Source organism: Oncorhynchus keta, chromosome 8, assembly GCF_023373465.1.
Source record: "Oncorhynchus keta strain PuntledgeMale-10-30-2019 chromosome 8, Oket_V2, whole genome shotgun sequence".
Classification (NCBI taxonomy): Eukaryota; Metazoa; Chordata; class Actinopteri; order Salmoniformes; family Salmonidae; genus Oncorhynchus; species Oncorhynchus keta.
In genome coordinates, this window is record NC_068428.1 from 40654926 (window position 1) to 40726565 (window position 71640).

Sequence of the window (71640 nt, forward strand, 5' to 3'; positions counted from 1 at the left end):
CTTTACTTTACTTCTAACAGCTTTACTTTACTTCTAACAGCTTTACTTTACTTCTAACAGCTTTACTTTACTTCTAACAGCTTTACTTTACTTCTAACAGCTTTACTTTACTTTTCTAACAGCTTTACTTCTAACAGCTTTACTTCTAACAGCTTTACTTTACTTCTAACAGCTTTACTTCTAACAGCTTTACTTCTTACAGCTTTACTTCTAACAGCTTTACTTCTAACAGCTTTACTTTACTTCTAACAGCTTTACTTCTAACAGCTTTACTTTACTTCTAACAGCTTTACTTCTAACAGCTTTACTTTACTTCTTACAGCTTTACTTCTTACAGCTTTACTTCTAACAGCTTTACTTCTTACAGCTTTACTTCTAACAGCTTTACTTCTAACAGCTTTACTTTACTTCTAACAGCTTTACTTTACTTCTAACAGCTTTACTTCTAACAGCTTTACTTTACTTCTAACAGCTTTACTTAACTTGTAACAGCTTTACTTCTAACAGCTTTACTTTACTTCTAACAGCTTTACTTTACTTCTAACAGTGCTGGTTCCACAATTATACCATCATACCTTTATTTTTTATTTCTCCTGTTATTTTAGCAACAGCTTTACTTTAGTTTGGGCATGAATTTCTTCTAAACAGCTTTACTTCTAACAGCTTTAGTTACCTAACAGCTTCACTTTACTTCTAACAGTCTATTACTTCTAACAGCTTTATTTTACAGCTTTACTTTACTTTTCTAACAGCTTTACTTTACTTCTAACAGCTTTACTTTCTTACAGCTTTACTTCTAACAGCTTTACTTCTAACAGTTTCTAACAGCTTTACTTTACAACTAACAGCTTTATTTTCAATTTAAAACTGTTTCTAACCCGGCAATATAATTCAAACAAATCAAAGCTCAAATCAAAGCTTTATTTAACAGCCTTTTCGTACATCAGCTTTACTTTATCTCAAAGTGCTTTACTTCTAACAGCTTTACCCAGCTTTAAAACCCTTTAAACAGCAAACAATGCAACAGTTTAAAAGCTAACAGGTGGCTAGGAAAACACTCCCTAGAAAGGCCAAAACAGCTAGGAAGAAACAGCTTTACTTCTAACAGCTTTAACCGGGCTTTGGGGTAACAGGCCAGTCCTCTTCTTTACTTCTAACAGGTTTAAATTAACAACACTTCTAACAGCTTTACTTCTAACAGCTTTATTTACTTCTTACAACTTGTTCTTACAGCTTTACTTCTAAATGACCAGCATGCTTTAATCTAACAGCTTTACTTTAAGGCAGAACAGTTGAAACTGGAACAGCAGCACAGTCAGGTGGACTGGGGACAGCTAACAGCCTTCATGTCAGTGTAGTCCTGGGGCATCATCCTTTATTTTTAGGGCTCTGTCATTTTAGCATGAGCTGGAGCAGGGCATGGCCAGGTGGACTGGGGACAGCAAGGAGTCCTCATGTCAGGTCTCTCCTGGGACATGTCTAGGGCTCAGGTCCTCCATGGCTGGTGGGTTTGTAAAAAAGAACAACATTATTTTCAATTTAGGAAACCAATAGGCAATATAATTATTCTGAACCAGATATAACAAACGTGTTGAGGTAATGTTTTCATGCAGGTGGGCATGTGTCTGAAGTCCCCCAGTCAGCTCTGTTATCATGTAAAAGGGGGACATTCCTAGCATGTTTGGGGCTCTGGGGATGCTAGAGATTACACCCATCCAGCTCAGAGCTAACGCCCAGGGCTTCAAACAGGGTGATATAACTCCTCACCCACTTTGCCACCCCCACCCCCCCACCCATCTAAATAAAGGGATCATCCATTTCAGCACCACCAAATTACCATCCTCCAGACTGCGGACTGAACGATCCTAGCTGACAAATGAAAATATCTTTGCTGTACAAGTCAACCAGAGGGGAAGCAGAACCACGTGTTGAGGTAATGTTTTCATGCAGGTGGGCATGTGTCTGAGTCCCCCAGTCTCCACTGCCAGATAGTCTATAGCTCTGTTATCATGTAACTATACTGCCTGATCCCCATTCCTCCACTGCCATGTTTGCCTGGGCTTCTCTCCACTGCCAGATAGTCTATACTGCCTGATCCCCTCTTCTCTCCACTGCCAGAGAGTCTATATGCCTGAACCCCTCTTCTCTCCAGCTGCCAGAGTCTAACGCCCCTCGGGTGATGCCCTTCCTCCTGCCTAGTCTCTCCTCCACCCCCCACCCCCCACCCATCTAAATAAATCCTATCATCCATTTCAGCACACGCTTCAAATGGGAACCAGATTCCTCCACCCTGCGGACTGAACGATCCTGGACTGACAAATGAAAATATGCTTTGCTGTACAAGTCAACAAGCAGAGGGGAAGCAGAAGCAGAGATAGAGGGAGAGAGAGAGAGAGTCTCTCCACTGACAGAAAGTCTATACTGTCTGATCCCCTCTTCTCTCCACTGCCAGATAGTCTATACTGCCTGATCCCCTCTTCTCTCCACTGCCAGATAGTCTATACTGCCTGATCCCCTCTTCTCTCCACTGCCATATAGTCTATACTGCCTGATCCCCTCTTCTCTCCACTGCCAGATAGTCTATACTGCCTGATCCCCTCTTCTCTCCACTGCCAGAGAGTCTATACTGCCTGAACCCCTCTTCTCTCCACTGCCAGAGAGTCTATACTGCCTGATCCCCCTCTTCTCTCCACTGCCAGAGAGTCTATACTGCCTGAACCCCTCTTCTCTCCACTGCCAGAGAGTCTATTCTGCCCAGGCAGACCACCATTGTGAGCACCGTTGTCACTTAAGAACGAGTGGATGTTCGTAAACGACCGTTCCAGCCAATCAACAGGACCTAAAACAGGATATGGCTTTTCAAAACAAACATATTTTCTGAGCTTGATCACGATTACAGGAAGTAGTTTTCAGCACTGGGACCCATATCTTAGTCTGGGGTTGAATCACAGAACCACAGAATCACAGAATCACAGAACCACAGAACCACAGAACCACAGAACCCGCCATAAATCACAGTACATGTTCAATATCCACCCAGACGTTTTTGTTCCTGTGTTTCAGCAGCGTTCACCCGTGCAGAGTTGTACTTGGTTTGAGGAGTCATAGAGTTGAGGGCCTCTTTTATTTTTTTGTAGTGTCTGCGTGTGTGTGTGTATGTGTATGTGTGTGTGCGCGTGTATATATGTGTGTGTGTGTGTGTGTGTGTGTGAGTGCGTGTGTATATATGTGTGTGTGTGTGTGTGTGTGTGTCAGGATGCTAGACACCCATTAGTGTAGTGGTAAGGACCCTTCTGCTTTTCATCATTGTGACAAAAATCTGCTTTCTTTCCTCTACATTCTGCGGCAGCAGGCTTTGACAGACATGTTGGTACAACTGGCCCTGTCTGCACAGTTAGCACAGGGAGCACTGGAGAACCCTCTACTCTCCGCAAGAGGCAGAGGAGAGAGGGAGGAGAGAGAGAGGGAGGAGAGAGAGAGGGGGAGAGAGAGAGAGGGGAGGAGAGAGGGAGGAGAGAGAGAGGGAGGAGTGAGAGAGGTAGAGAGATGGGGAGAGAGAGGGAGTGAGAGAGGGAGTGAGAGAGGGGAGGAGAGAGAGGGAAGGAGAGAGAGATGGGAGGAGAGAGGGGGAGAGAGAGAGGGGGAGAGAGAGAGAGGGAGGGGGGAGAGAGAGGAGAGAGAGGAGAGAGAGGGAGAGAGAGGAGGAGGGAGAGAGAGAGAGGGGGAGAGAGAGGGGAGGAGAGAGGGAGAGAGAGAGGGAGAGGACGGGAGAGAGAGGGAGAGAGAGAGAGGGGAGGAGAGAGAGGGGAGGAGAGAGAGGGGAGGGAGAGAGGGAGAGAGAGAGGTGGGGAGAGAGAAAGAGCAATAGAGAAAAGAGACAGCAAGAGAGAGTATGAGAGATGGAGAGAGAGAGGGGAGGAGAGAGAGGGTATGAGAGATGGAGAGACAGAATTAAAGTCTAGCTAGACTTGGATATGGAGAGATAGAATTAAAGTCTAGCTAGACTTGGATATGGAGAGATAGAATTAAAGTCTAGCTAGACTTGGATATGGAGAGATAGAATTAAAGTCTAGCTAGACTTGGTTATGGAGAGTCATGTCCGTACCGCCTTTAGCGGCTTGGTACCTATCACAAAGATACCTTTATGCAGACAGACCAAGAGAGAGAGAGAGGCTCAGGGGAGAGAAATAGGACGAGGCCAGCCAGCCAGCCAGTACTTTACTAGACACGCCATGCACCCAGTGGACCAGACTGACAGGAAGAGTCCTGCCACAGCAGAGCAGCCATCCAAGGGTCCAACAGAAATATCCGGGAAGAAAGCTGGGTTGAATATGAATGTGCTCTTTTATCAAGGCTTCTACACAAGCAGGCTCAGACCCCAGACATGTTTGACCGTAGGAGCTTTCAACAAATATTTTAAGTTTGGCAGTTGGCCAGTTTCTCTGTCGACTGCTTGCTTCCTGGTGGTTGTAAAGTACTCCTCAGGAACATCTAGAGTGCAGTCTACATTAGCCAGCTTGTCATCATATCCTCTTTTCAATGTTTCAAAACCCGTTTGATGACACTTGAACAGAGACATTAACTAGTTGTGTAAAATGTAAATGTGTTGGTAAACATCTACCAGAGAAGAACAATTCCACTCACAGGGAAACAGTGAATTTCACGGCAACTATGGGAACAACCTTCATCTAGAATTCCGGCAACCGATTTGACTGTGTACACACATAGAGTGGACCTCAAGAATAAAATAGACCATTTCCATTTCCCATTCCACGAAAGATCTCTTGTAAAGTGTGATAATGTTGATGTATTAATGTTTGAACAATCGAAAGCCCCTCTCTGAGTTCACTCTCCTGTTTGACTGGAATTAGGAGATTGACAGGCTCCAATGCTGCCAAGGTGGTCTCTGTTCATTGGATAAGAACAAATGTTATATAAACCTGCTGTCCTTTATTCAGACCTGATTGAGCCTGGCTTTATGAACCATTAAATCCCTGTAAAACTTGCCCATCTGGGACTCCAGGTAGGCTTAAAAAACAAATAAACACTTGATTTCAAATATAACGTTATTTCAAATAGTATTTAAACCCATGTCTGGAAACTGCTGGGCTGCAGCTCTGGAGGGGACCAGGGGTGCCTTGTCATGAAATCAGATTTGTCCGTCAGACTGCCAGATGGTGAAGAATGATTCATCACTCCAGAAAACGTGTTTCCACTGCTCCAGAGTCCAATGGCGGCGAGCTTTACACCACTCCAGCCAACACTTGGCATTGCGCATGGTGATCCTAGGCTTGTGTGCGTCTGCTCGTCCATGGAAACCCATTTCATGAAGCTCCCAACGAATAGTTATTGTGCTGACGTTGCTTCCAGAAGCAGTTTGTAACTTTGTAGTGAGTGTTGCAACCGAGGACAGACTCGGCGGTCCCTTTCTGTGAGCTTGTGTGGCCTACCACTTCGTGGCTGAGGCGTTGTTGCTCCTCGACGTTTCGACCTCACAACAACAGCAGTTACATTTGACCAGGGCAGCTCTAGCAGGGCAAAACATTTAACTAACTGTCTTGTTGGAAAGGTGGCATCCTTTTGACGGTGCCATGTTGAAAGTCACTGAAAACTTCAGTAAGGCCATTCTACTGCAAATGTTTGTCTATGGAGATTGCATGACTGTGTGCTCGATTTTATACACCTGTCAGCAATGGGTGTGGCTGTAATAGACAAATTAATGAATTTGTAGGGGTGTTCACGTACTTTTGTGCTTTTGTATACAGTGCATTATATTCATATTTACATACACCTTAGCCAAATTGTCACGAGTCCGACCGAGGGTGTTTCCCCTTCCCGGGCGGGTGGAGCTCGGCGGTCATCATCACCGGCCTATTAGCTGCCACTGATTGTTTTTCCTCCCCCTCCTTGTATGTTTAGTGATAGCACCTGTTCATGTTAATTAGTTTGTCTTTATTAGACAGCCGGCCCGCCTGGTTGTTGTGCGGGATTATTTCATTGTAACCTTCGGCTCTGTTGTAAATGTACGTGTTAGTGCCTGGTCGTGATTTTTTCCATTGTATTTTTTGATTCCCTGTGTTTTGGGAACGTAACTTTTGTGAGCACCCTGTGGTGCGTTGGTGCTATTAAAAGACGCACAGCATTGAACTCTGTCTCCTGCATTTGACTCCACACCCACGACACCCGGAGCATTACACAAATACATTTACATTTACATTTACATTTAAGTCATTTAGCAGACGCTCAAATACATTTTATACTCAGTTTTTCACAATTCCTGACATTTAATCCAAGTAAAAATTCCCTGTCTTAGGTCAGGTAGTATCACCACTTTATTTTAGGAATGTGAAATGTCAGAATAATAGTAGAAAAAAGTATTTATTTCAGTTTTTATTTCTTTCATCAAAATCCCTTTGGGTCAGAAGTTCACATACACTCAATTAGTATTTGGGGCGGCTGGGTATCCTAGTGGTTAGAGCGTTAACTGAAAGGTTGCAAGTTCAAACCCCCGAGCTGACAAGGTACAAGTCTGTAGTTCTGCCCCTGAACAGGAAGTTATCCCACTGTTCATAGGCCATCAATGAAAGTAAGAATCTGTTCATAACTGACTTGCCTACTAAAATACATTTTGATAGGATTGCCTTTAAATAGCTTAACTTGGGTCAAACTTTTCGGGTCTTCCACAACCAAGCCTTCCACAACCTTCCCACAATAAGTTGGGTGAATTTTGTCCCATTTCTCCTGACAGAGCTGGTGTAACTGAGCCAGGTTTGTAGGCCTCCTTGCTCTCACACGTTTTTTCAGTTCTGCTCACAAATTTTCTTTAGGATTGAGGTCAGGGCTTTGTGATTGCCACTCAAATACCTTGACTTTGTTGTCCTAAAGCCATTTTTCCACAACTTTGGAACTATGCTTGGGGTCATTGTCCATTTGGAAGACCCATTTGCAACCAAGCATTAACTTCCTGACTGATGTCTTGAGATGTTGCTTCAATATATCCATGTAATTTTCCAACCTCATGATGCCATCTATTTTGTGAAATGCACCAGTCCCTCTTGCAGCAATGCACCCCGAAAACATGATGCTTCCAACCCTGTGCTTCAAGGTTGGGATGGTGTTCTTCGACTTGCAAGCCTCCCCTTTTTCCTCCAAACATATCAATAGTCATTATTAACGAACAGTTCTATTTTTGTGTCATCAGACCAGAGGACATTTCTCCAAAAGTAGGATCTTTGTCCCCATGTGCAATTGCAAACCGTAGTCTGGCTTTTTTATGGCGTTTTGGAGCAGTGGCTTCTTCCTTGCTGAGTGGCCTTTCAGGTTATGTCAATATAGGACTCGTTTTACTGTGGATATAGCTTCTTTTGTACCTGTTTCCTCCAGCATCTTCACAAATTCCTTTGCTGTTGTTCTGGGATTGATTTGCACTTTTCGCACCAAAGTACGTTCATCTCTTGGAGACAGAAGGCGTCTCCTTCCTGAGCGGTATGACAGCTGCATGGTCCCATGGTGTTTATACTTGTGTACTATTGCTTGTACAGATGAATATTGGTACCTTCAGACGTTTGGAAATTGCTCCAAAGGATGAACCAGACTTGTGGAGATCAACTATTTTCTTTCTGATGTCTTGGCTGATTTCTTTAGATGTTCCCATTATGTCAAGCAAAGAGGCGCTGAGTTTGAAGGTAGGTCTTGAAATACATCCACAGGTACACCTCCAGTCGACTCAAATTATGTCAATTAGCCTATCAGAAGCTTCTAAAGCCATGACATCATTTTCTGGAATTTTCCAAGCTGTTGAAAGCCACAGTCAACTTAGTGTATGTAAACTTCTGACCCACTGGAATGTGAAATAATCTGTAAACAATTGTTGGAACAATTCCTTGTGTCGTGCACAAAGTAAATATCCTAACCAACTTGCTAAAACTATAGTTTTTTTACAAGAACTTTGTGGAGTGGTTAAAAAATTAGTTTTAATGACCTAAGTGTATGTAAACTTCTTACTTGAACTGTATACATATACTCTATATATATACATATACTCTATATATATACATATACTCTATATATATATACTCTATATATATACATATACTCTATATATATACATATACTCTATATATATACATATACTCTATATATATACAGTAGCATATGTAGATTCCTTTTGAACTACAGGAAAAGTGCTATATAAAATACAATCATTATGATTAATATCAAAACAACCTCCACATCAACAACACATATTAACTTCTCTCAATCAGAGGCAGCAGATGAAGAGCTATGTAGCTACATCTGGTTGGTCCCTGGACCCTGACAATTAGACCAATAAAAGACCAGAAAGTCACCGTGACATCGGTTATGACAACATTCATCAGGAAATACACGTGATTCTGAAAATGGCTCTTTGATTGTTGGACGTACTGTAAATTATCATTGGCATGAAAGGAAAAATGTTCCAGTTTTCTTTTCGTGAAAAAAAAGACCAATATATTCTGAATGGGACACTGTTGGCCTGAGGCACTCAGCACAGGACTTGTATAGACACACTTATAGGGGAAGTTTTCCAAACTGTTAACCCAATATTAGTAGGTTTCTTTCCTCAAGAAGGGTTACGTGTCTTAGAATTTTAATAACATTTAATAATAATAATTTTTAACAAAGTCCTACGATGTAAATAGTGCATAAGAGAGACACATCGTGGGTAAGAACAACTGTTACAATGTTGTAAAACAATTGGTAAACGCTGCTCCATTTAAAGCTGTTGGTTCTGCTTGCGGACAGAAAACATGGTGGCTATCTCTTCCCTCTCTGGGCGGCTGAAAACAGACTTTATGATGAATCTTTTTACTTAGAGGCCAAGATGGAACGCTACCTGCTAGGACTTTATTCTATAAATAATCATTAGTGAACTCTGCATGAACTAAATATACAGAGATAAATAGTTTCCCTTCCAATTGAGTACAAAAGAAGAAGAAGGTGGAGTGGAAGTGGAAACATAAAGCTGTAGTAGAGAGAATGGAAAAAGATGCGAAGTGAGAACATTATCCACGTGAAACCGCTAAAGAGCTACCCCCTGTGCCAAAGTCTTGTGAAAAAACAATATGTCAAACCCCAAAATTGTCTTTCAAGTCAATGGATGAAGCCCTGAAGTCGTTTTGGCAAATATCTTTTCCATTTCTGCAAACGACTTCACTTCTTAATCTGTCATTTCATTACATAACACATGAATCTCTGGGCTGAACCCGAAACGGCACCCTATTCCCTAAAGGCCCTAGTCAAAAGTAGTGCACTACATAGGTAATAAGGGGTGGTATTTGGGGCACAACCCTGGTCTCTAAAGAAAAGGCGTGTTCCCTACACGGTTGTGCCAAAACAAACCCTTCTGGTTGACTGAGCAGGTAAATACTAAGGATCTACACTTTCTCCTCGTTAGCTGTTAGAAAACACATCAACAGAGAGGGTGTTTACGTTCTGAATGGCTTCAGTCAAATCCAGGGCTGATACAGATCATCATCATCATCAGTGACGGACCTACGGTTCAAATCCCCCTTCAGCCTAAAATATTCACCGGGAAGACTACTAGCTCAGGGCCAGGGAGTGTGTGTGTGTATATGTGTGTGTGTTTGTGTGTATGTGCGCATGTGTGTGTGTGTATGTGCGCATGTGTGTGTGTATGTGTGCATGTGTGTGTGTGTATGTGCGCATGTGTGTGTGTATGTGCGCATGTGTGTGTGCATGTGTGTGTATGTGTGCATGTGTGTGTGTGTATGTGTGCATGTGTGTGTGTATATGTGTGCATGTGTGTGTGTATGTGTGCATTTGTGTGTATGTGCGCATGTGTGTGTATGTCTGTATGTGCGCATGTGTGTGTATGTATGCATGTGTGTGTGTGCGCATGTGTGTGTATGTGTGCATGTGTGTGTGTGCGCATGTGTGTGTGTGCGCATGTGTGTGTATGTGCATGCTGATCCCTCCACCCTTGAGAAAGGCACCATTCTACGGGTGCAGAGAGAGGAACAGCAACACCCAGGGAAAGTATGAGACACTGGACATGCAAACATTTCCACAGCACTTCTGTTAATTATCCGTTAAGGGTGCACTCGCTCCCTGCTCGCTCCCTGCTCGCTCCCTACTCGCTCCCTACTCGCTCCCTGCTCGCTCCCTGCTCGCTCCCTGTTCGCTCCCTGTTCGCTCCCTACTCGCTCCCTGTTCGCTCCCTGTTCGCTCCCTGTTCGCTCCCTGCTCGCTCCCTGCTCGCTCCCTACTCGCTCCCTGCTCGCTCCCTGCTCGCTCCCTGCTCGCTCCCTGCTCGCTCCCTGTTCGCTCCCTGCTCGCTCCCTGTTCACTCCCTGCTCGCTCCCTGCTCGCTCCCTGTTCGCTCCCTGCTCGCTCCCTGCTCGCTCCCTGCTCGCTCCCTGTTCGCTCACTGCTCGCTCCCTGCTCGCTCCCTGCTCGCTCCCTGCTCGCTCCCTGCTCGCTCCCTGCTCGCTCCCTGCTCGCTCCCTGCTCGCTCCCTGCTCGCTCCCTGCTCGCTCCCTGTTCGCTCCCTGCTCGCTCCCTGTTCGCTCCCTGCTCGCTCCCTGCTCGCTCCCTGTTCGCTCCCTGCTCGCTCCCTGCTCGCTCCCTGCTCGCTCCCTGCTCGCTCCCTGCTCGCTCCCTGCTCGCTCCCTGTTCGCTCCCTGCTCGCTCCCTGTTCGCTCCCTGCTCGCTCCCTGTTCGCTCCAATTCCCACCTCACTCTCTCCACCCCATGCATACAAAAGTAGGAGATGTTAGGAGGAGAAATGACTTGCCAGGGATGGGGGTAGATGGCAGTATATTTTATCTCTCCACCAAACCCAGTGGATAATACATTTCAGCAAAAGGCGAAGGTGAACGGAGGAGCGAAAGTGAGTGAAGAGCCCCTGGAATCTGAGAGAGAGAGAGATGAAGATGGGATGGAGGAGGTGTGAGGGGGGGTACAGACCAGGGGTGGGGGGGTGCAGTGCACAGGGGCAGCTAGGGCAGAGGGCCAGGGTGGAGAAACCACGAGCTGCTCCTCTTCATCCTCAACAGAACAGACATCCATGTGTTGGAGAGGAGAAAGGAGAGAGAGGAGAGGGAGGCCTGTGAGGCTCATGAAAGGTTCTTAATAAATTTGTAAGCCTAGAAACCCCAGCAACTTTCCCGCAGAGCTTATTTTTTTGTCCCGGAGTCTTAATGATGAAACGGATTGGAGTGCTGGAAGGCAAACAGTCTGTCCACAGAGTCTTCTTTATGAGGCCGATGCACCTGCAGGGTACCCACACCGTCCGACATGGGTTCAAACCGCTTTCAAAAGCTTTCAAATACTTTAAGCTTTTTTTTCTTCTCTGGTGTGCCATGAGTGCTAAATGGATGGGTGGGTGGGTGAGTGTATGGGTCGGTGTATGGGTCGGTGGGTGGGTGAGTGTATGGGTCGGTGTATGGGTCGGTGGGTGGGTTGATGTGTCGGTGCCATTGTGCAAGACAAACTCAATCAAGCTCCGATAAAGTATTTGAAAATATTTCTAATACTATTTGAACCCAGGTCTGCAGTCAAACCCGTCAGGGGAAGTAGTCTGAGATGCCGAAGGTCAACATGCCAGCTACAGTAGCCCCTGTATTCCACAGGTTAACGGTCATAGACACTCTGTAGGGGCATTGGGGCCTGTTGCCACTCAGAATCAGGAAAACACAAGCCCGGTTCATTGGAGGAATTAGCCAAATAAGTCAATGCCTCTGTCTCCTACAGGGTTTAGATAGCAACACAAAGTCCCTCACAGCACATACAAACAGCCTACAGAACACTGACACAAATTCCATCCTTACTGCCTCTGACCTGGCAGACTCACTAAACAGCCTCTGACCTGGCAGACTCACTAAACAGCCTCTGACCTGGCAGACTCACTAAACAGCCTCTGACCTGGCAGACTCACTAAACAGCCTCTGACCTGGCAGACTCACTAAACAGCCTCTGACCTGGCAGACTCACTAAACAGAGAACATCCCTGGTAATCCCAAACTTCCTCTGACCTGGCAGACTCACTAAACAGAGAACATCCCTGGTAATCCCAAACTGCATCTGACCTGGCAGACTCACTAAACAGAGAACATCCCTGGTAATCCCAAACAGCCTCTGACCTGGCAGACTCACTAAACAGAGAACATCCCTGGTAATCCCAAACTGCATCTGACCTGGCAGACTCACTAAACAGAGAACATCCCTGGTAATCCCAAACAGCCTCTGACCTGGCAGACTCACTAAACAGAGAACATCCCTGGTAATCCCAAACAGCCTCTGACCTGGCAGACTCACTAAACAGAGAACAGCACTGATCAGTCTACACTCCCCAGACCCCCCACACACACACAGCACTGATCAACGCTCCCCCCCTCACACACACACACAGCAGTTCTCACTGCTCCCCTTGTGGGGCTCCTGTATGGGGGTGAAGGAGAGAGGAGGATGAGGGGTACTGAGAGACGGGTCTATGAGTGAGACCATCCCTGTTTGACGGGTGGGTGTCCCAAATGGCTCTCTATTCCCTATTAAAGTGCACTACCCGGGTCAAATGTAGTGCACTATGAAGTGATAAGTGATGGAGCAGGAGGTCTGGAAGTAAATAACATACCTGGCTGGGGAGATCTTTGAGGTCAGAACCAGAGATCCGGACCTGAATACTGATGGGGACTGAATAACTATCAGGTCCTGGCAGTGTCAACAGAACACATGGGTTCTAGTGGTATCGTAAACCTTTGAAATACTTTAGCTGTGCTCGATTAAGTTTGCCTGGGACAATGGAACTAACGTGATAGGTCCCAAAAAGTCCAAAACACTCACGTTGTGTATCTCCAGGCAGGCTCAACTATATGTTTGAAGTATTTGACAGATTTTGAATACTACTTGAAACCGGATCTTGACTTGGCTCCTGGAAACATGTTCTGGTGATCTGGCACTGGGCTCGGGCACTGTGTCAGCGATGCTGGGGAGCTGAGGAGGGCTGAACAGGGGAGGTTGTGTTAAGTCTGGTTTTTGGAACGGGAACAACACAACATTTAACTGGTACCTAGCGATGAGCTGCTGAGTGATGTTGAGAACCATGACATTTAACTGGTACCTACCGATGAGATGCTGAGTGATGTTAATGTTAACAAACCTCCAATACTTTGAGCAATCAGTGGAGGAGTTCATTGCTGTCTGGTTTTCCAAATACTGTATGTGCAGTTTGGATAAATAACAGTCTTTCCGGCACCGAGGACTGACTATGCTTTCCAAATACACTTTATTAATCTCTTCTGCAAATGTATGATTTATTGTTTTCCCATGTAGAGAATATGGCAAAAAAACACTTTGTCTCCCAACACATCCTCAATCTCTTTGAGGGTATCGTACTGTATTGATTTCTGACAAGGCCCTTCTGTGTCTCAATGGACTGTAGTAGGAGCCACCTGAGCTACAGAAACTCTAAATCCGGTGGCTAATATTACTGGAGCTCTCTCTCTCTCTCTCTCTCTCACTCTCTCTCTCTCTCTGTCTCTCTCTCTGTCTCTCTCTCTCTCTCTCTCTCTCTCTCTCTCTCTCTCTCTCTCTCTCTCTCTCTCTCTCTCTCTCTCTCTCTCTCTCTCTCTCTCTCTCTCTCTCTCTCTCTCTCTCTCTCTCTCTCTCTCTCATGACTCTGAATGGATGCAGTGACAGAGGACCTGCACGGAAGGGAAAATCTACCCATTGCCCGACACGTGTGGAGAGACGCTGTTCTCACATGAGTACAGAAGGAAGAGGAGAGCCCAGATCTACAGAAGTAAACAGGAGAATTCTTCCACCCACCTCCCTCCAGACCTGTGTTCAAATCGTATTTGAAATGTCTCAAATGCGTGGAACGTTTGAGTGAGCCTGCCTGAAGTGCCTGATAGGCAGGGTTTATTCCATTGGCTCAGTTGTCCCAGGCAAGCTCAATGAAGTACATTTTTTTAGGGAATCTTCCAGGGTTCCCAACATGTCAGAGAGAGATTTAGGGAATATTTCAGGGTTCCCAACATGTCATAGAGACCTTTAGGGAATCTTCCAGGGTTCCCAATATGTCAGAGAGAGATTTAGGGAATCTTCCAGGGTTCCCAATATGTCAGAGAGAGATTTAGGGAATCTTCCAGGGTTCCCAACACATCAGAGAGAGATTTAGGGAATCTTCCAGGGTTCCCAACATGTCAGAGAGAGATTTAGGGAATCTTCCAGGGTTCCCAACACATCAGAGAGAGATTTAGGGAATCTTCCAGGGTTCCCAACATGTCATAGAGAGATTTAGGGAATCTTCCAGGGTTCCCAACATGTCAGAGAGAGATTTGGGGAATCTTCCAGGGTTCCCAACATGTCAGAGAGAGATTTAGGGAATCTTCAAGGGTTCCCAACATGTCAGAGAGAGAGATTTAGGGAATCTTCCAGGGTTCCCAACATGTCATAGAGACCTTTAGGGAATCTTCCAGGGTTCCCAACACATCCGAGAGAGATTTAGGGAATCTTCCAGGGTTCCCAACATGTCAGAGAGAGATTTAGGGAATCTTCCAGGGTTCCCAACATGTCAGAGAGAGAGATTTAGGGAATCTTCCAGGGTTCCCAACATGTCAGAGAGAGATTTCGGGAATATTCCAGGGTTCCCAACACATCAGAGCGAGAAATTTAGGGAAAAATACTTTGAGCCAATTAGAGAGAGGCTATTATTGTACGTGGAAAGGCTTGCAGAAATGGCAACTTATTCCCTACAAAGTGCACTCTATAGACCCTGGTCAAAAGTAGTGCACTATAAAGGGAATAGGGTGCCCTTTTCGGACACACCCAAAGTGTGACACATAACAGACTAACAGTGTGACACCTAACAGACTAACAGTGTGACACCTAACAGACTAACAGTGTGATGCCTAACAGATGGTTTCTCTAGGAGAGGTTTGGGAGCGTAGGATCTTTGGAATGAACTCAGAGAGATACCACAGAAAGGGGTCATTGTTAACCCTAAGTGGGGGGAAAAAAGTAGGATTTAATTAAAGGAAATATAATTGAAGGTTAGCAGCACACCTGCAAAGATGGACACACTTATTATGTGGCTGGTGGGGAACTTAATCCATCTCGATGACCATGACAAGGAGGGAATGGTGTTTATAGTTGAATTCAATCTTGTCCCGACACACACGCACGCACGCACGCACGCACGCACACACGCACGCACACACACACACACACACACACACACACACACACACACACACACACACACACACACACACACACACACACACACACACACACACACAGTCCTAGCATGTTACAGAGGATCAATTAGCTGGATAAATTCCATCCTTCTCGTCCTTTCCGTACTCAGACCTTTCATCATGTGTTTGTGTTTGACTTTTTTGTGTGTGTGTGTGTGTGTGTGTGTGTGTGTGTGTGTGTGTGTGTGTGTGTGTGTGTGTGTGTGTGTGTGTGTGTGTGTGTGTGTGTGTGTAGCGGTAACGACTAGCAACTGAACAGCTTGTTTGCTCAAACTCACGCGCATGTAATTGATTCTGCATCATCTATTCTGAATTTAAATACAGGATGTTCGAGGCTAGACTTCCTTAATATCAGCTGCTTTGGTACAAACAGCCCGCCGTGCATGTTGACCCTGACCGGGGAAATTAAAGTTGTAATACATTGAATTTGAACTCAACCTCTCTAACATTCTTTGACGTCTGAATCTGAAGAAATGTTTTTCAGCAGAACGACCTTCCTCTAGACAATCAGCCCTGTCTTGTTTGGGACCCTTAATGCTACGTGGTTAAATTCACTCTCACGGACTCGGCAGTTAGTTTCATGCAGGAGCACAGGCCTCTTCTCACAGCCAAGGTATTTTGCTAACCTTCTGCAACTGCTTTAAGTAAACATTTATTTCCAGCTCCGTCCGTATTGCAAAGAAGATTTTTTTTCTCTCCTTTTCACTCCCACAAAGACCTTCTCTGTGCTTATCAACTGGACACTAAATTAAACAACCAAGAATGTTCCAGACTTAGTAAGAAAATCACGCAGGTGAGTTTGGAGGCAATTCAAGTATACACATTCTGTCTGGAAAGGAGGTATAGTGGGAATAATGTAAGCAAAGTGGCTCCCTCCCAAACAGCTCCCTTATGGGCCCTGGTCTAAAGTAGTGCACTATATAGGACATTTCAGTGCCATTTGGGGTGCTGACAGTGAGCCCTCAGGTAAAAGTATGTTGTATATTTTAGATAGAGGGAGAGGAGAAGAGGGGGAGGAGAAGAGAGAAGAGAGAGGAGGAGAAGAGAGAGGAGGAGCGGAGAGGAGAGAGGAGAGATGAGGAGAGTGAGAGAGGAGGAGGAGTGGAGAGGACAGGAGTGGAGAGGAGAAAGGAGAGGAGGAGAGTAGAGGGGAGGAGAGAGGAGGAGAGTAGAGTGGAGGAGAGAGGAGGAGAGGAAGAGAGGGAGATAGGAAGAGAGGGAGAGAGGGAGAGAGCAGGAGAGCAGGAGAGTAGGAGAGTAGGAGAGGAGAGGGGGAGAGGAGAAGGAGAGAGGAGGGGAGTAGAGTGGAGGAGAGAGGAGGAGAGGAGAGGGAGAGAGCAGGAGAGTAGGAGAGGAAGAGAGTAGGAGAAGAGAGGGGGAGAGAGGAAAGGAGGAGAGGTGGATAAAGGAGAGAGGAGGGGAGTAGAGTGGAGGAGAGAGGAGGAGAGGAGAGGGAGAGAGCAGGAGAGGAGGAGAGGAGAGGGAGACAGCAGGAGAGTAGGAAAGGAAGAGAGGAGAGGGAGAGAGCAGGAGAGTAGGAGAGGAAGAGAGGAGAGGGGGAGAGGAGGGGAGGAGAAGGGAGAGAGGAGGAGAAAGGAGAGAGGAGGAGGAGGAGAGTAGGAGAAGAGAGGAGAGGAAGAGAGAGTAGGAGAGGAGAGAGGAGTAGAGTAGATTGGAGGTGAGTAGGAGAGTAGGAGAGGAGAGGAGGTGAGGTGGAGAGGAGGAGAGGAGAGGGAGAGATGAGGAGAGGAGGAGAGTGGAAAGGAGAGAGGAGGAGAGGAGAGAGGAGGTGAGTAGGAGAGTAGGAGAGGAGAGGAGGTGAGGTGGAGAGGAGGAAAGGAGAGGGAGAGATGAGGAGAGGAGGAGAGTGGAAAGGAGAGAGGAGGAGAGTAAAGTGGAGGAGAGAGGAGGAGAGGAGAGGGAGAGAGCAGGAGAGGAGGAGAGGAGGAGAGTAGAGGGGAGGAGAGAGGAGGAGAGTAGAGTGGAGGAGAGAGGAGGAGAGGAAGAGAGGGAGAGAGGAAGAGAGGGAGAGAGGGAGAGAGCAGGAGAGCAGGAGAGTAGGAGAATAGGAAAGGAGAGGGGGAGAGAGGAAAGGAGGAGAGGAGGAGAAAGGAGAGAGGAGGGGAGTAGAGTGGAGGAGAGAGGAGGAGAGGAGAGGGAGAGAGCAGAAGAGTAGGAAAGGAAGAGAGGAGAGGGAGAGAGCAGGAGAGTAGGAGAGGAAGAGAGGAGAGGTGGAGAAGAGGGGAGGAGAAGGGAGAGAGGAGGAGAAAGGAGAGAGGAGGAGAGGAGGAGAGTAGGAGAAGAGAGGAGAGAAAGAGAGAGTAGGAGAAGAGAGGGGGAGAGAGGAAAGGAGGAGAGGAGGAGAAAGGAGAGAGGAGGGGAGTAGAGTGTAGGAGAGAGGAGGAGAGGAGAGGGAGAGAGCAGGAGAGTAGGAGAGGAAGAGAGTAGGAGAAGAGAGGGGGAGAGAGGAAAGGAGGAGAGGAGGATAAAGGAGAGAGGAGGGGAGTACAGTGGAGGAGAGAGGAGGAGAGGAGAGGGAGAGAGCAGGAGAGTAGGAATGGAAGAGAGGAGAGGGAGAGAGCAGGAGAGTAGGAGAGGAAGAGAGGAGAGGGGGAGAGGAGGGGAGGAGAAGGGAGAGAGGAGGAGAAAGGAGAGAGGAGGAGAGGAGGAGAGGAGGAGAGTAGGAGAAGAGAGGAGAGGAAGAGAGAGTAGGAGAGGAGAGAGGAGTAGAGTAGATTGGAGGAGAGGAGAGAGGAGGTGAGTAGGAGAGTAGGAGAGGAAAGGAGGTGAGGTGGAGAGGAGGAGAGGAGAGGGAGATATGAGGAGAGGAGGAGAGTGGAAAGGAGAGAGGAGGAGAGTAGGGTGGAGGAGAGAGGAGGAGAGGAGAGGGAGAGAGCAGGAGAGGAGGAGAGGATAGGGGAGAGGAGGAGAAGAGATGAGGAGAGAGGGAAGGAGGAGAGGAAGAGAGAGGAGGAGAGGAGAGAGGAGTAGAGTAGAGTAGATTGGAGGAGAGAGTAGGAGACGAGAGAGGAGGTGAGTAGGAGAGGGGATGAGGAGAGGTGGAGTGGGAGAGGAGAGGAGAGGAGAGGAGGAGAGGACAGCTTTGGAGAATAGGAGAGGAGGAGAGGAGAGGAGGAGAGGAGGAAAGTAGAGTATGTGAACTTAAGTGATTTAAAACTTCATGGTAGCCAGCTCTGAAATCACACTGCCAGTGGGCCGACACACGCTTTGAGCCAAACGGTACGGCCGAGGACCTGAGGAGAGAATACACACTGCTGTTGTGCCGACACACGCTTTGAGCCAAACGGTACAGCCGAGGACCTGAGTAGAGACACTGCCAGTGGGCCGACACACGCTTTGAGCCAAACGGTACGGCCGAGGACCTGAGTAGAGACACTGCCAGTGGGCCGACACACGCTTTGAGCCAAACGGTACGGCCGAGGACCTGAGTAGAGAATACACACTGCTGTTGGGCCGCCACATATTTTGAGCCAAACGGTACAGCCGAGGACCTGAGTAGAGACACTGCCAGTGGGCCGACACACGCTTTGAGCCAAACGGTACGGCCGAGGACCTGAGAAGAGACACTGCTGTTGGGCCGACACACGCTTTGAGCCAAACGGTACAGCCAAGGACCTGAGTAGAGACACTGCCAGTGGGCCGACACGCTTTGAGCCAAACGGTACGGCCGAGGACCTGAGTAGAGAATACACACTGATGTTGGGCCGACACACGCTTTGAGCCAAACGGTACGGCCGAGGACCTGAGTAGAGACACTGCCAGTGGGCCGACACACGCTTTGAGCCAAACGGTACAGCCGAGGACCTGAGTAGAGAATACACACTGCTGTTGTGCCGACACACGCTTTGAGCCAAACGGTACAGCCGAGGACCTGAGTAGAGACACTGCCAGTGGGCCGACACACGCTTTGAGCCAAACGGTACGGCCGAGGACCTGAGTAGAGAATACACACTGCTGTTGTGCCGACACACGCTTTGAGCCAAACGGTACAGCCGAGGACCTGAGTAGAGACACTGTCAGTGGGCCGACACACGCTTTGAGCCAAACGGTACGGCTGAGGACCTGAGTAGAGACACTGCCAGTGGGCCGACACACGCTTTGAGCCAAACGGTACAGCCGAGGACCTGAGTAGAGAATACACACTGCTGTTGTGCCGACACACGCTTTGAGCCAAACGGTACAGCCGAGGACCTGAGTAGAGACACTGCCAGTGGGCCGACACACGCTTTGAGCCAAACGGTACGGCCGAGGACCTGAGTAGAGACACTGCCAGTGGGCCGACACACGCTTTGAGCCAAACGGTACGGCCGAGGACCTGAGAAGAGACACTGCTGTTGGGCCGACACACGCTTTTAGCCAAACGGTACAGCCGAGGACCTGAGTAGAGACACTGCCAGTGGGCCGACACACGCTTTGAGCCAAACGGTACGGCCGAGGACCTGAGTAGAGACACTGCCAGTGGGCCGACACACGCTTTGAGCCAAATGGTACAGCCGAGGACCTGAGTAGAGACACTGCCAGTGGGCCGACACACGCTTTGAGCCAAACGGTACAGCCGAGGACCTGAGTAGAGACACTGCCAGTGGGCCGACACACGCTTTGAGCCAAACGGTACGGCCGAGGACCTGAGTAGAGAATACACACTGCTGTTGTGCCGACACACGCTTTGAGCCAAACGGTACAGCCGAGGACCTGAGTAGAGACACTGTCAGTGGGCCGACACACGCTTTGAGCCAAACGGTACGGCTGAGGACCTGAGTAGAGACACTGCCAGTGGGCCGACACACGCTTTGAGCCAAACGGTACAGCCGAGGACCTGAGTAGAGAATACACACTGCTGTTGTGCCGACACACGCTTTGAGCCAAACGGTACAGCCGAGGACCTGAGTAGAGACACTGCCAGTGGGCCGACACACGCTTTGAGCCAAACGGTACGGCCGAGGACCTGAGTAGAGACACTGCCAGTGGGCCGACACACGCTTTGAGCCAAACGGTACGGCCGAGGACCTGAGAAGAGACACTGCCAGTGGGCCGACACACGCTTTGAGCCAAACGGTACAGCCGAGGACCTGAGTAGAGACACTGCCAGTGGGCCGACACACGCTTTGAGCCAAACGGTACGGCCGAGGACCTGAGTAGAGACACTGCCAGTGGGCCGACACACGCTTTGAGCCAAACGGTACAGCCGAGGACCTGAGTAGAGACACTGCCAGTGGGCCGACACACGCTTTGAGCCAAACGGTACGGCCGAGGACCTGAGTAGAGACACTGCCAGTGGGCCGACACACGCTTTGAGCCAAACGGTACAGCCGAGGACCTGAGTAGAGACACTGCCAGTGGGCCGACACACGCTTTGAGCCAAACACAGCCGAGGACCTGAGTAGAGACACTGCCAGTTTGAGCCAAACGGTACAGCCGAGGACCTGAGTAGAGACACTGCCAGTGGGCCGACACACGCTTTGAGCCAAACGGTACAGCCGAGGACCTGAGTAGAGACACTGCCAGTGGGCCGACACACGCTTTGAGCCAAACGGTACAGCCGAGGACCTGAGTAGAGACACTGCCAGTGGGCCGACACACGCTTTGAGCCAAACGGTACAGCCGAGGACCTGAGTAGAGACACTGCCAGTGGGCCGACACACGCTTTGAGCCAAACGGTACAGCCGAGGACCTGAGTAGAGACACTGCCAGTGGGCCGACACACGCTTTGAGCCAAACGGTACAGCCGAGGACCTGAGTAGAGACACTGCCAGTGGGCCGACACACGCTTTGAGCCAAACGGTACAGCCGAGGACCTGAGTAGAGACACTGCCAGTGGGCCGACACACGCTTTGAGCCAAACGGTACAGCCGAGGACCTGAGTAGAGACACTGCCAGTGGGCCGACACACGCTTTGAGCCAAACGGTACAGCCGAGGACCTGAGTAGAGACACTGCCAGTGGGCCGACACACGCTTTGAGCCAAACGGTACAGCCGAGGACCTGAGTAGAGACACTGCCAGTGGGCCGACACACGCCGAGGACCTGAGAAGAGCCAAACGGTGAGGACCTGAGTAGAGACACTGCCAGTGGGCCGACACACGCTTTGAGCCAAACGGTACGGCCGAGGACCTGAGTAGAGACACTGCCAGTGGGCCGACACACGCTTTGAGCCAAACGGTACAGCCGAGGACCTGAGTAGAGACACTGCCAGTGGGCCGACACACGCTTTGAGCCAAACGGTACGGCCGAGGACCTGAGTAGAGACACTGCCAGTGGGCCGACACACGCTTTGAGCCAAACGGTACAGCCGAGGACCTGAGTAGAGACACTGCCAGTGGGCCGACACACGCTTTGAGCCAAACGGTACGGCCGAGGACCTGAGTAGAGAATACACACTGCTGTTGTGCCGACACACGCTTTGAGCCAAACGGTACAGCCGAGGACCTGAGTAGAGACACTGCCAGTGGGCCGACACACGCTTTGAGCCAAACGGTACGGCCGAGGACCTGAGTAGAGACACTGCCAGTGGGCCGACACACGCTTTGAGCCAAACGGTACAGCCGAGGACCTGAGTAGAGACACACTGCTGTTGGGCCGACACACGCTTTGAGCCAAACGGTACAGCCGAGGACCTGAGTAGAGACACTGCCAGTGGGCCGACACACGCTTTGAGCCAAACGGTACAGCCGAGGACCTGAGTAGAGACACTGCCAGTGGGCCGACACACGCTTTGAGCCAAACGGTACAGCCGAGGACCTGAGTAGAGACACTGCCAGTGGGCCGACACACGCTTTGAGCCAAACGGTACGGCCGAGGACCTGAGTAGAGACACTGCCAGTGGGCCGACACACGCTTTGAGCCAAACGGTACAGCCGAGGACCTGAGTAGAGACACTGCCAGTGGGCCGACACACGCTTTGAGCCAAACGGTACAGCCGAGGACCTGAGTAGAGACACTGCTGTTGGGCCGACACACGCTTTGAGCCAAACGGTACAGCCGAGGACCTGAGTAGAGACACTGCCGGTGGGCCGACACACGCTTTGATCCAAACGGTACGGCCGAGGACCTGAGTAGAGACACTGCCGGTGGGCCGACACACGCTTTGATCCAAACGGTACGGCCGAGGACCTGAGTAGAGACACTGCTGTTGGGCCGACACACGCTTTGAGCCAAACGGTACAGCCGAGGACCTGAGTAGAGACAGACACTGCCAAACGGTACAGCCGAGGACCTGAGTAGAGACACTGCTGTTGGGCCGAAACGCTTTGGCCAAACAGCCGAGGACCTGAGTAGAGACACTGCTGTGGGCCGACACACGCTTTGAGCCAAACGGTACGGCCGAGGACCTGAGTAGAGACACTGCTGTTGGGCCGACACACGCTTTGAGCCAAACGGTACGGCCGAGGACCTGAGTAGAGACACTGCTGTTGGCCGACACACGCTTTGAGCCAAACGGTACAGCCGAGGACCTGAGTAGAGACACTGCCAGTGGGCCGACACACGCTTTGAGCCAAACGGTACAGCCGAGGACCTGAGTAGAGACACTGCCAGTGGGCCGACACACGCTTTGAGCCAAACGGTACAGCCGAGGACCTGAGTAGAGACACTGCTGTTGGGCCGACACACGCTTTGAGCCAAACGGTACGGCCGAGGACCTGAGAAGAGACACTGCCAGTGGGCCGACACACACTTTGAGCCAAACGGTACAGCCGAGGACCTGAGTAGAGACACTGCTGTTGGGCCGACACACGCTTTGAGCCAAACGGTACAGCCGAGGACCTGAGTAGAGACACTGCTGTTGGGCCGACACACGCTTTGAGCCAAACGGTACAGCCGAGGACCTGAGTAGAGACACTGCTGTTGGGCCGACACACGCTTTGAGCCAAACGGTACGGCCGAGGACCTGAGTAGAGACACTGCTGTTGGGCCGACACACGCTTTGAGCCAAACGGTACGGCCGAGGACCTGAGTAGAGACACTGCTGTTGGTCCGACACACGCTTTGAGCCAAACGGTACGGCCGAGGACCTGAGTAGAGACACTGCTGTTGGGCCGACACACGCTTTGAGCCAAACGGTACAGCCGAGGACCTGAGTAGAGACACTGCCAGTGGGCCGACACACGCTTTGAGCCAAACGGTACAGCCGAGGACCTGAGTAGAGACACTGCCAGTGGGCCGACACACGCTTTGAGCCAAACGGTACAGCCGAGGACCTGAGTAGAGACACTGCTGTTGGGCCGACACACGCTTTGAGCCAAACGGTACAGCCGAGGACCTGAGTAGAGACACTGCCAGTGGGCCGACACACGCTTTGAGCCAAACGGTACAGCCGAGGACCTGAGTAGAGACACTGCTGTTGGGCCGACACACGCTTTGAGCCAAACGGTACAGCCGAGGACCTGAGTAGAGACACTGCTGGTTGGCCGCCGTGAGGTATGATTATGCCACACTTTTTTATTCGGGAACCAAATATTTTAATGACACTTCCATTGATCCAGCCAATTGTTTTAGGGCATCTCAAGAGCTAATGTTTCATTCCAACCCTTGTTGCAAAACAAATCCCAACAACCTCAAGTCCGAGAAGAAACAGCTGCTTTTGACATAAATGGCATTACGATACATATCTAGCCCCTAATGTGCCACGTTTGTGTTCGAAACCACAAATATGATCACTGACAGCGCATTAGTGGTGTTTACTGGGAAAACACTGTGATGCCAGACAGACACTGAAGACAGAAGACAGCATGTTCCGAATATGATCCTCACATAAAAGAAGACACGTGATTTTTTTTAAATCCAGAAATGTGATAGGTGTCCCTGAAATGTGATAGGTGTCCCAGAAATGTGTTGGGGATAATCCAAGTTGAAAGCTAACGGGCACATTTTTACATCTCTGCCTTCTTCTGCATCTGATAGAAGCAATGCTTTGATTTAATTTTATCCAAGCCTTTAATCTCATCTCAGACATACAGATTTTATCTGAAACATCTAATTCATCTGTTCTAGATATAGGATAATGTGTGAATTTTCTAACGCCAAGCGTCACATTTTCTAACAATATCATCGCAGACTATTTCTTTGTCATCTGGAGATCTGACCGGTTTAATGATCTCTTTAAGTAATCTGGTTTTATGAAGCGACGCCAGAACGCCGCAGAAGAAGAGTGCAATCCCATAGGGCCCTGGTCAAAAGTAGTCCCCTCTACAGTATAGTGAATAGGGTGTCATTTGAGAAGTACACTTAGAATGAAGAACAACATAGAATACTTCTTGGAAGGGAGGTATTGGTGTATAGAATAGAATAGGGGTGAGAACAACAAATCAAAATCAAATCAACAAGAGGTTGTGAAAAACAGCAAATCCAGCATGTGATTCCAAAGCATAGGGAGAGAGGGATGAGAGGAGAGAGGGACGAGAGAGGGATGAGAGGAGAGAGGGACGAGAGGAGAGAGGGACGAGAGGAGAGAGGGATGAGAGGAGAGAGGGACGAGAGAGGGATGAGAGGAGAGAGGGACGAGAGGAGAGAGGGACGAGAGGAGAGAGGGATGAGAGGAGAGAGGGACGAGAGGAGAGAGGGATGAGAGGAGAGAGGGATGAGAGAGGGATGAGAGGAGAGAGGGACGAGAGAGGGATGAGGGAGAAAAGAGGGACGAGAGAGGATGAGAGGAGAAGGGACGAGAGAGGGATGAGAAGGAGAGAGGGACGAGAGAGAGGATGAGAGGAGAGGGATGAAGGGACGAGAGAGGGATGAGAGAGGAGAGAGGACGAGAGAGGATGAGAGGAGAGAGGGACGAGAGAGGATGAGGAGGAAGAGAGGGACAGAGGGAGAGAGAGATGAGAGGAGAGAGGGACGAGAGAGGGATGAGAGGAGAAAGGGACGAGGGAGAGAGAGGGATGAGAGGAGAGAGGGACGAGAGAGAGATGAGAGAGGGAGAGAGAGGATGAGAGAGGAGAGAGGGACGAGAGAGGGATGAGAGAGAAAGGACGAGAGGAGAGAGGGACTAGAGGAAAGAGGGATGGAGAGAGAGGAGGAGAGAGAGGGACGAGAGGAGAGAGAGGGATGAGAGGAGAGAGGGACGAGAGATGAGAGAGGGACGAGAGGAGAGAGGGAGGATGAGAGGAGAGAGGATGAGAGGAGAGAGGGACGAGAGAGAGAGATGATGAGAGGAGGGACGAGAGAGGAGAGAGAGAGGACGAGAGGAGAGAGGGACGAGAGAGGGAAGGACTATGGGAGAGAGGGAGGAGAGGATGAGAGAGGGAGGAGGGATGAGAGAGAGGATATGAGAGGAGAGAGGGACGAGAGGAGAGAGGGATGAGAGGAGAGAGATGAGAGGAGAGGGAGGGATGAGAGGAGAGGGATGAGAGGAGAGAGGGACGAGAGAGGGTTGAGAGAGAGAGGGGAGAGGATATGAGAGGAGAGAGGAGAGAGGGGATGAGAGGAGAGAGGACGAGAGGAGAGAGGGATGAGAGGGATGAGAGGGACGAGAGAGAGGGAGAGAGAGGAGAGAGGGACGAGAGAGGGATGAGAGGAGAGAGGGACGAGAGGAGAGGATGAGAGGAGAGAGAGGATGAGAGGAGAGAGGGACGAGAGGAGAGAGGGACGAGAGGAGAGAGGGAGAGGAGAGAGGGATGAGAGGAGGAGAAGAGAGGGATGAGAGGAGAGAGGAGAGAGGAGAGAGGATGAGAGGAGAGAGGGACGAGGGAGAGAGGGATGAGAGGAGAGAGGGATGAGAGGAGAGAGGGATGAGAGGAGAGAGGGATGAGAGGAGGGAGGACGAGAGAGGGAGAGGAGAGGGACGAGAGGAGAGAGGGGAGAGGAGAGGGATGAGAGGAGAGAGGGAGATGAGGAGAGAGGGACGAGAGGAGAGAGGGACGAGAGGAGAGAGGGACGAGAGAAGAGAGGGATGAGAGGAGAGAGGGATGAGAGGAGAGAGGGATGAGAGGAGAGAGGGATGAGAGGAGAGAGGGACGAGAGGAGAGAGGGATGAGAGGAGAGAGGGATGAGAGGAGAGAGGGATGAGAGGAGAGAGGGACGAGAGGAGAGAGGGACGAGAGGAGAGAGGGATGAGAGGAGAGAGGGATGAGAGGAGAGAGGGATGAGAGGAGAGAGGGACGAGAGGAGAGAGGGACGAGAGGAGAGAGGGATGAGAGGAGAGAGGGATGAGAGGGAGAGAGAGAGAGGAGAGAGGGATGAGAGGAGAGAGGGATGAGAGGAGAGAGGGATGAGAGGAGAGAGGGACGAGAGGAGAGAGGGATGAGAGGAGAGAGGGATGAGAGGAGAGAGGGACGAGAGGAGAGAGGGACGAGAGGAGAGAGGGACGAGAGGAGAGAGGGATGAGAGGAGAGAGGGATGAGAGGAGAGAGGGATGAGAGGAGAGAGGGACGAGAGGAGAGAGGGATGAGAGGAGAGAGGGATGAGAGGAGAGAGGGACGAGAGGAGAGAGGGACGAGAGGAGAGAGGGACGAGAGGAGAGGGAGAGGAGAGAGGGATGAGAGGAGAGATGGATGAGAGAGGAGGGAGAGGGAGAGAGGAGAGAGGGATGAGAGGAGAGAGGGACGAGAGGGAGATGAGGGAGAGAGGGACGAGAGGAGAGATAGGGATGAGAGGAGAGAGGGGGAGGAGAGAGGGACGAGAGGAGAGAGGGACGAGAGGAGAGAGGGAGAGAGGGACGAGAGGAGAGAGGGATGAGAGGAGAGAGGGACGAGAGGAGAGAGGGATGAGAGGAGAGAGGGATGGAGGAGAGAGGGAGAGAGGGACGAGAGGAGAGAGGGATGAGAGGAGAGAGGGATGAGAGGAGAGAGGGATGAGAGGAGAGAGGGATGAGAGGAGAGAGGGACGAGAGAGGGACGCAGAGGAGAGAGGGACGAGAGGAGAGAGGGAGAGGGATGAGAGAGGAGAGAGGGACGAGAGGAGAGAGGGATGAGAGGAGAGAGGGACGAGAGAAGAGAGGGACGAGAGAGAGAGGGAGAGAGGAGAGAGGGACGAGAGGAGAGAGGGGGACGAGGGAGGAGGAGAGAGGATGAGAGGAGAGAGGGACAGAGGAGAGAGGGAGAGGGGAGAGAGGGATGAGAGGAGAGAGGGATGAGAGGGGAGAGAGGGATGAGAGGAGAGAGGGATGAGAGGGATGAGAGAGAGGGACGAGAGGAGAGAGGGATGAGAGGAGAGAGGGATGAGAGGAGAGAGAGGGATGAGAGGAGAGAGGGACGAGAGAGAGACGAGAGAGGGACGAGAGGAGAGAGGGATGAGAGGAGAGAGGGACGAGAGAGGAGAGAGGGAGAAAGGGGATGAGAGAGGGATGAGAGGAGAGAGGGACGAGAGAGAGGGATGAGAGGAGAGAGGGATGAGAGAGGGAGAGAGGAGGGATGAGAGGAGAGAGGGATGAGAGGAGAGAGGATGAGGAGAGAGGAGAGAGGGATGAGAGGAGAGAGGGACGAGAGAGGAGAGAGGGACGAAAGGGACGAGAGAGGGATGAGAGGAGAGAGGATGAGAGGAGAGAGGGAGAGGAGAGAGGGACGAGAGGAGAGAGGGACGAGAGGAGAGAGGAGGGATGAGAGAGGGATGAGAGGGAGAGGGATGAGAGAGGGATGAGAGGAGAGAGGGACGAGAGAGAGGAGGATGAGAGAGGAGAGAGGGACGAGAGGGATGAGAGGAGAGAGGGAGAGAGGGAGAGAGAGAGAGAGGAGAGAGGGACGAGAGGAGAGAGGGATGAGAGGAGAGGGAGAGAGAGGATGAGAGGAGAGAGGGACGAGAGGAGAGAGGAGGAGAGGAGAGAGGGATTAGAGGAGAGAGGGATTTTTGAGAGGAGAGAGGGAGAGGGACGAGAGGAGAGAGGGAGAGAGATAGGACGAGAGAGGGCAGAGAGGGACTGAGAGGAGAGAGGACAGAGGAGGAGAGAGGGACGAGAGGAGAGAGGGATATTGGAGAGGGATGAGAGGAGAGAGAGGGAGACTGAGAGGAGAGAGGGATAGAGGAGAGAGGGATATTATTGAGGAGAGAGGGAGGAGAGGAGAGAGGGACGAGAGGAGGGAGGAGAGGAGAGAGGGACGAGAGGAGAGAGGAAGACGAGAGGAGAGAGGGACGAGAGGAGAGAGGGAGGGACGAGAGAGGGACGAGAGGAGAGAGGGACGAGAGGAGAGAGGGCTTTAGGGATGACGAGAGGAGAGGGATGAGAGGAGAGAGGGATGAGAGGAGAGAGGGACGAGACGAGAGAGGGACGAGAGGAGAGAGAGGACAGAGGAGAGAGGGACGAGACGAGAGAGGGACGAGAGGAGAGGGATGAGAGGAGAGAGGGATGAGAGGAGAGAGGGATGAGAGAGGGAGAGGGACGAGAGAGAGATGAGGAGAGAGGGACGAGAGAGGATATTGAGAGAGGATGAGAGGAGAGAGGGACGAGAGAGAGAGAGGGATGAGAGGAGAGAGGGACGACGAGAGGAGAGAGATATGGAGAGGAGAGAGGGAGAAGATGAGAGGAGAGAGGGAGGGATGAGAGGAGAGGGATGAGAGGAGAGAGGGATGAGAGGAGAGAGATAGGATGAGAGAGGGACGAGAGAGGGATGAGAGGAGAGAGGGACGAGAGGGATGATAGGACGAGAGAAGAGAGGGATGAGGAGGAGAGAGGGATGAGAGGAGAGAGGGATGAGATGAGAGGAGAGAGGGATGAGAGGAGAGAGGGACGAGACGAGAGGAGAGAGGGATGAGAGGGAGAGAGGGATGAGAGGAGAGAGGGACGAGACGAGAGAGGGACGAGAGGAGAGAGGGACGAGAGAGAGATGAGGGAGAGAGGGAGAGAGGGAGAGATGAGAGGGGAGAGAGGGACGAGAGGAGAGAGGGATGAGAGGACGAGAGAGGGATGAGAGGAGAGAGGGACGAGAGGAGAGAGGGATGAGAGGAGAGAGGGACGAGAGAGAGAGAGGGATGAGAGGAGAGAGGGATGAGAGGAGAGAGGAGAGAGGGACGAGAGGAGAGAGGGATGAGAGGAGAGAGGGGGATGAGAGGAGAGAGGGACGAGAGAGGGATGAGAGAGAGAGAGGGACGAGAGGAGAGAGGGATGAGAGGAGAGAGACTAGAGGAGAGAGAGAGGGAGAGAGGGAGAGAGGAGAGAGGGATGAGAGGAGAGAGGGAGGAGAGAGGGACGAGAGGAGAGAGGGACGAGAGGGAGGGATGAGAGGAGAGAGGGATGAGAGGAGAGAGGGATAGGACGAGAGGAGAGAGAGAGAGAGAGGGATGAGAGGAGAGAGGGACGAGAGGAGAGAGGGATGAGAGGAGAGAGAGGGATGAGAGGAGAGAGGACGAGGGAGAGAGAGAGGGACGAGAGGAGAGAGGGACGAGAGGAGAGAGGGATGAGAGGAGAGAGGGATGAGAGAGAGAGAGGGATGAGAGGAGAGAGGGATGAGAGGAGAGAGGGACGAGAGGAGAGAGGGATGAGAGGAGATAGAGGGATGAGAGGGCAGAGAGAGGGATGAGAGGAGAAAGGGATTTAGAGGGACGAGAGGGATTGAGAGAGGGACGAGAGAGGGATGAGAGGAGAGAGGGACGAGAGGAGAGAGGACGAGAGGAGAGAGGACGAGAGGAGAGAGGGAGCAGAGGAGAGAGGACGAGAGGAGAGAGAGGGAGATTGAGAGAGGAGAGAGGGACGAGAGGAGAGAGGGATGAGAGGAGAGGGACGAGAGGAGAGAGATATTGAGGAGGAGAGAGGGACGAGAGGAGAGGGAGGGAGAGGGACGAGGGACGAGGAGAGAGATATGAGAGGAGAGATTTTTGAGAGGAGAGGGAGGGATGAGAGGAGAGAGGGATGAGAGGAGAGAGGGATGAGAGGAGAGAGGGAGGGATGAGAGGAGAGAGGGACGAGAGGAGAGAGATAGATTTGGGGAGAGGACGACAGAGGGATGAGAGGAGAACGAGAGAGAGAGAGAGATGAGGGACGAGAGAGGGATGAGAGGGGAGAGAGGGATGAGAGAGAGGGAGAGGGACAGAAGAGAGGGACAAGAGAGGAGAGAGGGAGAGGAGAGAGGGACGAGAGGAGAGAGGGATGAGGAGGAGAGAGGGATGAGAGGAGAGAGGGCGAGAGGAGAGAGGGATGAGGAGAGAGGGACGAGAGGAGAGAGGGACGAGAGGAGAGAGGGATGAGAGAGGGAGAGAGGGATGAGAGGAGAGAGGGACGAGAGAGATGAGGAGAGAGGGACGAGAGGAGAGATCCAGAGGGATGAGAGGGAGAGATGAGAGGAGAGAGGGACGAGGGATGAGAGGAGAAAGGATTGAGAGGAGAGAGGGACGAGAGAGAGAGACGAGAGAGGGATGAGAGGAGAGAGGGACGAGAGAGATGAGGAGAGAGGGATGAGAGGAGAGAGGGACGAGAGGAGAGAGGGATGAGAGGAGAGAGGGATGAGAGGAGAGAGGGATGAGAGGAGAGAGGGATGAGACGAGAGGGACGAGAGGAGAGAGGGACGAGAGGAGAGAGGGACGAGAGGAGAGAGGGACGAGAGGAGAGAGGGACGAGAGGAGAGAGGGATGAGAGGAGAGAGGGATGAGAGGAGAGAGGGATGAGAGGAGAGAGGGACGAGAGGAGAGAGGGACGAGAGGAGAGAGGGATGAGAGGAGAGAGGGATGAGAGGAGAGAGGGATGAGAGGAGAGAGGGATGAGAGGAGAGGGATGAGAGGAGAGAGGGACGAGATGAGGGAGAGAGGACGAGAGATGAGAGAGGGACGAGAGGAGAGAGGGACGAGAGGAGAGAGGGATGACGAGGAGAGAGGGATGAGAGGAGAGAGGGATGAGGAGAGAGGGATGAGAGGAGAGAGGGACGAGAGGGAGAGAGGGAGAGAGACGAGAGAGGGATGAGAGGAGAGAGGGACGAGAGGAGAGAGGGACGAGAGGAGAGAGGGACGAGAGGAGAGAGGATGACAGGGGGAGGGAGGGGACAAGAGGAGAGGGACTAGAGAGAGAGGAGAGAGGATGAGAGGAGAGAGGGACGAGAGAGAGATTGAGAGGAGAGAGGAGAGAGGAGATGAGAGGAGAGAGGGACGAGAGAGAGAGAGGGATGAGAGACAGAGGAGAGAGAGAGAGGGATGAGGGAGGAGAGAGAGGGATGAGAGAGAGAGGGACGAGAGGAGAGAGGGACGAGAGGAGAGAGGGACGAGGGAGGAGAGAGAGGGATGAGAGGAGAGAGAGGGATGAGAGGAGAGAGGGATGAGGAGGAGAGGAGATATGAGGAGAGAGGGATTTTTAGAGGAGAGAGGACGAGAGGAGAGAGGGACGAGACGAGAGGACGAGAGGAGAGAGGGATGGAGAGGAGAGAGGGATGATAGATTTTTTGAGAGGAGAGAGGGAGAGGGATGAGAGGAGAAAGGGACGAGGGATGAGAGAGAGGGACGAGATAGAGATGAGGAGAGAGGACGAGAGAGAGATGAGAGGAGAGAGGAGAGAGGGACGAGAGAGAGGAGAGAGGGACGAGAGGAGAGGGATGACCTAGAGAGAGATAGGAGAGAGGGAGGGATGAGAGGAGAGAGGGATGAGAGGAGAGAGGGACGAGAGAGGCAGAGAGGAGAGAGGGAGGAGAGAGGGACGAGAGAGGGATGAGAGGAGAGGGAGAGGAGAGAGGGACGAGAGAGAGATGAGAGGGGAGAGAGGGAGAGAGAGAGAGGGATGAGGAGAGAGAGAGGGATGAGAGGAGAGAGGGACGAGAGGAGAGAGGGATGAGAGGAGAGAGGGACGAGAGGAGAGAGGGATGAGATTGAGAGAGGGACGAGAGAGAGAGAGGAGGAGAGGAGGAGAGAGGATGAGAGGAGAGAGGGATGACAGGGGGAGAAGGGAGGGAGACAAGAGAGGGACGAGAGGAGAGAGGGATGAGAGGAGAGAGGGACGAGAGGAGAGAGGAGAGAGGGACTAGAGAGAGAGATGAGGAGAGAGGGACGAGAGAGAGATGAGAGGAGAGAGGGACGAGAGAGGATGATAGAAGAGAGGGATGAGAGGAGAGAGGGACGAGAGAGGGAGGGATGAGAGGAGAGAGGGACGAGAGGAGAGAGGGATGAGAGGAGAGAGGGACGAGACGAGAGAGGGACGAGAGGAGAGAGGGATGAGAGGAGAGAGGGATGAGAGAGGGATGAGAGGAGAGAGGGGGACAGGGGGAGGGACGAGACAAGGAGGGGAGAGAGGAGAGGAGAGGGAGAGAGGAGAGAGGGATGAGAGGAGAGAGGGACGAGAGAGAGAGAGGATGAGAGGAGAGAGAGGATGAGAGGAGAGAGGGACGAGACGAGAGAGGGACGAGAGGAGAGAGGGAGGGAGAGAGGGACGAGAGGAGAGGACCAGAGGAGAGAGGGATGAGAGGAGAGAGGGATGAGACGAGAGAGGGACGAGAGGAGAGAGGGACGAGAGGAGAGAGGGACGAGAGAGAGATGAGAGGGACGGAGAGGAGAGAGAGGACGCAGAGGAGAGAGAGAGGGATGAGGAGAGAGAGAGAGGGACAGAGGAGAGAGGGATGAGAGGGAGAGGGACGAGAGGAGAGAGGGACGAGAGGAGAGAGGGATGAGAGAGGGAGAGAGGGAGAGAGAGATGAGAGGAGAGAGGGATGAGAGAGAGGAGGGATGAGGAGAGAGGGACGAGAGGAGAGAGAGAGAGAGAGAGGATGAGAGGAGAGGAGATGAGAGGAGAGAGGGGATGAGAGGAGAGAGGGATGAGAGGGAGAGAGGACGAGAGGAGAGAGGGAGGGCACAGAGGCAGGAGATTAGGAGAGAGGGGAGAGAGGGAGAGGAGAGATTTACATATTTTATTTTTTAGGGACCCATTATTATTATTATTAAGAGGATATGACAGGGGGAGGGACATATTTTAATTTATGAGGAGAGAGACAGAGAGAGGGACTAGGAGAAGAGAGAGAGGGAGAGAGGGAGAGAGGATTGAGGGATCCTTAGGGAGAGAGGGACGAGAGAGAGAGAGGATGAGAGAGGGAGAGAGGGATGAGAGGGAGAGAGGGACGAGAGAGGAGGGATGAGAGGAGAGAGGGACGAGAGGAGAGAGGGATAGGGAAGAGAGGATGAGAGGAGAGAGGGACGAGATTTTCTAGAGAGAGGGATGAGAGGAGGAGAGGGATGAAGAGGAGAGAGGGATGAGAGGAGAGAGGACGAGAGGAGAGATGAGGGGAGGGAGAGGAGAGAGAGGGATGAGATGAGAGAGAGAGGGGACGAGAGAGGGACGAGAGGGAGAGAGGGACGAGAGGAGAGAGGGACGAGAGGAGAGAGGGATGACAGGGGGAGGGACGAGAGAGGAGAGAGGGATGAGAGGAGAGAGGGATGAGAGGGGAGGAGAGGGATGAGAGGAGGAGGGATGAGAGAGGGACGAGGAGAGACGAGATTTAGAGGAGAGGAGAGAGGGACGAGAGAGGGATGATATTTTTAGAGGGATGAGAGGATGAGAGGGACAGAGAGGAGGGAGAGAGGGATGAGAGAGGAGAGAGGGAGGAGAGAGGAGAGAGGGGGATGAGAGGAGAGAGGGATGAGAGGAGAGAGGACGAGAGGAGAGGAGAGGGATGAGGAGAGAGAGAGGAGAGAGGGACGAGAGAGAGAGAGGAGAGGAGAGAGGGACGAGAGGAGAGAGGGACGAGAGGGAGAGAGGGATGAGAGGAGAGAGGGATGAGAGAGAGAGAGGGACGAGAGGAGAGAGGGACGAGAGAGGGAGAGAGGAGAGAGGAGAGAGGGAGAGAGGAGAGAGAGGAGAGAGGAGAGAGAGGGACGAGAGGAGAGAGGGACAGAGAGGAGAGGAGAGAGGGATGAGAGGGGGAGGGATGAGACAAGAGAGGGACTAGAGGAGAGAGGGATGAGAGGAGAGAGGACGAGAGAGGATTGAGAGAGGATGAGGGAGAGAGAGAGATGAGGAGAGAGGGACGAGAGAGAGATGAGAGGAGAGAGGGACGAGAGAGGGATAGAAGAGAGGGATGAGAGGAGAGAGGGACGAGAGGAGAGAGGGATGAGAGGGGAGAGAGGGATGAGGAGGAGAGAGGGAGGGACGAGGGAGGAGAGAGAGGGATGAGAGAGGAGGGGAGAGGAGAGAGGGATGAGAGGAGAGAGGGACAGAGGAGAGAGGGATGAGAGAGGAGGAGAGGAGAGAGGGACGGAGAGAGGGAGGGATGATAGAAGAGAGGGACGAGAGGGAGAGGGACGAGAGGAGAGAGGGATGAGAGGAGAGAGGGACGAGAGAGAGATTTTGAGGGATGAGGAGAGAGGGATGAGAGGAGAGGAGGGACGAGAGGAGAGAGGGATGAGAGGAGAGAGGAGAGAGGAGGGAGAGGGGATGAGACGAGAGAGGGACGAGGGAGAGAGGAGAGGGACGAGAGGAGAGAGGGATGAGAGGAGAGAGGGGAGAGAGAGAGAGGGACGAGAGGAGAGAGGGACGAGAGAGAGAGGGATAAGAGGAGAGAGGGAGGGAGAGAGGGACGAGAGAGAGAGGGACGAGAGGAGAGAGGACGAGAGAGGGATGAGAGGAGAGAGAGGGACGAGAGGAGAGAGGGGATGAGAGGAGAGAGATGAGAGAGAGGGACGAGAGGAGAGAGGGATGAGAGGAGAGAGGATGAGAGGAGAGAGGGATGAGAGGAGAGGAGAGGAGAGAGGGACGAGAGAGAGGGATGAGAGGAGGAGAGAGGGACGAGACGAGAGAGAGAGGGACTAGAGGAGAGACGAGAGAGATGAGGATGGGGACGAGAGGAGAGAGGGATGAGAGGAGAGAGGGGAGGAGGAGAAGAGAGAGGACGAGAGAGGGAGAGATGAGAGAGAGAGGGACGAGAGGAGAGAGGGAGAGGAGAGATTGAGAGGAGAGAGGGACGACAAGAGGAGAGAGGGGGATGATAGAGAGAGAGGGGGAGAGAGGGAGAGAGGGAGAGAGGAGAGAGGGATGAGAGAGAGAGAGGGACGAGAGAGGGATGAGAGAGGGATGAGAGAGGAGAGATTTAGGGACAGAGAGAGATTGAGGGAGAGAGGGACGAGAGAGGAGATGAGAGAGAGAGGGAGAGGAGATGATAGAGAAGAGAGGGGAGAGAGGGACGAGAGAGGGATGATAGAAGAGAGAGGGGGAGGAGAGAGGGACGAGAGGGGAGAGAGGATGAGCAGAGAGAGAGAGAGGGACGAGAGGAGAGAGGGATGAGGGAGGAGAGAGAGGGACGAGAGAGAGAGGAGAGGGACGAGAGAGGATGAGAGGAGAGAGGGACGAGAGAGGGATGAGGGAAGAGAGAGGAGAGAGAGGGAGGGACGAGAGGAGAGAGGGATGAGAGGAGAGAGGGACGAGGGAGGAGAGAGGGATGAGAGGAGAGGGGGACGAGAGGAGAGAGGGACGAGAGGAGAGAGGGATGAGAGGAGAGAGAGAGGGAGACCAAGAGAGGGGATGAGAGGAGAGAGGGATGAGAGGAGAGAGGGATTTAGGAGAGAGGAGGGATGAGAGGAGAGAGGGATGAGAGGAGAGAGGATGAGGAGGAGAGAGGAATGGAGAGAGAGGGACGAGACGAGAGGAGAGGGATGGAGAGGAGAGATTAGAGGGACGAGAGAGGATGAGAGGAGAGGAGAGAGGAGAGAGGGATGAGAGGAGAGGGATGAGAGGAGAGAGGGAGAGGGAGGGACGAGAGGAGAGAGGGACGAGAGGAGAGAGGGACGAGAGAGGGAGGAGAGAGGGATGAGAGAGGAGAGGGATGAGACGAGAGAGGGATGAGAGGAGAGAGGGATGGAGAGGAGAGAGGGATGAGACGAGAGAGGGACGAGAGGAGAGAGGGACGAGAGGAGAGAGGGATGAGAGGGAGAGAGGGACGAGAGGAGAGAGGGATGACAGGGGGAGAACGAGACAAGAGAGGACTAGAGGGATGGAGAGAGGGGATTTGAGAGGAGAAAGAGGGACGAGAGAGAGGGATTAAGGAGGAGATTGCTATTTAACAGAGAGAGAGGGATGAGGGAGAGAGGGACGAGAGAGAGAGAGAGAGGAGAGAGGGACGAGAGAGGGATGAGAGGAGAGAGAGGGATGAGAGGAGAGAGGGACGAGAGGAGAGAGGGATGAGAGGAGAGAGGGATGACAAGAGAGGGGAGAGAGGGATGAGAGGAGAGAGGGACGAGAGGAGGATTGGGAGAGAGAGGAGGGAGAGAGGGATGATGAGGCAGAGGAACCCAGACGAGGAGAGGAGGAGAGGACGAGAGAGGGACAGATTTTTTGAGGGACGAGACGAGAGAGGGACGAGGGAGGAGGAGGGAGAGAGGGGGAGAGAGGGGATGAGAGGAGAGAGGGATGACAGGAGGGGAGGGACGAGAGGAGAGAGGGAGAGGAGAGAGGGATGAGAGGGAGAGGGACGAGGATGGAGAGAGGGACTAGAGGAGAGAGGATGAGGAGGAGAGACTAGATGAGAGAGGGAGGAGAGAGGGGAGAGAGGGACGAGAGGAGAGAGGGATGATAGAAGAGAGGGATGAGAGGAGAGAGGGACGAGAGGAGAGAGGGATGAGAGGAGAGAGGGACGAGAGGAGAGAGGGATGAGAGGAGAGAGGGATGAGAGGAGAGAGGGACGAGAGGAGAGAGGGATGAGAGGAGAGAGGGATGAGAGGAGAGAGGGACGAGACGAGAGAGGGACGAGAGGAGAGAGGGACGAGAGGAGAGAGGGACGAGAGGAGAGAGAGAGAGGGAGGAGAGGAGAGAGGGACGAGAGAGGGATGATAGAAGAGAGGGATGAGGAGGAGAGAGGGACGAGACGAGAGAGGGATGAGAGGAGGGATGAGAGCAGGAGGGATGAGAGAGGGACGAGAGGAGAGAGGGACAGAGGAGAGAGGGACGAGGAGAGAGGGACGAGAGGAGAGAGGGATGATGAGGGGGAGGGACGAGACAAGAGAGGGAGATGGAGAGAGAGGGATGAGAGGAGAGAGGGACGAGAGGAGGATTGAGAGGAGAGAGGGACGAGAGAGAGGGATGAGAGGAGAGAGGGACGAGAGAGAGATGAGAGGGATGAGAGGAGAGAGGGACGAGAGAGGGATGAGAGGAGAGAGGGATGAGAGGAGAGGGAGAGAGGAGAGAGGGATGAGAGGAGAGAGGGACGAGAGGAGAGAGATGGGAGAGAGGGATGAGGGAGGAGAGAGGGACGAGAGGAGAGAGAGAGAGAGAGAGGGAGAGAGAGGGGAGAGAGGGACGAGAGGAGAGAGGGACGAGAGAGAGATGAGATGAGAGAGGGACGAGAGAGGGATGAGAGGAGAGAGGGAGAGAGAGAGAGGGATGAGAGGAGAGAGGGACGAAGATGGAGAGAGGGACGAGAGGAGAGAGGGATGAGAGGAGAGAGGGACGAGGACAGAGGAGGAGGGATGAGAGGAGAGAGGGACGAGAGGAGAGAGGGATGAGAGAGGAGAGAGGGAGAGGAGAGAGGGACGAGAGGAGAGAGGGATGAGAGGAGAGAGGGATGAGGAGAGGAGAGAGGGATGAGAGGAGAGAGGGATGAGAGGGATGAGAGAGGGATGAGAGGAGAGAGGGACGAGAGCAGAGAGGGACGAGAGAGGGACGAGAGGAGAGAGGGATGAGAGGAGAGAGGGACGAGAGGAGAGAGGGACGAGAGGAGAGAGGGACGAGAGGAGAGAGGGATGAGAGGAGAGAGGGACGAGAGGAGAGAGGGATGAGAGGAGAGAGGGACGAGAGGAGAGAGGGACGAGAGGAGAGAGGGACGAGAGGAGAGAGGGATGAGAGGAGAGAGGGACGAGAGGAGAGAGGGACGAGAGGAGAGAGGGATGAGAGGAGAGAGGGACGAGAGGAGAGAGGGATGAGAGGAGAGAGGGATGAGAGGAGAGGGAGGGATAGACGAGAGGGACGAGGAGGGGAGAGAGGGATGAGAGGGGAGAGGGACTAGAGAGAGAGGGATGAGAGGAGAGAGGGATGAGAGGAGAGAGGGACGAGAGGAGAGAGGGATGGAGAGGAGAGAGGGACGAGAGGAGAGAGGGAGAGAGGGATGACAGGGGGAGGGACGAGACAAGAGAGGGACTAGAGGAGAGAGGGATGAGAGGAGAGAGGGACGAGAGAGGATTGAGAGGAGAGAGGGACGAGAGAGAGATGAGGAGAGAGGGACGAGAGAGAGATGAGAGGAGAGAGGGACGAGAGAGGGATGATAGAAGAGAGGGATGAGAGGAGAGAGGGACGAGAGGAGAGAGGGATGAGAGGAGAGAGGGACGAGAGGAGAGAGGGATGAGAGGAGAGAGGGACGAGAGGAGAGACGAGAGAGGGAGGAGAGGAGAGAGGGACGAGAGAGGGATGATAGAAGAGAGGGATGAGAGGAGAGAGGGACGAGAGGAGAGAGGGATGAGAGGAGAGAGGGACGAGAGGAGAGAGGGATGAGAGGAGAGAGGGACGAGAGGAGAGAAGGACGAGAGGAGAGAGGGACGAGAGGAGAGAGGGATGAGAGGAGAGAGGGATGAGAGGAGAGAGGACGAGACGAGAGGGATGAGAGGAGAGAGGGACGAGAGGAGAGAGGGACGAGAGAGGGATGAGAGGAGAGAGGGATGAGAGGAGAGAGGGATGAGAGGAGAGAGGGATGAGAGGAGAGAGGGACGAGAGGAGAGAGGGATGAGAGGAGAGAGGGATGAGAGGAGAGAGGGACGAGAGGAGAGAGGGACGAGAGGAGAGAGGGACGAGAGGAGAGAGGGACGAGACGAGAGAGGGACGAGAGGAGAGAGGGACGAGAGGAGAGAGGGACGAGAGGAGAGAGGGACGAGAGGAGAGAGGGATGACAGGGGGGAGGGACGAGACAAGAGAGGGACTAGAGGAGAGAGGGATGAGAGGAGAGAGGGACGAGAGAGGATTGAGAGGAGAGAGGGACGAGAGAGAGATGAGGAGAGAGGGACGAGAGAGAGATGAGAGGAGAGAGGGACGAGAGAGGGATGATAGAAGAGAGGGATGAGAGGAGAGAGGGACGAGAGGAGAGAGGGATGAGAGGAGAGAGGGACGAGAGGAGAGAGGGATGAGAGGAGAGAGGGACGAGAGGAGAGACGAGAGAGGGAGGAGAGGAGAGAGGGATGAGAGGAGAGAGGGACGAGAGAGGGATGATAGAAGAGAGGGATGAGAGGAGAGAGGGACGAGAGGAGAGAGGATGAGAGGAGAGAGGGATGAGAGAGGAGAGAGGGATAGAAGAGAGGGATGAGAGGAGAGAGGGATGAGAGGAGAGAGGGACGAGAGGAGAGAGGGACGAGAGGAGAGAGGGATGAGAGGAGAGAGGGATGAGAGGAGAGAGGGACGAGACGAGAGAGGGACGAGAGGAGAGAGGGACGAGAGGAGAGAGGGACGAGAGGAGAGAGGGATGAGAGGAGAGAGGGATGAGAGGAGAGAGGGATGAGAGGAGAGAGGGACGAGAGGAGAGAGGGACGAGAGGAGAGAGGGACGAGACGAGAGAGGGACGAGAGGAGAGAGGGACGAGAGGAGAGAGGGACGAGAGGAGAGAGGGACGAGAGGAGAGAGGGATGACAGGGGGGAGGGACGAGACAAGAGAGGGACTAGAGGAGAGAGGGATGAGAGGAGAGAGGGACGAGAGAGGATTGAGAGGAGAGAGGGACGAGAGAGAGATGAGGAGAGAGGGACGAGAGAGAGATGAGAGGAGAGAGGGACTTAGGAGAGGGATGATAGAAGAGAGGGATGAGAGGAGAGAGGGACGAGAGGAGAGAGGGATGAGAGGAGAGAGGGAGGGAGAGGAGAGAGGGATGAGAGGAGAGAGGGACTGAGAGGAGAGAGGGATGAGAGGGAAAGATAAAGAGAGGGTCTAGGGACGAGAGGAGAGAGGGATGAGAGGAGAGAGGGACGAGACGAGAGACATTAGAGGGACTATGAGAGAGGACAGAGGACCAGAGGAGGATAGATTTTAGAGGGACGAGAGGAGAGAGGGACGAGAGGAGAGAGGGATGAGAGGAGAGAGGGACGAGACGAGAGAGGGACGAGAGGAGAGAGGGACTAGAGGAGAGAGGGATGAGAGGAGAGAGAGATGAGAGAGGGATGGGACCGTTTAATCCGCCATGTGGAACCTATTCATCAATTTCTTATTGATAGTGATTATGGCTGCAGGGAGAGAGTGAGACAGAGAGACAGAACAATGGGATAACATCTATCACATGCAGCCATTAGTTCAGCCCTGCAGAAACCATACGCTCTGCCAACAGTTGTTTCTCTACTTAAAAAAAAAGACTTCAAAAGTGTCTTTCCAATAAGATGTTGATATTATTTTTGATAGCCATAGCAAAGTTATGGACATTGTGTGAGTTAGGACATTGACCAGTTAACTACCCCGTAAGTACCCCCCCCCCCCTTACAGAGAAGGAACACGGATGTCTCATTAACGTGCTATTAGCACACTGACGGAGATTCAATAATATATGAGATTCAATAATATACTTATTAGCACAGATAGCACAGACAGGAAACAAACTACGTTTAGTATCGCACAGTGTATAAATTGAAAAAAATCACAACCTTTGGGGGCATGGAAGGAGTTCATGGCGATTCGTAGCAGGTAGACGTTAAACGGTAACTCTCAAACTGCTAGGTACAGAACAGTACATCGCCCCACAGAGACCAAATACAGGCCTCTCTCTTTATCTCTCTTTTGGATAGAGGCTAGAGGATATCAGCATCTATTACAGTACTTATTGGGTGTTTAAGGTGAAAGGTCAATGAGAAAGCACAGCATGGGAGCATGGAACCATAGAGGGTATTTGTCCAATCTTAGTCACGCAGACAGTTTATGATAACTCTCAAATTGCTAGGTACAACTCCCCACAGAGACTGAACACGGAACCGCTCGCTTCATCTCCTGGTCAGAGGTCAGAGGTTAGAGGTGACCAAGATGGATGTTTACAGGGGATCTGAGATTGGAGAGTGTACGCTCAGTATAACAAACATTAGGAACACATTCTTAATATTTTTTATTTATTTAACTAGGCGAGTCAGTTATTAAGAACAAATTATTTTTTTCAATGACGGCCTAGGAACAGTGGGTTAACTGCCTGTTCAGGGGCAGAACGACAGATCTGTACCTTGTCAGCTCAGGGATTTGAAAAAGCAACTTTTCAGTTACTAGTCCAACACTCTAATCACTAGGCTACCAGGCCGCCTCCCCTTCTTTCCCTCAGAACAGCCTCATTTTGTCGGGGGCATGGACTCTACAAGGTGTCGAAAGCGTTCCACAGGGATGCTGGCCCATGTCGACTCCGATTCTTGCCAAAGTTCTGTCAAGTTGGTTGGATGTCCTTTGGGTGTTGGACCATTCTTGATACACACAGGAAACTGTTGAGTGTGAAAAACCCAGCATTCTTACAGTGCTTGAAACAAACCGTTGCGCCTGACACCTAACCTTGTTCAAAGGCACTTAAACATTTTGTCTTGTCCATTCACCCTCTAAATGGCACACACACACAATCCATGTCTACATTGTCTCAGGGCTTAAAAATCCTTCTAAAACCCGTCTCTTCCCCTTCATCTACACTGATTAAAGTGGATTTAGCAGGTGACATATGTAAGGGATCATATCTTTCACCTGTATTCACCTGGGCAGTCTATGTCATTGACAGAGCAGGTGTACTTCATACTCAGTGTATGTTAGCACGGACAGGAAAGGTAAGTTATCCACACTGTTGGTGAAAGGTCAAGGATGAAAAACAGCAGGAGGGAGAAGTTACTGGGTTAACAGCAGGAAGCATTTACGGGGTTGACAGCAGGAGGAGTTACTGGGTTAACAGCAGGAGGAGTTACTGGGTTAACAGCAGGAGGGATTTACGGGGTTAACAGCAGGGGGGAGTTACTGGGTTAACAGCAGGAGGAATTACTGGGTTAACAGCAGGAGGAGTTACTGGGTTAATATCAGGTAGGAGTTACTGGGTTAACTGCAGGGGGAGTTACTGGGTTAACAGCAGGAGGGGTTTACTGGGTTAACAGCAGGGGGGAGTTACTGGGTTAACAGCAGGGGGGAGTTACTGGGTTAACAGCAGGAGGGTGTTACTGGGTTAACAGCAGGAGGAATTACTGGGTTAACAGCAGGAGGAGTTACTGGGTTAATAGCAGGTAGGAGTTACTGGGTTAACTGCAGGGGGGAGTTACTGGGTTAACAGCAGGGGGAGTTACTGGGTTAACAGCAGGAGGAATTACTGGGTTAACAGCAGGAGGAGTTACTGGGTTAACAGCTGGGGGGAGTTACTGGGTTAACAGCAGGGAGGAGTTACTGGGTTAACTGCAGGGGGGAGTTACTGGGTTAACAGCAGGAGGGATTTACTGGGTTAACAGCAGGGGGAGTTACTGGGTTAACAGCAGGGGGAGTTACGGGGTTAACAGCAGGATGAGTTACTGGGTTAACAGCAGGGGGAGTTCCTGGGTTAACAGCAGGAGGGAGTTACTGGGTTAACAGCAGGTAGGAGTTACTGGGTTAACAGCAGGAGGAGTTACTGGGTTAACAGCAGGAGGGAGTTACTGGGTTAACAGCAGGAGGAGTTACTGGGTTAACAGCAGGAGGGAGTTACTGGGTTAACAGCAGGAGGAGTTACTGGGTTAACAGCAGGAGGGCGTTACTGGGTTAACAGCAGGAGGGAGGAGTTACTGGGTTAACAGCAGGAGGGTGTTACAGGGTTAACAGCAGGAGGGAGGAGTTACTGGGTTAACAGCAGGAGGGTGTTACGGGGTTAACAGCAGGAGGGAGGAGTTACTGGGTTAACAGCAGAGGGGAGTTACTGGGTTAACAGCAGGGGTTAACAGCAGGAGGGAGTTACAGGGTTAACAGCAGAGGGGAGTTACTGGGTTAACAGCAGAGGGGAGTTACTGGGTTAACAGCAGAGGGGGGTTACTGGGTTAACAGCAGGTTGGAGTTACTGGGTTAACAACAGGGGGGAGTTACTGGGTTAACAGCAGTAGGGAGTTACTGGGTTAACAGCAGGAGGAGTTACTGGGTTAACAACAGGAGGACTTTACTGGGTTAACAGCAGGAGGAGTTACTGGGTTAAGAGCAGAGAGGAGTTACTGGGTTAAGACCAGGAGGGAGTTACGGGGTTAACAGCAAGGGGGAGTTATGGACTTAACAGCAGGAGGGAGGAGTTACTGGGTTAACAGCAGAGGGGAGTTACTGGGTTAACAGCAGAGGGGAGTTACTAGTTTAACAGCAGAGGGGAGTTACTAGTTTAACAGCAGAGGGGAGTTACTGGGTTAACAGCAGAGGGGAGTTACTGGGTTAACAGCAGGGGGGAGTTACTGGGTTAACAGCAGGGGGAGTTACTGGGTTAACAGCAGGAGGGAGTTACTGGGTTAACAGCAGGAGGAGATACTGGGTTAACAGCAGGAGGGCGTTACTGGGTTAACAGCAGGAGGGAGGAGTTACTGGGTTAACAGCAGGAGGGTGTTACGGGGTTAACAGCAGGAGGGAGGAGTTACTGGGTTAACAGCAGGAGGGTGTTACGGGGTTAACAGCAGGAGGGAGGAGTTACTGGGTTAACAGCAGAGGGGAGTTACTGGGTTAACAGCAGGGGTTAACAGCAGGAGGGAGTTACAGGGTTAACAGCAGAGGGGAGTTACTGGGTTAACAGCAGAGGGGAGTTACTGGGTTAACAGCAGAGGGGGGTTACTGGGTTAACAGCAGGGGAGTTACTGGGTTAACAGCAGGGGGGAGTTACTGGGTTAACAGCAGTAGGGAGTTACTGGGTTAACAGCAGGAGGAGTTACTGGGTTAACAACAGGAGGACTTTACTGGGTTAACAGCAGGAGGAGTTACTGGGTTAACAGCAGGGGCAGTTTCTGGGTTAACAGCAGGAGGAGTTACTGGGTTAAGAGCAGAGAGGAGTTACTGGGTTAACAGCAGGGGGAGTTACTGGGTTCACAGCAGGGGGAGTTACTGGGTTAACAGCAGGAGGGAGTTATGGGACAGGAGGAAACTGGGTTAACAGCAGGTAGGAGGTTAACAGCAGGGGAGTTACTGGGTTAACAGCAGGAGGGAGTTACAGCAGAGGAGGAATTACTGGGTTAACAGCAGTAGGGAGTTACTAGTTTAACAGCAGAGGGGAGTTACTGGGTTAACAGCAGAGGGGAGTTACTGGGTTAACAGCAGGGGGGAGTTACTGGGTTAACAGCAGGGGGAGTTACTGGGTTAACAGCAGGAGGGAGTTACTGGGTTAACAGCAGGAGGAATTACTGGGTTAACAGCAGGTAGGAGTTACTGGGTTGACAGCAGGAGGAGATACTGAGTTAACAGCAGGAGGGTGTTACTGGGTTAACAGCAGGAGGGAGTTACGGGGTTAACAGCAGGGTGAGTTACTGGGTTAACAATAGGGGGTAGTTACTGGGTTAACAGCAGGAGGAGGTACTGGGTTAACAGCAGGAGAGGAGTTACTGGGTTAACAGCAGGAGGAGTTACTGGGTTAACAGCAAGGGGGAGTTACTGGGTTAACAGCAGAAGGGAGTTACTGGGTTAACAGCAGGAGGGAGGAGTTACTGGGTTAACAGCAGAGGGAGTTACTGGGTTAACAGCAGGAGGGAGTTACTGGGTTAACAGCAGGGGGAGTTACTGGGTTAACAGCAGAAGGGAGTTACTGGGTTAACAGCAGGAGGAGTTACTGGGTTAACAGCAGGAGGGAGTTACATGGTTAACAGCAGGGGGAGTTACTGGGTTAACAGCAGAAGGGAGTTACTGGGTTAACAGCAGGAGGAATTACTGGGTTAACAGCAGGAGGGCGTTACTGGGTTAACAGCAGGAGGGAGGAGTTACTGGGTTAACAGCAGGAGGGTGTTACGGGGTTAACAGTAGGAGGGAGGAGTTACTGGGTTAACAGCAGAGGGGAGTTACTGGGTTAACAGCAGGGGTTAACAGGAGGAGGGAGTTACAGGGTTAACAGCAGAGGGGAGTTACTGGGTTAACAGCAGAGGGGAGTTACTGGGTTAACAGCAGAGGGGGTTACTGGGTTAACAGCAGGGGGGAGTTACTGGGTTAACAGCAGGGGGGAGTTACTGGGTTAACAGCAGTAGGGAGTTACTGGGTTAACAGCAGGAGGAGTTACTGGGTTAACAACAGGAGGACTTTACTGGGTTAACAGCAGGAGGAGTTACTGGGTTAACAGCAGGGGCAGTTTCTGGGTTAACAGCAGGAGGAGTTACTGGGTTAAGAGCAGAGAGGAGTTACTGGGTTAACAGCAGGGGGGAGTTACTGGGTTAACAGCAGGGGGAGTTACTGGGTTAACAGCAGGAGGGAGTTACTGGGTTAACAGCAGGAGGAATTACTGGGTTAACAGCAGGTAGGAGTTACTGGGTTAACAGCAGGGGGAGTTACTGGGTTAACAGCAGGAGGGAGTTACTGGGTTAACAGCAGGAGGAATTACTGGGTTAACAGCAGAGGGGAGTTACTAGTTTAACAGCAGAGGGGAGTTACTGGGTTAACAGCAGAGGGGAGTTACTGGGTTAACAGCAGGAGGAGATACTGGGTTAACAGCAGGAGAGAGTTACTGGGTTAACAGCAGGAGGGAGTTACGGGGTTAACAGCAGGAGAGGAGTTACTGGGTTAACAGCAGGAGGAGTTACTGGGTTAACAGCAGAAGGGAGTTACTGGGTTAACAGCAGGAGGGAGGAGTTACTGGGTTAACAGCAGAGGGGAGTTACTGGGTTAACAGCAGGAGGGAGTTACTGGGTTAACAGCAGGGGGAGTTACTGGGTTAACAGCAGAAGGGAGTTACTGGGTTAACAGCAGGAGGAATTACTGGGTTAACAACAGGAGGACTTTACTGGGTTAACAGCAGGAGGAGTTACTGGGTTAACAGCAGGGGCAGTTTCTGGGTTAACAGCAGGAGGAGTTACTGGGTTAAGAGCAGAGAGGAGTTACTGGGTTAACAGCAGGGGGGAGTTACTGGGTTAACAGCAGGGGGAGTTACTGGGTTAACAGCAGGAGGGAGTTACTGGGTTAACAGCAGGAGGAATTACTGGGTTAACAGCAGGAGGAGTTACTGGGTTAACAGCAGGGGGAGTTACTGGGTTAACAGCAGGAGGGAGTTACTGGGTTAACAGCAGGAGGAATTACTGGGTTAACAGCAGAGGGGAGTTACTAGTTTAACAGCAGAGGGGAGTTACTGGGTTAACAGCAGAGGGAGTTACAGAACATTAGGAGGAGTCTACTGGGTTAACAGCAGGAGGGAGTTACTGGGTTAACAGCAGGAGGGAGTTACTTTAACAGCAGGAGGAGGATTTACTGGGTTAACAGCAGGAGGAGTTACTCAGGTTAACAGCAGAAGGGAGTTACTGGGTTAACAGCAGGAGGGAGTGTTACTGGGTTAACAGCAGAGGAGTTACTGGGTTGACCAGTGAGGGAGTTACTGGGTTCCATTGCAGTTACTGTTAACAGCAGAAATACTGGGTTAACAGCAGGAGAATTACTGGATTAACAGCAGGAGATAGTTACAGGGTTAACAGCAGGAGGGAGTTACGGGGTTAACAGCAGGGGGAGTTACTGGGTTAACAATAGGGGGGAGTTACTGGGTTAACAGCAGGAGGAGGTACTGGGTTAACAGCAGGAGAGGAGTTACTGGGTTAACAGCAGGAGGAGTTACTGGGTTAACAGCAGCTGGTTACAGTAACTCTCAAAGAAACCATGACTCACTGAATCACTGAGAATCGACAGAATATTAATGTGTGTCTAGCTGTGTGAACCTCCCCTTTCCTTTTCCTCTTCCTCCAAATAATATATATTCTTCTCATCCTCTCACATTTCATAGTTCAAATATCATCAATCCTCAGGATCTTCGTGGCATGTATACCTGGGCTCTAACAGTATTCAGTGTTCTTGCCTGTCTGGAGTCACAGAAGGAATGGGTTTGACCTTTTGTGACTATTCTATTGGTTCCATTGCACCTGTCAAGCTCAATCAAGCCCATCTAAAGCAATTTAAATGATTTCAAGTAGTACTTGAACCCAGGTCTGATGGCATCTGGTCTTTCTCTGCTATGTCATAAATGACGGCGCCAGAACTTATTTTGTGTTCATCCTAAAATAATAGCAGGGGGATATAGGACCTCATAACGTATGGCCTGATCCCCAGTCATCCACCAGTCATCTTAATAATGGGAACCTGATGCACATTCAGACACAAGCCTGCAGGGTCAGCCTGATGAATCCCTTATAGGATGAGATAGAACTTTAGGAAGAGAGGAGAGGAGAGAGAGTGGTGAGAGAAGCGAAGAGGAGAGGAAGGGGAGAGAGGAGGGAGAGGAGAGGAGAGGAGAGGAGAGGAGAGGGAGAGAGGGAAAGGAGAGGACGGGAGAGAGAGGGGAGGAGGAGAGAGGAGAAGAGAGGAGGGGAGAGAAGAGGGAGAAAGAGGGGAGAGCAGGGGAGAGCAGGGGAGAAGAGGGGAGAGCAGGGAGGAAGAGGGGAGAGCACGGGAGAAGAGGGGAGAGCAGGGGAGAAGAGGAGAGGGGTGAGAGGAGAGGTGAGGAGAGTGGGGGGGGGAGAGGAGAGGGAGAGAAAGGGGAGAGAGGAAGATAAAGGTGTGTGAGGAGAGGAGGAGAGGAGGAAAGGAGGGGAGAGAAGAGGAGAGAGTAGGGCAAGAAGAGAGGTGAGGAGAGGAGGGGGAGAGGAGGAGATAGGAGAGGTGAGGAGAGGAGGGGATAGGCGAGGTGAGGAGAGAGGGGGGAGAGGAGGGGATAGGAGAGGTGAGGAGAGAGAGGGGAGAGGAGGCGATAGGAGAGGTGAGGAGAGAGAGGGGAGAGGAGGGGATAGGAGAGGTGAGGAGAGAGAGGGGAGAGGAGGGGATAGGAGAGGTGAGGAGAGAGAGGGGAGAGGAGGGGATAGGCGAGGTGAGGAGAGAGAGGGGAGAGGAGGGGATAGGAGAGGTGAGGAGAGAGAGGGGAGAGGAGGGGATAGGCGAGGTGAGGAGAGAGAGGGGAGAGGAGGGGATAGGAGAGGTGAGGAGAGAGAGGGGAGAGGAGGGGATAGGCGAGGTGAAGAGAGAGAGGGGAGAGGAGGGGATAGGCGAGGTGAGGAGAGAGAGGGGAGAGGAGGGGATAGGCGAAAGGAAGCGAGACAAAGGCCTCCTTGGCCTCACCCTCATTTCACCCCCCCTGTCTAACTAACTAACCCACAGAACAACCTCCCCGTCTAACTAACTAACCCACAGAACAACCCTCCCTCCCTCCCTGTCTAACTAACTAACCCACAGAACACCCTCCCTGCCTAACTAACTAACTAACTAACTAACCCACAGAATATCCTCCCTGTCTAACTAACTATCTAACTTACAGAACAACCTCCCCGTCTAACTAACTAACCCACAGAACAACCCTCCCTCCCTGTCTAACTAACAAACCCACAGAACACCCTCCCTGTCTAACTAACTAACCCACAGAACACCCTCCCTGCCTAACTAACTAACCCACAGAACAACCCTCCCTCCCTGTCTAACTAACAAACCCACAGAACACCCTCCCTGTCTAACTAACTAAACATGAATCCTCCTCTGAGACCCCTCTTGAAGACTCCCCCTTCAAAGGGTGGCAAACTCCAACTGGCCTGTAGGTGACCTCTCCATCTGAGGGTGGAATAAGGTGTAGGGAAATGGGAGATGGGCCGAGAATGCCAAGGTCTCTTTATGACCTTCAGGCTCTACAGGCTCTGTCATAAAGATGTCCTCCAAAGAAGGTGGCTGAGGTTTGGCAACAACCAAAAAAGCTACAGGCTGTGATTTAAAAATACGCTGGGAGAAGTGAGGAGGTGAGACAGTGTTCTCTATGGGGTCAGTGTTCTCTATGGAGTCAGTGTTCTCTATGGAGTCAGTGTTCTCTATGGAGTCAGTGTTCTCTATGGGGTCAGTGTTCTCTATGGGGTCAGTGTTCTCTATGGAGTCAGTGTTCTCTATGGAGTCAGTGTTCTCTATGGGGTCAGTGTTCTCTATGGGGTCAGTGTTCTCTATGGGGTCAGTGTTCTCTATGGGGTCAGTGTTCTCTATGGAGTCAGTGTTCTCTATGGAGTCAGTGTTCTCTATGGGGTCAGTGTTCTCTATGGGGTCAGTGTTCTCTATGGGGTCAGTGTTCTCTATGGGGTCAGTGTTCTCTATGGGGTCAGTGTTCTCTATGGGGTCAGTGTTCTCTATGGGGTCAGTGTTCTCTATGGGGTCAGTGTTCTCTATGGGGTCAGTGTTCTCTATGGGGTCAGTGTTCTCTATGGGGTCAGTGTTCTCTATGGGGTCAGTGTTCTCTATGGAGTCAGTGTTCTCTATGGGGTCAGTGTTCTCTATGGGGTCAGTGTTCTCTATGGGGTCAGTGTTCTCTATGGGGTCAGTGTTCTCTATGGGGTCAGTGTTCTCTATGGGGTCAGTGTTCTCTATGGGGTCAGTGTTCTCTATGGGGTCAGTGTTCTCTATGGGGTCAGTGTTCTCTATGGGGTCAGTGTTCTCTATGGAGTCAGTGTTCTCTATGAGGTCAGTGTTCTCTATGGGGTCAGTGTTCTCTATGGAGTCAGTGTTCTCTATGGGGTCAGTGTTCTCTATGGGGTCAGTGTTCTCTATGGGGTCAGTGTTCTCTATGGGGTCAGTGTTCTCTATGGGGTCAGTGTTCTCTATGGGGTCAGTGTTCTCTATGGGGTCAGTGTTCTCTATGGGGTCAGTGTTCTCTATGGGGTCAGTGTTCTCTATGGGGTCAGTGTTCTCTATGGAGTCAGTGTTCTCTATGGGGTCAGTGTTCTCTATGGGGTCAGTGTTCTCTATGGGGTCAGTGTTCTCTATGGAGTCAGTGTTCTCTATGGGGTCAGTGTTCTCTATGGGGTCAGTGTTCTCTATGGGGTCAGTGTTCTCTATGGGGTCAGTGTTCTCTATGGGGTCAGTGTTCTCTATGGAGTCAGTGTTCTCTATGGGGTCAGTGTTCTCTATGAGGTCAGTGTTCTCTATGGGGTCAGTGTTCTCTATGGAGTCAGTGTTCTCTATGGGGTCAGTGTTCTCTATGGTCAGTGTTCTCTATGGGGTCAGTGTTCTCTATGGTCAGTGTTCTCTATGAGGTCAGTGTTCTCTATGGAGTCAGTGAGGTCAGTGTTCTCTATGAGGTCAGTGATCTCTATGGGGTCAGTGTTCTCTATGGTCAGTGTTCTCTATGAGGTCAGTGATCTCTATGGAGTCAGTGTTCTCTATGAGGTCAGTGTTCTCTATGGAGTCAGTGTTCTCTATGGGGTCAGTGTTCTCTATGGGGTCAGTGTTCTCTATGGGGTCAGTGTTCTCTATGGGGTCAGTGTTCTCTATGGGGTCAGTGTTCTCTATGGAGTCAGTGTTCTCTATGGGGTCAGTGTTCTCTATGGGTCAGTGTTCTCTATGGGGTCAGTGTTCTCTATGGAGTCAGTGTTCTCTATGGGGTCAGTGTTCTCTATGGTCAGTGTTCTTTATGGGTCGTCGACGTGAGGCTGTAAATATTGATGTGATGGCATCTCCACAGGCTCACGTTTACAAGAGAAAAAGTATTCACAGGAAACCAAGGTAGGCCATCAAATTCACACACACACACACACACACACACACACACGGCTCAATATGTCAATGTTTTCAAAAAATGTGATTGAAGATCCTAAGCAGCTTAATGTGGACTGGGTTCTCTCTGTCTATGGGTCCGGTGACATCAATTAAAACAAAGGAAATACCAACATCCACAGGGACTCAATGGCATCCCAGTAAATGCATTGTTGTAACAAGCTCCAAACATCGGTTCTACAGCAATACTCAAAATTCAATGAAAGACGATTTACAGTTTACGGTAACAACAATCATTGTATAAAGTTTTTAAAGCATGTAGGATATCAGATACTGGCAGACAGTAGTCAGATACCTGCTGTAGATTATCAGATACTGGCAGACAGTAGTCAGATACCTGCTGTAGATTATCAGATACTGGCAGCAGTAGTCAGATACCTGCTGTAGATTATCAGATACTGGCAGACAGTAGTCAGATACCTGCTGTAGATTATCAGATACTGGCAGACAGTAGTCCGATACCTGCTGTAGATTATCAGATACTGGCAGACAGTAGTCAGATACCTGCTGTAGATTATCAGATACTGGCAGACAGTAGTCAGATACCTGCTGTAGATTATCAGATACTGGCAGACAGTAGTCCGATACTTGCTGTAGATGATCAGATACTGGCAGACAGTAGTCAGATACCTGCTGTAGATTATCAGATACTGGCAGACAGTAGTCAGATACCTGCTGTAGATTATCAGATACTGGCAGACAGTAGTCAGATACCTGCTGTAGATTATCAGATACTGGCAGACAGTAGTCAGATACCTGCTGTAGATTATCAGATACTGGCAGACAGTAGTCCGATACTTGCTGTAGATGATCAGATACTGGCAGACAGTAGTCAGATACCTGCTGTAGATTATCAGATACTGGCAGACAGTAGTCAGATACCTGCTGTAGATTATCAGATACTGGCAGACAGTAGTCAGATACCTGCTGTAGATTATCAGATACTGGCAGACAGTAGTCCGATACTTGCTGTAGATGATCAGATACTGGCAGACAGTAGTCAGATACCTGCTGTAGATTATCAGATACTGGTCAGACCTGCTGTAGTCAGTCCGATACCTGCTGTAGATTATCAGATACTGGCAGACAGTAGTCCGATACCTGCTGTAGATTATCAGATACTGGCAGACAGTAGTCCGACCTGCTGTAGATTATCAGATACTGGCAGACAGTAGTCCGATACCTGCTGTAGATTATCAGATACTGGCAGACAGTAGTCAGATACCTGCTGTAGATTATCAGATACTGGCAGACAGTAGTCCGATACCTGCTGTAGATTATCAGATACTGGCAGACAGTAGTCAGATACCTGCTGTAGATTATCAGATACTGGCAGACAGTAGTCCGATACGTGCTGTAGGCTAACAATGCTCCAACCCAGACACATTTATGAACCCAGAATCCTAAACATTCACGTTATCCAGAACTGCACATGTATCCTGGTCCATCACTAAAATTTGCATTCCAAATGGCAACCTATTCCCATTATAGTGCACTACTTTTATAGTCATTTCTGACGCAACCATACAGATGGAGGAACTTAATTTGACCTATATTGTTACAGCAAAATAATCCTGCGGCAACAGCCTTTCAATGTTTAGTCGATAAAGTTAAAGGTTTTACTGCTAATAAAAACCAACATGGAGATCATATAGACTCTGGCTCCTGGAGTAGAGTTGAGGGACCTACAGGGAAGAAGCTATAGACAGGCTCAGGGATGTGATATCCTACAGGGAGACTGTAAATAGCAGAGACAGATGTGGTGTACTGGCAGACCAGACCGGATCCAACCTCACGTGATGCTCCAAAGGGAGTAAGGACCAGGCTTAACTACTGTTACAGATGATGTATCACCTACTACTGTGTGACTGTGCGTGTGTGTGTGTGTGTGTGTGTGTGTGTGTGTGTGTGTGTGTGTGTGTGTGTGTGTGTGTGTGTGTGTGTGTGTGTGTGTGTGTGTGTGTGTGTGTGTGTGTGTGTGTGTGTGTGTGTGTGTGTCCGTTATACTGTTACAGGTGGAGCGGATCACCTACAGTACTGTACTGTCCTTCAGTATATACGAGGAGAAGACTTTGACTACCGTTTCATCATTACACAGAACCTACAGATCATGTCCTTTAGTACATTATACAAGCAGACTGAGTCCAACATCCCGTGGGAGTGACTACCGTAACAGTTTGTCCACAGCCTGAGGGGATAAGAGTTTGGCTGCTGTAACATATGGGAGTTTGACTGCTGTAAACTATGGGAGTTTGACTGTTGTAACATATGGGAGTTTGACTGTTGTAACATATGGGAGTTTGACTGTTGTAACACATGGGAGTTTGGCTGCTGTAACATATGGGAGTTTGACTGCTGTAAACTATGGGAGTTTGACTGTTGTAACATATGGGAGTTTGACTGTTGTAACATATGGGAGTTTGACTGTTGCAACATGGGAGTTTGGCTGCTGTAACCTATGGGAGTTTGAATGCCGTACCATATGGGAGTTTGGCTGCTGTAACCTATGGGAGTTTGACTGTTGTAACATATGGGAGTTTGACTGTTGTAACACATGGGAGTTTGACTGTTGCAACATGGGAGTTTGACTGCTGTAACATATGGGAGTTTGACTGCTGTAACATATGGGAGTTTGGCTGCTGTAACCTATGGGAGTTTGACTGTTGTAACATGGGAGTTTGACTGCTGTAACATATGGGAGTTTGACTGTTGTAACACATGGGAGTTTGACTGTTGCAACATGGGAGTTTGACTGCTGTAACATATGGGAGTTTGACTGCTGTAACATATGGGAGTTTGGCTGCTGTAACCTATGGGAGTTTGACTGTTGTAACATATGGGAGTTTGACTGTTGTAACATGGGAGTTTGACTGCTGTAACATATGGGAGTTTGACTGTTGTAACACATGGGAGTTTGACTGTTGTAACACATGGGAGTTTGACTGTTGTAAGCTATGGGAGTTTGACTGTTGTAAGCTATGGGAGTTTGACTGTTGTAACATGGGAGTTTGACTGTTGTAACATGGGAGTTTGACTGCTGTAACCTATGGGAGTTTGACTGCTGTAACATATGGGAGTTTGACTGTTGTAACACATGGGAGTTTGACTGTTGTAACACATGGGAGTTTGACTGTTGTAAGCTATGGGAGTTTGACTGCTGTAACCTATGGGAGTTTGACTGTTGTAACATATGGGAGTTTGACTGTTGTAAGCTATGGGAGTTTGACTGTTGTAAACTATGGGAGTTTGACTGCTGTAACATATGGGAGTTTGACTGCTGTAACATGGGAGTTTGACTGCTGTAACCTATGGGAGTTTGACTGCTGTAACCTATGGGAGTTTGACTGCCTTACCATATGGGAGTTTGACTACTGTAACATGGGAGTTTGACTGCTGTAACACATGCAGCAGATCGCTTACTGTCTGTTAATAAATTATACACGTGTTGTGAATCGTTCAAATACTCTCCAACTTTCAGACAATAGAGGAAGGAGAGGAAGAGTTCAGAGGACACCGTGTCCATGTTAGGACAGTGTCACTCGGACTCCAAGTGACTCTAAAGAACACAACTCCCATGGAAATACGACTCTGTCCTTATATGGACAACGTAGAGATGGGATTCTATCATGACGTCGGGGCTTATTGGTAACTCATATATCTAAATCATCTGTTCACACAAAACTGCTTTAGGAGGGACAATTCTCTGGAAAGTGTATTTCTTATTGACCTATTCTGGTATGTCGGTCTATATGTATGGGATGGAGAGATCGACCAATGAGCCCTGTCCTTGAAGTCCGTTGGTCTAACTCCCACTGGAATATGATGATGAGTCAAATTTCTGTTTTAAAAGAACACAGAGTTCAGACAGTTCAAGCCCGTTTTTCCCAATCCAGGTTCCCGAAGGGCTTAATGATTAGTGAATTAGTTAAATCATGTGCGCTAACTCTGGACTAAAGCAAAACATTGTATTCCTGGAGGTACTCAAGGAAGGGATTGGGAAACACCGGTTTAGCCCAATGTTTGCTCAAATGGTGGGTCAAGAATGACCAACTATTGGGTTTTGGCTGATCCTTTTTTGGTCGTATACTAAGACCCGGGTCTTGTGTAGAAATAGCCTACTGGTTTGGTTTACTTGGTGGGTCACAGAGCTTTTTTTTCCCCAAGAGGTTTTAGAAGGTCATTACACCAACACGCCTGGGAACCTCCGGTCTAGCTGGGGATCCTTCATTCACTGTATATCTTTAGGGGCTGAATCATCAGTCAGGATTGTAAAAGCCCCCTGTGAAACAGAACCAGTCACAGACAGCTAAATATAATGCGTTTTAGGGGGACTCCGCTTCAGTGACGCGCTTTGGAATTTCTGTTATGCCTTGCCTAAAGTCTTGACACATAAATTAAACGACATTCAATTGTGGATATATCCTTAGTTCCATACATGGCAATTAAGTCTGTTGACTATGGAACAACATTTATTCACATCATTTTGAGGTAACCGCTGTAAAGATGTGATATATGACGCCTGGATCTGACTGGCAGCAGTACAGAGTGCGCTTGACTGATGTTTAAGACATATGCACAGTAGTAAATAAAGGGGCATCCCCTTAAAGGTGACTGGAGGGTATCCGTTTCCATAAAGAAAGGACATAGGGGCTGAGTCAGAGAGAGAGGAAAGGAAGGAGGGTAAAAGAGGAGAAGGACAAGGAGAGGAGGGAGGGTAAAAGAGGAGGAGGAGAGGGAAGGAGGGAGGGTAAAAGAGGAGGAGGAGAGGAAAGGAGGGAGGGTAAAAGAGGAGAAGGAGAGGGAAGGAGGGAGGGTAAAAGAGGAGGAGGAGAGGGAAGGAGGGAGGGTAAAAGAGGAGGAGGAGAGGAAAGGAGGGAGGGTAAAAGAGGAGAAGGAGAGGAAAGGAGGGAGGGTAAAAGAGGAGGAGAGGGAAGGAGGGAGGATAAACGAGGAGGAGAGGGAAGGAGGGAGGGTAAAAGAGGAGAAGGAGAGGGAAGGAGGGAGGGTAAACTAGGAGGAGAGGGAAGGAGGGAGGGTAAACGAGGAGGAGAGGGAAGGAGGGAGGGTAAAAGAGGAGAAGGAGAGGGAAGGAGGGAGGATAAATGAGGAGGAGAGGGAAGGAGGGAGGATAAACGAGGAGGAGAGGGAAGGAGGGAGGGTAAACGAGGAGGAGAGGGAAGGAGGGAGGGTAAACGAGGAGGAGGAGAGGAAAGGAGGGAGGGTAAAAGAGGAGGAGGAGAGGAAAGGAGGGAGGGTAAAAGAGGAGAAGAGGAAAGGAGGGAGGGTAAAAGAGGAGAAGGAGAGGAAAGGAGGGAGGGTAAAAGAGGAGAAGGAGAGGGAAGGGGTGAAAAAAGGAAAGAGAGAGGGATATATGGAGGTGGGATTGATGGATGGATAGAAGGATAGAGGAAGAAACTAGGAACATGTACTGTACTCCGGTTCAGTTCTTCAATAAACAACTGCAGGATGCCAGCACACGAAGACAGATAAATGACCTCAGATGCCCAGGAGTCCAGAAGGCCCCTCCCAGGGACTGTACTGTATGGAGGGATGTGAGCAGACAGACAACAAGGTCTGTTCCAGATCCTTTGGGTACAACGCCGTCTCAGCTCTGTCACTTCCCGTGTGGAGCAGCTAGCATAAGCATTCTGTTGGATCTGAAGGAGTGTAGGGAAGGAGGGAGGGAGGGAGGGAGGGAGGGAGGGAGGGAGGGAGGGAGGGAGGGAGGGAGGGAGGGAGGGATCAATTACATAACAGGGCTTGGCAGAGATAGCCACACTAGGGTGCAGGGAGTGTGTGTGTGTGTGTGTGTGTGTGTGTGTGTGTGTGTGTGTGTGTGTGTGTGTGTGTGTGTGTGTGTGTGTGTGTGTGTGTGTGTGTGTGTGTGTGTGTGTGTGTGTGTGTGTGTGTGTGTGTGTGTGTGTGTGTGTGTGTGTGTGTGTGTGTGTGTGTGTGTGTGTGTGTGTGTGTGTGTGTGCGTCTTTGTGCCTATGTGTGTAAGTGTAAGACTCTGTTGTGTCAGCTAATGATCCACGGAATTCCCGGAATGCCGCAGAGAGTGGAGGTCCAGGAGGTCGCCATAGGAACAGAACACACTGGGGTCTGTCTGGTTGGTGGAAGGTTCTGAGCTCTAACAAACTGGCTATTGTTTTCCCTGTCAGTGGTCCTTCCGTCCTCAATACAACATACACACGTTTGTTTTTAGGAACAAATTGTTTTTGTTTTTGGGGTCAGAGGCTTGTGCCAGCAGATCATCCCTGAGGGCAGCCAGCCATAGAGTGATACGTCTAATGATATTATATTAGTGATAATCAGGAACACAGGAAAAACACCAGGAGTTTTGCATGACTTCAAAACAGAGTATTTGTGTTTGTGTGTTTGTATGTATGTGCGTGTGTGTGTGTGTGTTCGTGTGTATGTATGTGCGTGCGTGTGTGTGTGTGTGTGTGTTCGTGTGTATGTATGTGTGTGTGTGTGTTTGTGTGTATGTGTGTGTGTGTGTGTGTGTGTTCGTGTGTATGTGTGTGTGTGTGTGTGTGTGTGTGTGTGTGTGTGTGTTCGTGTGTATGTATGTGCGTGCGTGTGTGTGTGTGTGTGTGTGTGTGTGTGTGTGTTCGTGTGTATGTATGTGTGTGTGTGTGTTTGTGTGTATGTGTGTGTGTGTGTGTGTGTGTTCGTGTGTATGTGTGTGTGTGTGTGTGTGTGTGTGTGTGTGTGTGTGTGTGTGTGTGTGTGTGTGTGTGTGTGTGTGTGTGTGTGTGTATGTGTGTGTATGTGTGTGTGTGTGTGTGCGTGTGCGTGTGCGTGTGCGTGTGCGTGTGCGTGTGCGTGTGCGTGTGTGTGTATGTGTGTGTGTGTGTGTGTGTGTGTGTGTGTGTGTGTGTGTGTGTGTGTGTGTGTGTGTGTGTGTGTGTGTGTGTGTGTGTGTGTGTGTGTGTGAAACTAGACGTGAGATATTAGTGCATGAAAAATCATGCAGGAAAAACTTTGACTAATTGTTCCAAGCTGTTGGTGTCTTTTTCCCACAGTAATAATCTGTCACAGTTTGTATTAATAATGATGGAGTGTCTTAAATATGGCTACTCACTATGATTTAGAGAGAATGAGAGAGAGAGATGAGAGAGAGAAAGAGAGAGAGAGAGAAAGAGAGAAAGAGAGAGAGGATGAGAAAGAGAGAGAGAGAGAAAGAGAGAGAGGATGAGAAAGAGAGAGAGAGAGAGAGAGAGAGAGAGAGAGAGAGAGAGAGAGAGAGAGAGAGAGAGAGAGAGAGAGAGAGAAAGATAAAGAGAGAAAGAGATCAAGACAGAAAGAGAGCAAGACAGAAAGATAGAGGGAGAGAAAGAGAATACGAGAGAAAGAGAGAGAGAGAGAGAGACAGAGAGAGAGAGCAAGCGAGACAGAAACAGAGAGATACAGGGAGAGAAAGAGAATAGAGAGGAGAGGGAGAGGGAGTGCGAGAAAGAGGTAGAAAAAGACAGAGAATGTGAAAGCAAATGGGAGAAACACAAAGAAACAATATTTTCTAACTCAAGACAGTTCTGCACAAATTAATAATTGACCATATATCCCATGTAAAGGGTGGCAGGCAGTCTAGTGGTTAAGAGCGTTGTGCCAGTATCAGAAATGTCGCTGGTTCAACTCCCTGAGCTGACTAGGTGACAAATCTGTCGATGTGCCCTCAATTGCTGCTGTAAATAGTTCTGAATAAGGGTATCGAGTAAAATGGAAATGGTTGGCATGATATTAACCACAACCGTCTGTATTGACAAAAGTTTTAGTGCAAACTGAGTACACTGGCATTGTCCCAAATTGAGCCCTTACTGCGCACATAATACATGGGCCCTGGTCAAAGTAGTTTACCGCATAGGACAAACCACTGTCTGGGTGGCAGACTTGTCTACTGCTAAGAACCCAACGAAGAGAGAACTGAACGGTTGTGCAGTTAATCAAAATGGTGTGTCTAACTAATGGAAAACGCTTGACGTCCGTGCAACTGACATTTCTGGCTTGCGTGCTACTTCCTCGGACCCACGTCACACCTCTCCTCAGCTCCTCATCTGTAAGCTGTTAGAGCCTGTCTCTCTGTGTGGTGGAGTGGACTTATAAACAACACTTTCCTGCTGATGCTGGTGTTGCTGCATGTTGATTTGGTTGAAGGACTTTGTGGCTCTACAACTTATTGTGTTGGTGGAATGAACTGGCTTTGGATTGGCTGACTGCTGATTCTGGTCTAAATTGGTGTTATTGGTGATCTAGTCTGGTTCTAACTGGCTGGTTCTGCTGATTCTGGTCTAAATTGGTGTTATTGGTGATCTAGTCTGGTTCTAACTGGCTGGTTCTGCTGATTCTGGTCTATATTGGTGTTATTGGTGATCTAGTCTGGTTCTACCTGGCTGGTTCTGCTGATTCTGGTCTAAATTGGTGTTATTGGTGATCTAGTCTGGTTCTAACTGGCTGGTTCTGCTGATTCTGGTCTAAATTGGTGTTATTGGTGATCTAGTCTGGTTCTACCTGGCTGGTTCTGCTGATTCTGGTCTAAATTGGTGTTATTGGTGATCTAGTCTGGTTCTAACTGGCTGGTTCTGCTGATTCTGGTCTAAAATTGGTGATCTAGTCTGGTTCTACCTGGCTGGTTCTGCTGATTCTGGTCTATATTGGTGTTATTGGTGATCTAGTCTGGTTCTAACTGGCTGGTTCTGCTGATTCTGGTCTATATTGGTGTTATTGGTGATCAAGTCTGGTTCTAACTGGCTGGTTCTGCTGATTCTGGTCTAAATTGGTGTTATTGGTGATCTAGTCTGGTTCTAACTGGCTGGTTCTGCTGATTCTGGTCTATATTGGTGTTATTGGTGATCTAGTCTGGTTCTAACTGGCTGGTTCTGCTGATTCTGGTCTAAATTGGTGTTATTGGTGATCTAGTCTGGTTCTAACTGGCTGGTTCTGCTGATTCTGGTCTAAATTGGTGTTATTGGTGATCTAGTCTGGTTCTAACTGGCTGGTTCTGCTGATTCTGGTCTAAATTGGTGTTATTGGTGATCTAGTCTGGTTCTACCTGGCTGGTTCTGCTGATTCTGGTCTAAATTGGTGTTATTGGTGATCTAGTCTGGTTCTAACTGGCTGGTTCTGCTGATTCTGGTCTAAATTGGTGTTATTGGTGATCTAGTCTGGTTCTACCTGGCTGGTTCTGCTGATTCTGGTCTATATTGGTGTTATTGGTGATCTAGTCTGGTTCTAACTGGCTGGTTCTGCTGATTCTGGTCTAAATTGGTGTTATTGGTGATCTAGTCTGGTTCTAACTGGCTGGTTCTGCTGATTCTGGTCTATATTGGTGTTATTGGTGATCTAGTCTGGTTCTAACTGGCTGGTTCTGCTGATTCTGGTCTAAATTGGTGTTATTGGTGATCTAGTCTGGTTCTAACTGGCTGGTTCTGCTGATTCTGGTCTAAATTGGTGTTATTGGTGATCTAGTCTGGTTCTAACTGGCTGGTTCTGCTGATTCTGGTCTATATTGGTGTTATTGGTGATCTAGTCTGGTTCTAACTGGCTGGTTCTGCTGATTCTGGTCTATATTGGTGTTATTGGTGATCTAGTCTGGTTCTAACTGGCTGGTTCTGCTGATTCTGGTCTAAATTGGTGTTATTGGTGATCTAGTCTGGTTCTAACTGGCTGGTTCTGCTGATTCTGGTCTAAATTGGTGTTATTGGTGATCTAGTCTGGTTCTAACTGGCTGGTTCTGCTGATTCTGGTCTATATTGGTGTTATTGGTGATCTAGTCTGGTTCTAACTGGCTGGTTCTGCTGATTCTGGTCTATATTGGTGTTATTGGTGATCTAGTCTGGTTCTAACTGGCTGGTTCTGCTGATTCTGGTCTAAATTGGTGTTATTGGTGATCTAGTCTGGTTCTAACTGGCTGGTTCTGCTGATTCTGGTCTATATTGGTGTTATTGGTGATCTAGTCTGGTTCTAACTGGCTGGTTCTGCTGATTCTGGTCTATATTGGTGTTATTGGTGATCTAGTCTGGTTCTAACTGGCTGGTTCTGCTGATTCTGGTCTAAATTGGTGTTATTGGTGATCTAGTCTGGTTCTAACTGGCTGGTTCTGCTGATTCTGGTCTAAATTGGTGTTATTGGTGATCTAGTCTGGTTCTAACTGGCTGGTTCTGCTGATTCTGGTCTAAATTGGTGTTATTGGTGATCTAGTCTGGTTCTAACTGGCTGGTTCTGCTGATTCTGGTCTAAATTGGTGTTATTGGTGATCTAGTCTGGTTCTAACTGGCTGGTTCTGCTGATTCTGGTCTAAATTGGTGTTATTGGTGATCTAGTCTGGTTCTAACTGGCTGGTTCTGCTGATTCTGGTCTAAATTGGTGTTATTGGTGATCTAGTCTGGTTCTAACTGGCTGGTTCTGCTGATTCTGGTCTAAATTGGTGTTATTGGTGTTCAAGTCTGGTTCTAACTGGCTGGTTCTGCTGATTCTGGTCTATATTGGTGTTATTGGTGATCTAGTCTGGTTCTAACTGGCTGGTTCTGCTGATTCTGGTCTATATTGGTGTTATTGGTGTTCAAGTCTGGTTCTAACTGGCTGGTTCTGCTGATTCTGGTCTAAATTGGTGTTATTGGTGATCTAGTCTGGTTCTAACTGGCTGGTTCTGCTGATTCTGGTCTAAATTGGTGTTATTGGTGATCTAGTCTGGTTCTAACTGGCTGGTTCTGCTGATTCTGGTCTAAATTGGTGTTATTGGTGATCTAGTCTGGTTCTAACTGGCTGGTTCTGCTGATTCTGGTCTAAATTGGTGTTATTGGTGATCTAGTCTGGTTCTAACTGGCTGGTTCTGCTGATTCTGGTCTAAATTGGTGTTATTGGTGATCTAGTCTGGTTCTAACTGGCTGGTTCTGCTGATTCTGGTCTAAATTGGTGTTATTGGTGATCTAGTCTGGTTCTAACTGGCTGGTTCTGCTGATTCTGGTCTAAATTGGTGTTATTGGTGATCTAGTCTGGTTCTAACTGGCTGGTTCTGCTGATTCTGGTCTAAATTGGTGTTATTGGTGATCTAGTCTGGTTCTAACTGGCTGGTTCTGCTGATTCTGGTCTAAATTGGTGTTATTGGTGATCTAGTCTGGTTCTAACTGGCTGGTTCTGCTGATTCTTCTGGTCTAAACTGGCTGGTTTGGTGTTATTGGTGTTCAAGTCTGGTTCTAACTGGCTGGTTCTGCTGATTCTGGTCTATATTGGTGTTATTGGTGATCTAGTCTGGTTCTAACTGGCTGGTTCTGCTGATTCTGGTCTCTATTGGTGTTATTGGTGTTCAAGTCTGGTTCTAACTGGCTGGTTCTGCTGATTCTGGTCTAAATTGGTGTTATTGGTGATCTAGTCTGGTTCTAACTGGCTGGTTCTGCTGATTCTGGTCTAAATTGGTGTTATTGGTGTTCAAGTCTGGTTCTAACTGGCTGGTTCTGCTGATTCTGGTCTATATTGGTGTTATTGGTGATCTAGTCTGGTTCTAACTGGCTGGTTCTGCTGATTCTGGTCTCTATTGGTGTTATTGGTGTTCAAGTCTGGTTCTAACTGGCTGGTTCTGCTGATTCTGGTCTATATTGGTGTTATTGGTGATCTAGTCTGGTTCTAACTGGCTGGTTCTGCTGATTCTGGTCTAAATTGGTGTTATTGGTGATCTAGTCTGGTTCTAACTGGCTGGTTCTGCTGATTCTGGTCTAAATTGGTGTTATTGGTGATCTAGTCTGGTTCTAACTGGCTGGTTCTGCTGATTCTGGTCTAAATTGGTGTTATTGGTGATCTAGTCCGGTTCTAACTGGCTGGTTCTGCTGATTCTGCTCTAAATTGGTGTTATTGGTGATCTAGTCTGGTTCTAACTGGCTGGTTCTGCTGATTCTGGTCTAAATTGGTGTTATTGGTGATCTAATCTGGTTCTAACTGGCTGGTTCTGCTGATTCTGGTCTAAATTGGTGTTATTGGTGATCTAGTCTGGTTCTAACTGGCTGGTTCTGCTGATTCTGGTCTAAATTGGTGTTATTGGTGTTCAAGTCTGGTTCTAACTGGCTGGTTCTGCTGATTCTGGTCTATATTGGTGTTATTGGTGATCTAGTCTGGTTCTAACTGGCTGGTTCTGCTGATTCTGGTCTATATTGGTGTTATTGGTGTTCAAGTCTGGTTCTAACTGGCTGGTTCTGCTGATTCTGGTCTAAATTGGTGTTATTGGTGATCTAGTCTGGTTCTAACTGGCTGGTTCTGCTGATTCTGGTCTAAATTGGTGTTATTGGTGATCTAGTCTGGTTCTAACTGGCTGGTTCTGCTGATTCTGGTCTAAATTGGTGTTATTGGTGATCTAGTCTGGTTCTAACTGGCTGGTTCTGCTGATTCTGGTCTAAATTGGTGTTATTGGTGTTCAAGTCTGGTTCTAACTGGCTGGTTCTGCTGATTCTGGTCTATATTGGTGTTATTGGTGATCTAGTCTGGTTCTAACTGGCTGGTTCTGCTGATTCTGGTCTATATGGGTGTTATTGGTGTTCAAGTCTGGTTCTAACTGGCTGGTTCTGCTGATTCTGGTCTAAATTGGTGTTATTGGTGATCTAGTCTGGTTCTAACTGGCTGGTTCTGCTGATTCTGGTCTAAATTGGTGTTATTGGTGATCTAGTCTGGTTCTAACTGGCTGGTTCTGCTGATTCTGGTCTAAATTGGTGTTATTGGTGATCTAGTCTGGTTCTAACTGGCTGGTTCTGCTGATTCTGGTCTATATTGGTGTTATTGGTGATCTTGTCTGGTTCTAACTGGCTTGTTCTGCTGATTCTGGTCTAAATTGGTGTTATTGGTGATCTAGTCTGGTTCTACCTGGCTGGTTCTGCTGATTCTGGTCTAAATTGGTGTTATTGGTGATCTAGTCTGGTTCTAACTGGCCTGTTCTGCTGATTCTGGTCTATATTGGTGTTATTGGTGATCTAGTCTGGTTCTACCTGGCTGGTTCTACTGATTCTGGTCTAAATTGGTGTTATTGGTGATCTAGTATGGTTCTAACTGGTTGACTGCTGATTCTGGTCTAACGTGGTGTTATTGGTGATCTAGTCTGGTTCTAACTGGTTGACTGGCAGCTGACATAAAGGCAAAGAGGAAACCAAAAGTCTACCACAGAGATGTGTGGGCTATGAACATTGAACCAAACCATAGGCCTTGAGACGGTTTATTGACACTGTATATGTGTAGGTATATGGAAACTATAGGGTGACAGGTAGCCTAGAGGTTAATAAGAGCTTTGGTCCTGTAACTGAAAGGTTTTGAATCCATGAGCTGATTAGATTAAAAATATGTTGATGTGCACATGAGCATGACACTTAACCCGAATGGCTCTAAGGTCGCTGTCAGTAATGTCTGATCCCTGGTGGGGACTCTCCTCTCCGAGGGTGCCAAACAAGAATAGTTTCCAATGCATATAATATACTTTGACATGTGTGAAATAGGACAAATGTAAAAACCCACCTGATTAATATAATTTACACTTAATACTGTCTGGTTTAAGTGAAGCGTATGACCCAGTAGACTTATTTTAACAGGCCTGGCATCCATTAAACCTGTTCCTTCAGCTCTGTGGTGCTGCTGTGGTTCCTATGGAGACCGACTCCCCGTCAGCCGTGACAAGCTTCCTGGTAATGTATTCGACACATGTTCCATCCACCCGAAAAAAGGTTCTACAGATGCACCATTGAGAACATCCTGACTGGTTGCATCACCGCTTGGTATGGCAACTGCTTAGCATCCGACCGCAAGGCGCTCCAGAGGGTAATGTGTTAGGCCCTCGTACAACACTAGAGGCCAAGCGTCCTGCCATCCAGGACCTCTATACGGGGTGGTGTCAGAGGAAGGCCCTAAAAATGGTCAAAGACTCCTGCCACCCTAGTCAAAGACTCTGCTATGGCAAGTAGTATCGATGGACCACTTCTGGAACCAAAGGGCTCCTTAGCAGTTAGTCAAGCGGCTACCTGGACTATTTGCACTGACCCCTTATTTTCATTTGTATTTATTGTAATTCTTCCCCACTGACTCTCTTGGTAGGTTGGCCCCCTCTACATACTGTATCTACCTCCATCACTCCAGTATCCCTGTATATATTATGTTTACCCCTATACATACTGTATCCACCTCCATCACTCCAGTATCCCTGTATATATTATGTTTACCCCTATACATACTGTATCCACCTCCATCACTCCAGTATCCCTGTATATAGTATGTTTACCCCTATACATACTGTATCCACCTCCATCACTCCAGTATCCCTGTATATATTATGTTTACCCCTATACATACTGTATCCACCTCCATCACTCCAGTATCCCTGTATATAGTATGTTTACCCCTTTACATACTGTATCCACCTCCATCACTCCAGTATCCCTATATATAGTAAGTGTACCCCTATACATACTGTATCTACCACCATGTGTGTATAGGGGTAAACATACTATATACAGGGTCAGTTCAGTACCATATTTACAATGTACAGGGATACTGGGAGACTAGTCAGGATAGAGGCAAAGATGAACAGAGCAAAGTACAAAGAGATCCTTGATGAAAACCTGCTCCAGTGCTCAGGACCTCAAACTGGGGCGAAGGATCACCTTCCAACAGGACAACGATCCTAAGCACATAGCCAAGACAACGCAGGAGTGGCTTCGGATCAAGTCTCTGAATGTCCTTGAGTGGCCCAGCCAGAGCCCGGACTTGAACCCGATCAAACATCTCTGGAGAGACCTGAAAATAGCTGTGAAGCAACGCTCCCCATCCAACCTGACAAAGCTTGAGAGGATCAGTAGAGAAGAGGATCAGTAGAGAAGAGGATCAGTAGAGAAGAGGATCAGTAGAGAAAATGATCAGTAGAGAAGAGGATCAGTAGAGAAGAGGATCAGTAGAGAAAAGGATCAGTAGAGAAGGGGATCAGTAGAGAAGAGGATCAGTAGAGAAGAGGATCAGTAGAGAAGAGGATCAGTAGAGAAGAGGATCAGTAGAGAAGAGGATCAGTAGAGAAGAGGATCCGTAGAGAAGAGGATCCGTAGAGAAGAGGATCAGTAGAGAAGAGGATCAGTAGAGAAGAGGATCCGTAGAGAAGAGGATCAGTAGAGAAGAGGATCAGTAGAGAAGAGGATCAGTAGAGAAGAGGATCAGTAGAGAAGAGGATCAGTAGAGAAGAGGATCAGTAGAGAAGAGGATCAGTAGAGAAGAGGATCAGTAGAGAAGAGGATCAGTAGAGAAGAGGATCAGTAGAGAAGAGGATCAGTAGATAAGAGGATCAGTAGAGAAGAGGATCAGTAGAAGAGGATCCGTAGAGAAGGGGATCAGTAGAGAAGGGGATCAGTAGAGAAGAGGATCAGTAGAGAAGAGGATCAGTAGAGAAGAGGATCAGTAGAGAAGAGGATCAGTAGAGAAAAGGATCAGTAGAGAAGATGATCAGTAGAGAAGAGGATCAGTAGAGAAGAGGATCCGTAGAGAAGAGGATCAGTAGAGAAGAGGATCAGTAGAGAAGAGGATCAGTAGAGAAGAGGATCAGTAGAGAAGAGGATCAGTAGAGAAGAGGATCAGTAGAGAAGAGGATCAGTAGAGAAGGGGATCAGTAGAGTAGAGGATCAGTAGAGAAGGGGATCAGTAGAGAAGAGGATCAGTAGAGAAGGGGATCAGTAGATAAGAGGATCAGTAGAGAAGGGGATCAGTAGATAAGAGGATCAGTAGAGAAGAGGATCAGTAGAGAAGAGGATCAGTAGAGAAGAGGATCAGTAGAGAAGGGGATCAGTAGAGAAGAGGATCAGTAGAGAAAAGGATCAGTAGAGAAGAGGATCAGTAGAGAAAAGGATCAGTAGAGAAGAGGATCAGTAGAGAAGAGGATCAGTAGAGAAGAGGATCAGTAGAGAAGAGGATCAGTAGAGAAAAGGATCAGTAGAGAAGAGGATCAGTAGAGAAGAGGATCAGTAGAGAAGAGGATCAGTAGAGAAGAGGATCAGTAGAGAAGAGGATCAGTAGAGAAGGGGATCAGTAGAGAAGAGGATCAGTAGAGAAGAGGATCCGTAGAGAAGAGGATCAGTAGAGAAGAGGATCAGTAGAGAAGGGGATCAGTAGAGAAGAGGATCAGTAGAGAAGAGGATCAGTAGAGAAAAGGATCAGTAGAGAAGAATGGGAACTCCCCAAATACATCTTGTAGTGTCATACCCAAGAAGACTCGAGGCTGTAATCACTGCCAAAGCCGCTTCAACAAAGTACTAAGTAAAGGGTTTGAATGCTTATGTAAATGTAATATTTCAGTTTTTATTTTTTAAATCCTGTTTTTGCTTTGTCGTTATGGGGTATTTTGTGTAGATTGATGAGAAAAAGAAAAACCAAACAATTTAATCCATTTTAGAATAAGGCTGTAACCTAACCAAATGTGGAAAAAGTCAAAGGGGTCTGAAAACTTTCCAAAGGCACTCTATGTTGTCCTAAGACAAAGATAGTAGAATCTGATTCACTGCTGTAATGGCTACCAAAGATGCTTCCACCAGGTATTGACTCTGGGGGGTGAAGACATGCAATCGAGACATTTTAGTTGTTGTTTTTTATGTGGAGTAGGTTGTGTACGGATTTTTAAAAAATTAAATACCTTTTTAGATTTAATTTTAAGATAGCAAAATGTTTTTAAAAATGTCACTCTTTATAGGCACTATAAGTCACGTTAATACTGGGTCATGATTACGGTTATTGATAGGAATTTTCACTGAGGCATCCCTCATTGTCAGGGCACAATAATGCCATCTAAAATATTTTTCACTCACTTTTACGAAAGCATCTCTCTTGGCTCTAGGCTTTCCACAACAGTCTAGGCCAGCCGGTCCTCCCACACCACCATCTGTTAGAGAGACTAGAAGGGGGAAGGAGGGAGGGAAAAAAAACACAACAATGAGAGGAAGAGAAAGAGGAAATGATTCCCAGAATGCACAGAATGATTTATATGATTCTGACGTTCTATAATAGAACGCCATTCATCAGTGGTGATATTGACTCACGTTATGGTTCTCCAGAATCATTCCAAATTGCTAACTTATCGGTCTGATACATAGAAGTAAATACATGGAAATGTGATGTTAGGGGAAAATACATTCAGAGTTGTATCATTACTGAATTCTGGAAATGACAGCGTATGAATGCATCCAGCAGGACTTGACCTCAGTCATATAACGAGAACTTAATGTCAAGGAAGCCCATAAAAATGTGGTCCTTCTGTGGCTCAGTTGGTAGAGCATGGCGCTTGTAACGCCAGGGTAGTGGGTTCGATTCCCGGGACCACCCATACGTAGAATGTATGCACACATGACTGTAAGTCGCTTTGGATAAAAGCGTCAGCTAAATGACATATATTATTATATATTATATATTATAAAAGGCCTTTGAACGCTCACAAATTACTTCAAAATTGGACTGAAATCAAAAGTAAATATATTAATTATGGCAATCACTGTCATCTAATATGATATGGTTCTAAGGAAGCTGGGGAAGCTGGGGAAGCTGGGGAAGCTGTGGAAGCTGGGGAAGCTGTGGGGGACCCAATCAGCTAACACTAATTGACATTTTATGAACTATCACTGACTTCATAGTATGAAATACAGCCCTGTGATCCCAATCGCAACAAAAACTTGTTGGCAGTTTGCATTTTATTACGAGGATGTTTGAGTCCCATTTTCTTAATGTGGATGTTTGTTGTTGTTGGGGGGTGTCTTTTTCAGCATGGATGATGTCACCCCAAAGCAACGATGACTTGTAGACCAGGCCAGATCCCAGAGATGATGAATAGATACCTGCACACCGTTGAAGGCTCCCGCAGTTTTATTGAGCAGCGTTTCAAATCTAAGGTCTCCGTCAGGCACAGAATTATAACGTGAAATTAGAATTAGTCTGCAGTTGTGTCCTAAATGGCAACCTATTCTCCATATAGTGTGAGGATGTTAAACAGACCCCTTTTGGCCATGGTCAAAAGTTGTGCACTAAATCACTTCAAATTGTATTTGTCACATGCGCTGAAAACAACAGGTGTAGGTAGACCTTACAGTGAAATAATTACTTACAAGCCATTAAACCAACAATGCAGTTTAAAGTAAAAAATAAATAAGTAAAAAAATCATAATAATAATTAAAGAGCAGCAATAAAATAACAGTAGAGAGGCTATATACAGAGGGAATAGTGTTTCATTTAGGTGTCTCCCTGAATAATCTGTTACTCCCCGAGGGTCCTGAATAATCTGTTACTCCCCGAGGGTCCTGAATAATCTGTTACTCCCCGAGGGTTCTGAATAATCTGTTACTCCCCGAGGGTCCTGAATAATCTGTTACTCCCCGAGGGTCCTGAATAATCTGTTACTCCCCGAGGGTTCTGAATAATCTGTTACTCCCCGAGGGTCCTGAATAATCTGTTACTCCCCGAGGGTCCTGAATAATCTGTTACTCCCCGAGGGTCCTGAATAATCTGTTACTCCCCGAGGGTCCTGAATAATCTGTTTACTCCCCGAGGGTCCTGAATAATCTGTTACTCCCCGAGGGTCCTGAATAATCTGTTACTCCCCGAGGGTCCTGAATAATCTGTTACTCCCCGAGGGTCCTGAATAATCTGTTACTCCCCGAGGGTTCTGAATAATCTGTTACTCCCCGAGGGTCCTGAATAATCTGTTACTCCCCGAGGGTCCTGAATAATCTGTTACTCCCCGAGAGTCCTGAATAATCTGTTACTCCCCGAGGATCCTGAATAATCTGTTACTCTCTGAGGGTCCTGAATAATCTGTTACTCCCCGAGGATCCTGAATAATCTGTTACTCCCCGAGGATCCTGAATAATCTGTTACTCCTCGAGGGTCCTGAATAATCTGTTACTCCTCGAGGGTCCTAAATAGTCTGTTACTACCCGAGGGTCCTGAAAGTACATCCGTGATGATATGAAATGTACTACCTAGCTAGACCTCTGACTGCCAGACTACTATAATTACACCATGAACAGTGTGTGTGTGTGTGTGTGTGTGTGTGTGTGTGTGTGTGTGTGTGTGTGTGTGTGTGTGTGTGTGTGTGTGTGTGTGTGTGTGTGTGTGTGTGTGTGTGTGTGTGTGTGTGTGTGTGTGTGTGTGTGTGATGCACTGAAGCAGACTGTTGCATTATGGAGCTGTTGAGGAAATGAGAGATTGGCTCTTTCTCCTACTTCCAGTGTGTTATGAGGTGGAAGCAAGAAGGGCATTAATATGAGGTTCCTCCACTCTTCTGTGAAGGCTTTCCACTAGATGTTGGAACATTGCTGCGGGGACTTGCTTACATTCAACTACAAGAGCAGTAGTGAGGTTGGCACTGATGTTGGGCGATTGGGCCTGGCTCACAGTCGGATTTTCTATTCATCCCAAAGGTGTTTGATGGGGTTGAGGTCAGGGCTCTGTGCAGGCCAGTCAAGTTCTTCCACACCAATCCCAACAAACGATTTCTGTATGGACCTCGCTTTGTGCATTTTTTTTCTTCTTTTTTTTTGTCCCAGAAAAGTCAATTGAGAAAAAGTGCATTTTTGTATTGAGGATGGAAGCAAAACATCAATCACTGATTGATATGTGTATCCTGCCTATACTGAGTTACTTTCCTATTGCCAATGATTTAGATATTGCATACTTGGTGGCAAGCCAAAGCATTTCATAGCTTCCCGTCAACGGTGCTTGTCAATGAAGGGAGTAATGTGATATTGCATTTTATATCCTCGGGGCCACATCACAAAAAAGTTACAACAAGGTGTCGACAGTGTGAATTAGTGTTGTACACTGAGGGTTGTTGTCTTCAGATCACTGAGGGTTGTTGACTTCAGATCACTGAGGGTTGTTGTCGTCAGACTGCTGAGGGTTGTTGTTGTCAGATCACTGAGGGTTGTTGTCTTCAGATCACTGAGGGTTGTTGTTGTCAGATCACTGAGGGTTGTTGTCATCAGATCACTGAGGGTTGTTGTTGTCAGATCACTGAGGGTTGTTGTTGTCAGATCACTGAGGGTTGTTGTCTTCAGATCACTGAGGGTTGTTGTTGTCAGATCACTGAGGGTTGTTGTCATCAGATCACTGAGGGTTGTTGTCGTCAGACCGCTGAGGGTTGTTGTCTTCAGATCACTGAGGGTTGTTGTTGTCAGATCACTGAGGGTTGTTGTCTTCAGACCGCTTAGGGTTGTTGTCGTCAGGTCACTGAGGGTTGTTGTCTTCAGATCAATGAGGGTTGTTGTCTTCAGATCACTGAGGGTTGTTGTTGTCAGATCACTGAGGGTTGTTGTCGTCAGACTGCTGAGGGTTGTTGTCTTCAGATCACTGAGGGTTGTTGTCGTCAGATCACTGAGGGTTGTTGTCGTCAGACTGCTGAGGGTTGTTGTCTTCAGATCACTGAGGGTTGTTGTTGTCAGATCACTGAGGGTTGTTGTTGTCAGATCACTGAGGGTTGTTGTCTTCAGACCGCTGAGGGTTGTTGTCGTCAGTTCACTGAGGGTTGTTGTCTTCAGATCACTGAGGGTTGTTGTCTTCAGATCACTGAGGGTTGTTGTCGTCAGATCACTGAGGGTTGTTGTCTTCAGATCACTGAGGGTTGTTGTTGTCAGATCACTGAGGGTTGTTGTCTTCAGATCACTGAGGGTTGTTGTCTTCAGATCACTGAGGGTTGTTGTCTTCAGATCACTGAGGGTTGTTGTCGTCAGACTGCTGAGGGTTGTTGTCTTCAGATCACTGAGGGTTGTTGTTGTCAGATCACTGAGGGTTGTTGTTGTCAGATCAGTGAGGGTTGTTGTCTTCAGATCACTGAGGGTTGTTGTTGTCAGATCACTGAGGGTTGTTGTCTTCAGATCACTGAGGGTTGTTGTTGTCAGATCACTGAGGGT